The 70,262-nt window shown below is 53.9% G+C and overlaps 1 protein-coding gene across 11 annotated transcripts; it reads right to left on the bottom strand.

Annotated features, from left to right (window-relative positions):
* Positions 1–18,015: 18,015 nt before the first annotated feature.
* TLE3 (TLE family member 3, transcriptional corepressor) lies at positions 18,016–67,752 on the bottom strand. Of its 11 annotated transcripts, none has more exons than XM_014848210.3 (20): positions 66,630–67,752; positions 65,980–66,080; positions 65,402–65,465; positions 64,382–64,426; positions 46,115–46,177; positions 44,460–44,534; positions 35,721–35,925; positions 33,673–33,689; positions 29,632–29,751; positions 28,699–28,749; positions 27,883–28,035; positions 27,295–27,436; positions 26,535–26,734; positions 25,658–25,734; positions 24,595–24,844; positions 23,978–24,225; positions 22,949–23,096; positions 21,979–22,129; positions 21,040–21,116; positions 18,016–19,988 (listed from the first exon to the last, which is right to left on the bottom strand). In XM_014848210.3, exons 1-20 carry the CDS (start codon positions 66,651–66,653, stop codon positions 19,881–19,883), a joined length of 2,319 nt encoding a protein of 772 aa, XP_014703696.1. In that variant the 5' UTR covers positions 66,654–67,752; the 3' UTR covers positions 18,016–19,880. The 11 variants fall into 11 exon arrangements, with proteins under 11 accessions (XP_014703696.1, XP_014703699.1, XP_014703698.1 ...); XM_014848213.3 differs by having other exon boundaries at positions 26,550–26,734; XM_014848212.3 differs by having other exon boundaries at positions 27,304–27,436.
* Positions 67,753–70,262: the final 2,510 nt, after the last annotated feature.

Below are 70,262 nucleotides of genomic sequence, written 5' to 3'. Positions count from 1 at the left end.
TGCCCATAGTGGGGGAAGTTAGTAAACAGAAGAGCTGAGGCCCAAAGCCAGGTCTGGAGGCTGCTGTGCCTGAGCGTTGTGGCTTCCCCCTGCCCTGCCCTGTCTGGGATGCCCGTTCCAGGTGGAGACTGCAGGCAGAATGCCAGGCCTCCGGCTAACCACCTGCCAAAGCAGAGGGCCATGCTTTCTGGGCTCTCCTTCCTCCAAACAGGCTGGAAGCAAGCCCCTGACCACCACCTGCCTGCTCACCTGGGCTCCCCCTGCCCTGGCGTTCGCCTGCCTGCCAAGCCTTCGGTTCAGATGGGAGCCCCTGCTGGGCCCCTGAGGAGCCAAGTCTCTGGCTGTGGAGCCTCCTGCACTTCATTTTGGGAGCTCTGGACCGTCCCTGGTGCCCAGGGCGGAGTCTTTCTTGGGCCGGCTCTGCATTCTGCCTTCCTGAGGCCAGGGGCCCTTGTCAACCAGGGCCCTGTTCACCTCCCCTTCTGAAGCTTCCGGACCACTTTTCCCCAGCCCCACGCCCACTTCCCTTTGCACATCAGTTTCTCATAAAGGGTCACCATCGTGGTGACTTTGCCTCCCCGTCCCCCTGAGTGATGCTGTCGGTGGCACCAAGCAGGCAGGCAGAGGCCACGTGGGACACCAGCTGTTGTGGCTGCTTCCTGAGCCTGGGCCTGCACAGTGGGGTCGGCCGGCTGAACCCACGGCAGCCCAGCAGCCGAGCTGAGCACAGCGGGGCCAAGGGCATCTGGCAAGGCCAGGCGAAGGGGCTTCCCCAGAAGCCCTCAGAGGAAGCAGCAGCCGCACACTTAAGGCCTCGCGCAGACCCTGCTCTGTGACCTTGGACACTACTCGGTGTCCCAGCTTTGCGTCTGTAAGACGGGGCGTGGCAGCCACCCCCAGGGTAGCCACTTGGCGGAAGTCAAGGGACTCACAGAGATGCCTCTGCGCTCCACCAGCTGATGATTCCGTGAAAGCCAGGCAGGCGGTCTGCGGTCAGGCTGCTGCTGTGAGCATCATGTTTCCTGAAACACCGACGGACAGAGGCCACTTACCATGTGCCACTTGAGGCACTCTTAAAGAGGAATCTCTAGCTTCCTTCAAAAATATCTCCCCCCTGCAGAAACCAGGGTGCCTGGACCCCCACTGCGAAGCGCCCTGGAGCTAGCTTGGCCCCCCTAGGCAGCTCTTTTTAAAGGAAGAGGTTTCCAGCTGAGCGTCCTCTCTTACAAAAGGCAGCTACCCAGCGCCACGGCCCTGGATGGGAGGGAGGCACAGGGCGGAAAGTCAGGATGAAGCACAAAGGGAGGGGCGAGCCCAGGCCGGGAAGACCAATCTCACCAACTCCCACAGGTGGCTGAGGGCAGCTTGGGGTGACCGCACCCCTGGGCATAGCAACAGCCTGTCCTCACACTGGCTGTTCACAAAACACGTTTTTACATAATCTCTTCTCAAACCTCATATCCCAGGGAGGCAGGTCTGTTTAGATCCATTTCACAGACGAGGAAACGGAGGACCAGAGAGATTGACTCCTCTAATGTCACCAGCATATTGGGGGCAGATCCAGGGCTTGGGCTCTGGGCCCAGCGCTCTGCCGACTGTACTGCCACCTGAGCCACGAGGGAAAAGCTGTGGGCAGCAGCCCAACCCCAGTGCCACTGCATCTCCATCTGGGGAAAACTTAAGGGGGCTCAAAGACTCTAGGCCAGCAACCACATAGCTACATCACAAGCAGTTAGGATTCCCCAGGTCCAGTCAAAAGCCCGCATCCCTGGGGGAAAGTGCGGTGCCTAAAGGGGAGAGAAGAAATGCAGAAAGGGCCCCACCCCAGCCACCCCCGCCCACCTCTCTCCCCGCAGGGCGTCCTCAGATATAAGAGCACCTTCTAGAGGCTGGCTTTTCCTCAGCCCTCTGGGAGGGTTTGAGGACCAGGCTGGCAGGAGAACTAGAGGGGGCATAGACTACCCGCTCACCCCGATCAGGGGTCCCCACGAACGTGCGGGCATGGCCGCCTCCTCTCTGCATCCCGGGCCCGTGCTGGGAGTATCTTTTCCTGGCACCTTCCAGCAGGAGCCACAGAGGCTGGGGAGCCAGCAGGCTGGGTTGGGGGGGCAGGGACTGAGGGAAGACAGGCTAGGCCCCCACAGAGCAGAACCTCTCCCCAAGCCCGGAGAAAGCGGCAGAGCCTCCAGAGGGCAGGCCCCAGGCTGGGAGGGAAGGGGGGCTGGGCCAGCACTCTCACAGCGGGGTCTGTACAGGCCCCCTTCGAAGCCGCTTCACGACATCCTCTGAGTGAGCATCAGTGCCTCCTAGCAGTGGCCTGTGTTGTGGGCACGTCTTAGTCTCCAGGAGCCCCATGTCTCCGGGATCCACATCGTCTTCCTAGGAGAGGCAGAAGCCCTCCCCTTCAGCCCCAAGGCCTTGCCAGCGAGGTCCAGATGGACAAGCCCAGCATCTGGCAGTGGGCATGGAGAGGGAGGCCCTCAAGCTTCAGGGAACAGTGTTGTTGTGGGTATGCACATGTGTGTGCAGGTGTGATGCCTGGGGAGAGCAGCTGTCAGTGGGAGCCCTGAGGTGTGTCAAGGATCTGGGCCTGTGGCTATTTCTGGAGGTCAGGGGCTGTGTGTGCCACTCATCCTCTAATGCCTATCACAGTGCACAGCACCCAGCTGTGCAGCCCCAGGCAAATTACTCAACCTCTCTATACTTCAGATTCCTCTCCTGTAAAATGGAGCTGGTACTGGGGTTGTGGGAGGATTTGACAAGACAGCAAAAGGACCTGGTATGCTCTCTGTGCTAGCATCCCGGTGCTCACAGAGCATCCGGAAACATGGAGACTGGTACCTGGGGTCCTCTGGGCTCACCAGCCACCGGGAGAAGGGCTGTTTGATCCTAGAAACCGGAACCGTCGTCAAAAGAGAAGGTTAAAGGTGTGGAAAACCTAAAACCTGGGGAATGTCGTTTACGGAGAACACTTCACGAAAGTAATCATTGTTTTCTCTGAGAAGTGGTTCTCTAAAGGGCACTTGAGATGCCTTCCCGAGAAATACTCCAAGAGGAGCGATGGCTGTGATTTTCCCTGAGGGCAGCCTCAGACGGGAGACTCACAAACCGTGCTCCACCCAGACCCCGCGAGGGGACGGTGGGTCGGAGGCCACGCTGTCTCTAGGCAGGGGTGACCAGCACCTCCCTCTGCCCTGGTTCAGGGAGGTCCACCTGCATCAGCTGAGAGCCAGCAGGGGCCAGGGCCACACCAACTGCCCACTCACGCTGCTGGGAGAAGCCCTGAGGCCACCAGAACCAGGAGGACCCTCCCAGAAGTCTCCGGCACCCTTCGCTTACACATGGGGCAGCCGCTTACACATGGGGCAGCCGCTCACCTGGGGCCTCCGACTTAGAAGGGGCAGCAGCCCACAGGGCCATGGGAACCAGGGAGGGCCGTGGTCCCAAGAGACCCCCACAGGGGCAGGGCCCTGCTTTCCCCGAAGAGGCCTGGTCCCAGCACTGGCTTTCCCTGGAGGAAGACTCTCCCATGGGAAGAAGAAAGAACTTTAAAATTCTGCAGCCAGGTTTGCATTTCTCTTGGGCACCAGGGGGCTGGGGACAGTGTAGAGAGAGGGATGTTTAAAATCTATTCATTTTATTTGCATACTTAACAGGGGGCCAACAGACTCAGACACAACTTGGTTTGAAACAGGGCAGCCCCCTTAGCTGTTTGCGCTTGGGAGGTTCTTTAAGCGCGCTGGGCCTCAGTTTCCTCCTCTGTGCACTGGGGTAATTAGGCACCGCCTCATGGAACCGCTTGTAGGGGTAAGTGAGGCGATGCTCGGAACAACGCATTAGCGCGGACTCCCACGCACGGGGATGGGCGGCGGGTGGCAGTAGCTGTAACTATTTGCCTGGTGAAAAGTCTGAAAGAAGATTCGCCAAAATGTTAGCGGGAGTAGAGGCGGGGTGGTTATCACCGAGGGGCCGGATTTCAGCGACTCCAGTTCCTTTTCTTCTCTTCCTTTTCTTTTCGCTTATCTGAGTTTTCCAAATATTCCACAATGTTCCTGAATTCATTGTCATTTGAAAATGACAATAAAGTGAAAAATAAACCGGCCGCCCGCTGTGGTGCATGGCCACCTCCGTGCTGGGGGAAGGGAACCAGGACCAGGTCGGTGGCAGAGTCTGCCCAGGAGCCCCAGGCCCGGCGGGGGTCGATGCCCCCTCCTAGGCCGTGAGGACCCCCTACCCCGGCGGGGAGGGCCCAGTGCGCCTGCTCGCTCTGCCTGCGTCTGGCTCAGACAATGCGAACACACAATCATTCATTATGACTCAATTACAGTGATTAAAGCTGGTGGCATGCAGAGGCAGGAGGGAGTGTCGCCAACAAAATTTACACTCCGTGTCGTCAGCCAGAGATAACAGCAGCTGACGCGGCCGCTTGCCTCCCCTGCCATCTGCTCAGCGCGGGGCCGCCGAGGGGCGAGGGCCGCCCCGCACTCCCCGGGGGACCACGCCGCGGAGAGCTGCTCAGACGGGCCGGACCACCGGGAGCACGGCGCACTCGGGAAGCGCCCCTGTACCCCTCCCTGCAGACATGCTTGCTGCCCAGAAACCCAACATCTGGGATGGGGGCAGGAAGGCGATGGAGCTGGCTGTTCTGGGGTTGTGCCCCCAGTGGCAGGGGGTGGGATTTTGAGATCTGTTTTTTGTCCCCATGTTCCAGATGCAGAAACTGAGGCACAGATGCACCAGGGATCACCTACAGTAAGCTTGGGGCAGAGCCTAAAAGAGCATCTTCTCTAGCTTTCCCCGGGGATGTGCAGAGAGGGAGGCTGGGAAGTTGGGGGCCAGCCTGGACTGCAGGGAGATGGGAGGGGCAGGCTGAGGCCTGAGACCCTGGGGGCCCCAGAATGAGTCAAGGGTGGTGACAGGAGGGCCCATGGGAGCAATGCAGAGGACACTAGGCACAGGGCAGGGCTGCTGGGAAAGTGCGTATTGGGGGTGGGGGAGATGGCCATCCATGAACAGACAGCAGACCCAGACATGGCGGCCTCTGCTCAGGGCAACCAAGAGGGACTAGAGAGAAGAGAGGGAGGCAGAAGGCCACAGCTGGGGTCTGCGTCACCATGAGGCGGAGGGATGGGGAGGACGGAGATGGCTTTCAAGAGGCAGCGATGACACTAATCCCACCAGAACAGTGGGCCTCCAGCTTGTCAGCCACGGGAAACAGGACACTAGCAGATGCGGCGGTCCCCGGTCTGGAAGAGTCTCACTTCTGGGCCCCTGTTGACTGGTGGTGGGTGGAGGAAGGGTGGCATGTGGGAGGTGAAGGAGGGGCTTAGGACCCTCTTCCCCTAGCTGTTCTGGCACTCATTCACCCAGCACATTTTTCTGGCTGTGCCAGACTCTGAGGCCACGGTTACCATGGTAGAGTCCATGCTGCTCGCTATCTGACACCCACGCCTCCCCACAGCCCTGCCCAAGGCCACAGTTAGAGTTTTTTAATCCCAAAATCCCACACAAGTTGGCTTCGCTAAACTGTCAGTGGCTCCTTGGTTCTCTTAGGACACATCTGACCCCTCAGGGATTCTGCCTCGACCCTCGTCTCTCATCTTCACTCCAGGGCCTTTGCACATGCTATTCCACAGACTGAAACACTGCCCTTCCTCCTTTGGGCTTTCTTATCCCAGTTGTCCTTCAAAACCTAACCTGGACATGCCTGCCTCCAGGAAGCCATCTTGACCGTGAGGCCTGGTGGGCGTCCTTCCTCTGTGCTCCCACACCCCTGTGCTAGTGCCCTGGAATATTGGGATCATCTGGGGACTCATCTGTTCCTCATCTCCATCTGGCAGCAACGTGGCGGCAAGGGCTGGGTCTTGAGCATCTCTGAAGTCTCGGGGCTGACTGCATGGATGCTGCATGTCTGTGGGTGGGTGGGTGGCCCAGAAAGGAGGTGACAAAATGGCTGCCTCCTGAGGATGGGCTCAGGAGAGCACAGAACCAAGCCCCGGGGTTGGGGGGGGGGGGGAGGGAGCAGAGATCAGCATCCTAAGAATGAAGAGCAAGGGAGGGAAGGAGGAGGGACAGGGCCACCTGCCTAGCACAGGCCTCTCCCACATCCATCGGTGCCCCTCAGTCCGTGCACAACAAGCCCCCTGTGTGCTCCCCGCCTCTGGCTCCCAGGCAGGTCAGATGGGGCAGGGACAGTTGGAGAGGCGGTACAAGAGCGAGGTCCAGGCAGGGTCACCCCACGCTGCCAGAGATGCGCAGTCCCTGGAATTCCCCGAGAAGAACCGAAAGAGGAAGCTGAGGAGAGGCGTTGGCGGCCGGGAAGTCTGTGATGCAAAAAACGCTCGAGTCAAGAAACCTGGGCTTTAGTTTCAGTCTTGACTCAGGACTGTGCGAGGTTATTCATTCGTTCATTCTGCAAAGGGAGCCAGGGACACAGAGGGACCAAGGCTGACAGTGGTCCTGCCTCCTTGGAACTTCCAAGTCATTATGCTCTCTGGGCCTCAGTTTCCCCATCTGTAACGGGGGCATTGGACTCAATCTGGCTTCCCAAAGTGTGGTATGGGGAAGGGTTTTTTAAGTAAGATGAAGAGGCGTTGAAAATGCTTGACCCGCAGAGTGGGAAAGTCACTCCCTTTCCAGTCCCAGCCCCAGTCCAGCGTTCTGATTGGGTCAAGGAGCAAGCTTCACTTGGATGCTGACGGGTGCTCAACACCCGCAAACACTGCTGTCTCCCTTCCCTTAACCAGGAGGGAGTGAGAAGGACTGGGAGGCACAGTGGTTAGACTTGTTTTCATTGCATTTACTGTTCTGGAGACTTTCCTAAGGTGAGTGATATCCATTTAGGATAATGATGTAAAGTTTCCTTTTTAAATACTAATATTTAGGCTTAAAGAGTGAATTTATTTAAAGAAAAATTAGTGAGTAACTCATAGGCTGGTGGATTTTAGTAAACCAGGGCAAAAATCCCTGGATGGTCGTTTACAAATGGCTGCAATTCTTTGATGCTTGGGTCCAGGGGCTGCCGCGTGGCAGGGGTAGTTCTGCTGCTGTTGGGGGACAGGAGTCAGACCTGACAGCTGTGGCTCCTGGAACTGGGCCAGCAGGGCGAGAGGAGGGTGCCTCACCCTGATGAAAAGGTGATGGTGAGTCAATTGTAGAATCTTGGGGAACATCTGTGTTTGGGGCTTCCTAGGGACTAGGGAGTGTGTCCCCAAACAAGCTCGAATGCAAATGACTTTCGTTGACAAACAAGCCCGTCTCCATAGTGCACACACAGCAGTTGGCAGTTTCTGAATGATGCTCTGGACCCAGGGGCAGCCTCTCTGCAGAGCTCCTGTGGGCTCCCTCCCTCCCCCACTCCTTCCTCCCTCTGCCTGCCTGCTCTCCTGAGGCCTCCTCGAGGGAGACACTAGGGGTCCTCCAAGCAGTCGCCCCCAGCCCCAGCACAGGCATCTGCAAAACCTTCAGCCATCCGGGAGCAAACCCGCTCAGCACTACAGAGGGGCGGGCGACTCAGGGACCAGTGCGTCTGAGACGCCTTTCCTTCTCTCAACCTACAACTCTTGTGCATCCTTAAACACCCAGGACACACGGGATCTCCTCTGCAGAGCCTTCATGGAGACCTCCCCTTCTTACCTTCTAAGAGTTGCCTGATCCCCCTCCTCAGGAGCCCCGCAGCATGCTGCCCAGGCCACTATTTATTAACAACACCATTTCATAGTTGTTCTAATTGCTCGAGTTGTTTTCCCCACTAATGAGTGCATTGCTTAGGGGCACTGACTATTCTTCTTTATATCCCATGTCCCTGGCCTCTGACACTGGGTTTGCTCTGTCTATACAGAGTACTGAATTAATGAGTGGGTGGATGGGTGGACAGGCTTGGCTTCAAATTCTGAATTTTCAGATTTCATTCACTCTACTTCTCTATTTAAGGAGGGGGAAACTTTTCACGGACAGCATCATTCTTTCAGGCGGTCAATAACGATTTATTAAGCACCTATCCTGCGACAGCTACTCTGTTGGGAACCTGGAATGCAGAGTGAACCAAACTTGATCTCCGCCTTCAGGATGTTTGGAGTCCGGTTGGAGAATGAGGCAAGTGGCCAATGGATAAAACAAGGGAAGGATTTGAACTTCATTTTCACTTAGATGTAAACCACTCAGAATTTAATCTGCTTTGAAATGAAATTCAGATAGAAAATCAATGAAGTTAAGTAAAAACCTGCAACCCTGAATTTGAATTATAACTGGATTTCATGATGAATTTTATCTTTAACAAATATGTAAATGCACCCCCCCACACACATTTCTTAGCTCTGCTACTGAAGGGATCTAAAAACAATGACCAATCCATTAACGTCAAGCACCCCGGCCCCCAGATTATGGTCTCTAAACGCCACTTCCCACTAAAAGGAACTAGGGCTCCTGGGAGAAATCGTCAACTCTAGATCTAGGGCAGAAAATGTACACGATGAGCCAGGAATGTTGTCTTATACCAGAAAGCAACGAAGCCATCAAAGGTGACCAGAGTCATATCAAAAAGACTGAGGAGGCATCTTCAGGAGGCTTCCTAAAACAGGATGATTTGAGAAGCAATAAGGATTACTACACTTGACTGAAACGTATCAAATATGTTTAAATCCACAAGTTCATAATGATATGTTAGAAACTAACATATTACTTTCAAAACTGTAAGTAAAGCAAATGAGTGAAGTATTTAGCCTGCATTTAAACTATACTTTAAGCTAACCAAATGGTTGATGAGGGGCAGTTTCTCTTTATAGCAGTGTTCAAGCAAATAGATGAAGAAGGAGTGATAGAATTAAAATGTCAACATTTTGTAGCCCCTAATGAATTTATGAATCTAGATAATGATCATCAGTGACTGCTAACATACAAAGGGAGAAACATTTAGATAGTATGTGCTTCCTGATGGATTAATGAAGTATTCTTCATTGATCAGAATCAAGCATGGATCTAATCAGGCTCCAAGATTTAACTACATTTAGCAACCAGCAAAATTCAGACTGTGAGAAGCTCTAAGGACAAATAATTGTGTTTCTTCAACAAATAAATGTGTGTGTGTATGTGTGTGTGTGTGTGTGTGAGAGAGAGAGAGAGAGAGGGAATGAGATATGAAGGAGGAACCTAAAAGGCATATCAATTATAGTCACTTTGTATGGACCTTATTTGGATCCTAATTCAAACAAACAAATTTCCTTTTTAAAATTCTGACACAATTGAGGAAATTTGACTACAGATTGGATATTTGATAACACTGGAAATTATTTTCTTTAGGTGGGTTAGTGGTATTTGGGTTATATTGTTAAAATAGATCTTACCTTTTGGAGATAGTGCGAAATATTTACTAATTAAATGATGAGATGTCTGGGATTTGCTGCATAATACTTCAGTAGTGGTGGCTGGGTGGAAATAGGTGGGGTGTAGATAAAACAAGATCAGCTGTGAGTTGGTAACTGTTGAAGCTAGATGATGGGCACATGGAGATTCACCATACTCTTCCCTCTACTTTGTATCATAATGAAAAGCTTAAAAATTTAATCCATGTTGTCTCTGCCTGAGATAATTGCCCCTGCATACCTACAAAATCAAGAGTCACAAATATCTAGGCTGGAGGGAACCCAGGGATTGCTCATCCAGTCTTTAAGCATCACTCCATAGATGAGAAGATAGGACTGGAGAGTCCAGTGACATAGCTAAGATGACGTGGTGAGCTTGGCTCCTCTGCTACTGGGCACCCCTACCCCAGTCCTGTCCCCTGACATGCCCAAAGCTTCCCCTTTTAGTCACCAGAAACTATGGTCAGGGTGATTCCTTCTCAAGTCCTGGTCTTTCTGGCTTTCTTTCTTTAATCTTTAATTGTGAAATATTTCAAACATGTAGAAAAGAACAGAAAATAACATGACACCACTAAAGCCACCATACACATTTTAAAAATGTGAACATTTGAGCCAGCCGTGATGGTCTGGTGGTTAAAGTTTGGCACTCACCCCTTCGGCAGCCTGGGTTTGTTTCCTGGTCGTGCAACCACACCACCCACCTGTCAGTTGCCACGCTGTGGCAGTGGCTCACATAGAAAAACTAGAACGACTTACAACTAGGATATACACCCGTGTCCTGGGAGTTTGGGGAGAAAAAAAGAAGAGCAAGATTGGCAAAGGATGTTATCTCTGGGTGAATCTTTCCTTGCAAATAAATAAATTTTTAAAAATGTGAACATTTTAACATTTTCTTCAGTTTTTTTCAGGGTAATAAAATGTGATAGGTGTAGCTGAACTCCTACTTGGCCCTCATTTCCCCTCCTTCCGTCCCATAGATAACCATTATCTTGGGGCGTGAGGTGTTCTTTCCACTCGTGTTGTTATATTTTAGTATATATATGTTCAAATTTAGCAGTTTCGTGTGGATTTATGTTTGCCATAAATAGTATCATATTGTATATTTCCTTTTGCAACTTGCTCTTTTCACACAACTTTGTGTTTTTCAGATTTACCCAAGTTGATACATAAAGATCTAGCTTATGCATTTCAGTGCCTGTATACAATTTCATTATACGAAAGTGCATAGATTTTTCTTTTTCCATTTCCCCAATAGTGGACGGGTTATTTCCAGTTATTTTTGCTACTTCAAACAGTGGGGCAATGAAACTCTCATATATATCTCTTTGTGTACTTGTGTCAGAGTTTCTCTAGGGTACAGACCTGGAAGTAGAATTACCAGGTCATAGGATTGCGCTGCTTCTACTTTACCAGCTATTGTCAACACTCTACAAAGAGGGTGACCCAATTATGCTCCCACAAGCAGTGTTTGACATACCTGTCATTCCCCATCCTCATGGAAGCTTCATATTATTAAACTCAAAAACTTGCCAATCCAATGGGACTGAGTGGTTCTGTTTCAATTTCTTTTTCTAATTTGCATTTGCCTGATATCTATGGAGATGGGGTATTTCCACATGTTTACTGGCTATTCATGCTTCCTTTCCTGTGAATCGCCTATTTCTGTCCTCTACACATTTTTCTGGGTTGTTTGTTTTCATGTCCTGATTTGGAAGAATTCATTACATATTGCAGATACCACTTCTTTGTCAGTTCTAAGTATTACATTTATATTTTTTCATGTTTTATAACTGCATGGCATCTCTTGCTGTACAGGTGTTTTAAATTTTAATGTAGTCAAATTGATCTTTTATTTTTTTGTTTTATAGCTTTTGCTTTCTGTGTCTTGTTCAATAATCCTTTCTTTCCTCAGACTGCTAAGGTTGTTCTCTAACATTTTATCCTAAAAGTTTGAAGAATTTGATCCCACTAGAATTTATTTTTGCATATTGTGTGAGATAGAGATCCATTTTACCCTCATAAAGATGGCCTGTTGTTGCAGAATTGTTTGCTAAATAATGCTTTTCTTCCTTGGTACATAATTCCACCGAGGTCATTGTCAGATTCTCATCTATGTGGAGGTCTATTTATGGACTCTATTCTGTTCCACTGGTCTGTCTGTTACATGCACCAAGAGCACACTTTCCTGCTGTGTGCTTTACAGTAAGACTTGATATCTGGAGGACAAGTCTTCCTTTCTTGTTCCTCTCCAAAATTATACTTACTATTCTTGGTTCTTTACTCTTCAGATAAATTTTAGTATCAATAACATAGAAAACATCCCATTCAGATTTTGTTTAACATTGCATTATAGATTGATAAGAAAGGCAGCTTTTTAAATGAAATTGAATTTTCTTATCAATGAATATGGTATAGCTTATGATCTATACAGGTTGTTAAAAAAATTATTTCCTTCAAAAGAATTTAAATTTTTCTCCATAAAGGTCTTATGTAGCTTTACTTAGATTTATTCATAGGTAGTTTTTATTGGTATTGTAAATGCATTTTATTTCTTTACATTTTCTAATTGGTTAGTTTATAAATAGGAATGCTATTGATTAATGAATATTGATCTTGGATCCAGCAACTTGACTAAACTCTCTTATTTGTTTTAATTGTTTATATATTTTCTATGTATAGTCATATCACCTGCAATAATCACAACTTTGTTTCTCTCATTTCAATCATTGTACTTTGTTTATTTATTCTTTTATTGTGTCTCGTTGCATTACCGCAGCCTCCAGCACTATGTTGAATAGAAGTAGTAATAATGAGTATTCTTGTCTGACTTCAAAACAATGCTTCTAAAACTTAACTTTTATCTATTACTGGCTGCTGGTCTGGTTAGCTGTCCACTGTCAGACTAAAGAAATTTTTATTCCTAGTTTGGTACTTTAAGAAAAGTCATAAATAGGTGTTGAATTTTGTAAAATGTGTTATTTGCTTCTTTTGATTGGTAAAACTAAGCCTTCCAGGTGTGATGGAAAATAGTTTGTGCTCTTCAGGAGTTGGCTGTAGGGTTCTGTGTCTCAAGCATGTGAGTTATCTTCCGCATCCTCCTAAATTTCTCTCAGCTTGATCTGCCAGTTTCTGTCAGTGGTATGTTAGAACCTCCCACTCCTTTTTGTGATTCTGTCACTTTTTGCTTTATGTAGTTTTTGCTTATTGTTCTGAGCTTGGGAGCTCCCTACCCTACCTTTAAGGTCTTTTATTTATAACATTAAAGGATTCTCTTTTCTTTCAAGGGAGGCTAGTAAAATTGTTTTATTTTAATTTTATCCAACATGTTTGTCCACATGGTTAAATGGAATCCTTATTAGCTGGCTGCTGCTTCATTCACCAGAATTGGAAATTCCAGATCTGCTGTTTTCAAGGCTTGTAACCTATTGTCAGTGAACACTTGCTCAGGGCAGCTTCTGTCTTTGATATCCAGAAGGACAAGGTCACAGCCCCTTCCCACTCTTTCTTCTGGCCTCAGCAGTCTAGGAGGTCCCAAGGGCCCACTTCTGAGCCATCAGCCCTGCCCTGTCTGATCTACCTGGGAGGGGAGTTCAGAGTCAGGGTCAGGGTGAGCACACTGTGGCTTGTTGGCATTGACAAATGTACCCTAATGGATGTGAGGAAAGCCTAAGTTGGGCAGGGGACACTTTTGTCCCTTGACTTTCCCTTCTATGCTCTTCATCTCAAATCACTGATGTCCTCCTCTACCTGTGGGATCAGTTCTTTCCAAGCTTCTGAGCCAATCCTAATGATGCAGACAGTGCACCATCCATTTATCTATTCATTCACCCATCCACCCACCCATCCATCCATTCATCCATCCATCCATCCATCCAGCAATGTCATACAAACACTACAAGCTGTGTGACCTTGGGCAAGCTGGACTTCAGTTCCCTCATCTATAAAACGAGTCTAATAATAGCGTTCGCCTCATAGGACAGTTATGAGTATGGAATTAGACAATGTTAATATTAGCTATTATCTTCATCACACACTCACTGATTCATTCAAGTAACATTCCCTGAGCACCTGCTATGTGCTAAGTACTGGAGATACAAGACACAGTCCCTGCTCCCGGAGCTCACTGTCTGCTTGGAGGGTCAAGGGGACAGCAGGAGAGAGGATATCATTAGAGTCACAGTCACAATACACCATGCTTAGTATGTGCTACAGAGAGCTGGCAGCGGATGCTCTGAGGGCACAGAGGAGATACGTTCAACTCAGACAAGAGGAGTGGGGGTCAGGGAAGGCTTTCTGGAAGAAGTGAAACCCAAGCTGAGTCATAAAGACTAAGTAGGGGTTCAAAGAAGGATGCAGGGCGCTCTGGGCTGAAAGAGAAGCACATAAAAGCCTAAAACTGGAGAGCATTGTTCTTGAGGGTGTTGGAGGTGTGTGTGACCGGTGTGTAAACTGCAACAGGAGGAGAGGAGTGACTCTGGAGAAGCAGGGTCTGGGCCTGGGGACAAGTTAAGGATTTTAGACACCATGCTGTGCAGAGAGCCAGTGAGGGGCTCCAAGCGGGGGAGTGATGAGGACTGACGTGCAGTTAGTGAAGGGAACTGTGAGGGTTTGGGGAGCTTTGAGTGAGTGTACCTCCCAGAGGAGGGACGGACCACGCCCAACGATCCAGTGCACAGACCCCCAGGTCTTTGAATGCCAATTGTGTTGGGGACCTAGAGCCCTGGGGTCAGCACAGGCATCCTCTTGGCCCCTGAAGTGCAGCCCGCCCCCTCTATTTCCTGCCCATTCCCCTGCCTTTTCTGGCTCAGGCCAGAACTCTGGCCTCCGCCCAGGTCCCCTCTCCTGAGTGTCACCAACCTGCTGGTCTGAATCAAAGCCTGGCTTCTGCAATGGAGGAGACTAGTCAGAGAGAGGCAGCAGGAAGGGGGACGTAAACAAGCTGGACTGAAGCTAGAGCAGGGGAGGAGCGAGGACTAGACGAGGTGGGGAAGGGGTTCAGGGTAGGTTCGCACCCTCTCTTACCCCAGGCCTTAGCAGATGCTGTTCCTTTTCCCCCTGGAACACTTTTCACCCCCCTGCCTTTGGCACACAACTCTATTCTTCAGGCCTCAGTTTAGCTCGCTCCTTTCAGGGATCCCTCGCTGACTCCACACCCAGGTTCATGTCTCAGCTATGTGTTGCGACATCTGATTTGTGCCTTCACGTCTCATGGTGTGGTAGTTGTCAGTTTATGTAACGTTCTTCCCAGTTGGCTGAGAGCTCCGTCCGTGAGGCAGGCATCGTGCCTTATCGATCTTTGCGTCCCCGCACCTAGAACCAAAACTGGCATATACTAGACTCTCACCATATAAATGCTGGTTGGATGAATGAGTGGACAGAAGGATGGCTAGATAGATGAGTGGATGAGTGGGTGGGTGACGGGGGATGGACGGGTGGATGGAAGCATGGGCAAGATGGGTGGGGGAGTTCTAGGATGTTCTCTAGGCAGGAAGCTGGTTTCCATGACTGTTGTGGGCCATCTCCCTTCCGTGAGGAATTTCCTCCCCAGTCCTGTTGGAGAAGGGGCAGGTCTCACCCCTGATACTAACCCTCCAGACAGAATTGTTCTGTCCTGCCTGCGGGGCAGCTCCCGGCTGGCTTCCCGTCCTCCCTCCCTGAGTGTGCTAGGTGCTTAGGGGAGGGAGAGGTGTGAGTGGTCATCTCAGCCAGGCGCTGGGACTCACAGTAAGCTGCTAGCGCTTTCTGGGTCTTCATTGTCCCATTTATAAAATCAGGGGCTGAGTTTAGATGTCTCTTCAAATACGAAAGATCCAATTTTGGTGAAAATGTTTAAAAATGCTTCATGGGTACATTTTACAGAGTACATTTTATATTATCATAAGAAAATCAAGATGCCTAACCATGCAAATAAAAAAAGGTTAATCAGATTTGTTTGCTATACTCTATATTAAAAAATAACGTTTATCTTCGGAGCCAGCCCAGTGGTGCAGCAGTTAAGTTCAGGTGCTCCGCTTCAGTGACCCGCGGTTTGCCAATTCGGATCCTGGGCACAGACCTACGCACTGTTTATCAAGCCATGCTGTGGCAGGCATCCCACATATAAAATAGAGGAAGATGGGCATAGATGTTAGCTCAGAGCCAATCTTCCTCAGCAAAAAGAGGAGGATTAGCGGTAGATGTTAGCTCAGGGCTAATCTTCCTCAAAAAAAAAAAATAAATAAATAATGTTCACTTTCAAACACGGTGTTCTTGAAAAAGAAATTTACACTCCATCATTACAGGATATTCCCAGGCCAGTTCATCACATTTAACAGTCTTGCTAAGGACGCTTCCAGCGCCAGCATCCAGCTCCCTGTATCTCTGTACCTTCCCGTGGACCCCACAAGTCAGGACAGTCACTGTCCCTGCTGGGGTTGGGCTGCCTAGGGGTGGGGAACAGGGATGGGCAGAGACTCAGACAGAGGCCAGAAGGGTGGCCTGGTCGGCTGCTGCTAGGAGCAACCTGGACATGTATATAATCTGATATGAACTAATACCATGAAAGCTGGCTCCTGACAGCCATGCCCCATTTCTTTACACAGATCTCCTTGCTTTGAGCAAAGGCAGCACAACAGAGCCGAAAGAACTCGGAAGTCATTTCACTTGTCCGGGCTTCAGTTTTGAGCATCCAGATGCCCCACTTGCCCTGAGAAACAGGATAATCTCAAGCTAGCGAATGCTCATCACTGATTCACTAGTACTGCCCTGGGTCCATAAAGTCCTGTGCGCTGCCCTCCAGGGAGACACATCTAGCCGGGCAGACAAGCAAATAGGTGAGGTGAGACGTTGCAAATGCTATGATTGGTATGAGCCTGAATTTTTGCAGAAAAAGAATAGTTAGGGAGTGACTTTTAAAAATGCTAGAGAAATGGTGTCAAGGCTTCAGTCAGCCTGTAGAGGAGACAGGGGCAGCCTCGGGGAATGAAGGATGGGAGGTGGAATGTTTACCATGAGTGGGTCCCTCCCTGTGGACTAGAAGAGCGGCTCACAAGCATGCAAGTGCAGAGGAATCACCTGCAGATCATTAAAATGCAGACTGGGCTTCCACAGGACTGAGCGGGGGCTGGGCTTCTGATTTCTAACAAGCTGAGTGGAAGCGGTTAGAAGGGAGCGGGGTTGGGGACGAGGCAGAGAGGAGCAAGCACGCACAGTGTGAGCATCAGTGTGGAGAGGCTTGGTGAGCTGGTCTAAGGACAGTGGCAGTGAGAACAGGCAGGAGTGGAGGCGCTCACAGCTGGTACTGGAGGATGTGTCCCCAACATCACTGACACAGGTCCAACGAAGGGGCTGTACTGTGTCTCCTCACCCTCCACTGCGAGCTTCTAGGGCTGGAACTGGATCGTGGTCCTCTCTCTCTATCCTTGACTGTACCGAGGACATCTTGGCATAACAGCCTTTCGGAGATTGCCTCTCCTTCTCAGAAATGGCAAGAACACTGGCCTTCACTCCCAGTGGGACAAGACTGGAGCGTTTACTGAGGGATATTTTCACCCCCTGGGGCCTGACGGCCTCAACTCCAACCCTATCTTGGCACCGATGGGCAATCCCCAGGCAAGTCCTGGGCACACACAGAATTTCCTGGCCAGAGCCTACCATCTGGCCCTCACGCCCTCTGCTGCAATGTGCAGACCTGGACAAACAAGAAAAGCGTGGTCCAAAGGGGTGACGTTCCACCCAAGTCCATGCCACGAGCACAAGACGAAGCTGTCGGCTAAGCTGCAGCCTCAGGCCAGCCTTCTACCTGCTGGCGGCCTCTCCTCTATAGGCCTGAGGACAGCCCCTCTCCAGCTAAAGGACCCCTCTGTGCATGCAGTCCCGCTGTCCTTGCCGGCTTAGAATAAAGACTGCGCTTTATTCTGATTGTCCTTTTTGCAAACGTTAAATTCCTCTTCTTGTATAAAATAACAGCAGGCGATTGTGCTGATTTATGACGAGTGTGACAAAATAAGGAGTTGGACGCCATGTTAGGCCCTAGTTCTGGAGATATTTTGCTAATGGGTACAAGAAATCCAGGAGCTGGGAAGCCCGCCAGGCCCAGCCTGCCTCTCTGGGGGCCGGGCCCGCACTGCTTGTCCTGCCCCTTCCGCAAACCCCTCCTCCGGTAGCCTTCAAAAACAGCCTTTGTGACCTGGAGATCAAGGGCACCCCCAACAGCTAAACTTGCTAAGCTTAAAAAAATGACGCAGGTCTTCAGGGCCCCAGCGTTCACACGTTTTGCAATTTCACTTGAAGTTCATCACATTTCATTTTTTTCCAAAAAGTTCTGCACTTGACAGCTGTACAAGACTTTGGTGATAACCAGCGGCCCTCCGCTCTGGGAACTTTGCCCTGTCTGTCTGCCCCGAGGAAACCCACCCCTCCCTCCCCGGTGCCGAGACTACAGAGGCGGCGCAGCCAGCGTTGGGAGGGTCCCCTTCACTCTCACGCAGTCAGACTTTTTAGGGGCTGGGGGCAGCACGCAAAGTGCTTTGAAATGAGAGGAGCTCATGTTTACGGATGACAAAGGAAATCGCCCAGGAGCCAGGACGTGAGGGCGACAGTGGCCCCGGCTTTCTTCTTGGGGAGGACTGCCAAAATGGGTGGGGGGAGGAGGCAATTAAAACACAACAATCAAACCAACCTTTAAATAGTAACTTTTAAAAATATAAAAACAGCTCATTACAATGACTTTTCATTTTCTTTTTTCTTCAGGAATCAACTTTCTTCTACCCTCCCCCTCCCTTGTGGCTGGAGCCTTAACAAGAGGTGGCAGATGACCATCCGAGACCCAGAGAGAGGGGGACTCTAGACACCCCCCCACCCCGCTCAGAAAGGTACAGGGCGCCTTGCCAGTCGGTGGCCTCTGCGTCCCCGAAGACGGCTGTTTTCACTGGGGCCCCTTCTTCCTTCTCACTAGACAGAACCACACATTATAAAATAATCCATAAAAATGCAGTATAAAAATTATCTTCCATATGCTACATCCTCGGAGAGCCCACCACCAGGACTCACGACGGCCTTCAGCTTTTCCTTAAAAGAAGAAAACGAAAGACCAAAAGGAAAAAAACCCTACCCAAATCCTAATACCTCAGAACATTTTGGTACCAAAAAGTGGCACCCGCAGAAGACAATATTCTACCTGTAACCTGTCTGGGCTCAAGAGAGACTGAAAGTGGCAAGAAGTCACCACAGTGCGCCAGATGTGTGCCCCACCCCCACCCACGTGCCCTTGGACCCCGCTGCCAGCCCAGGGGGCAGGTGGGGGTGATCCTTTCAGACCCACAACCCTGCAGGTTAATATACTTTTCCTCTCTGGGGAGAGAGGACGGGGCATAGGCAGGAAAGGGGGAGAAGGCATTTTATGAAAGGACATCACTTCTAATTCTTTTTATTCAAATTAAAAAGAAAAAAGCACCCACATCAGTTGCTATTTTTCTCTGGTAGCTCCCTGAGCTGAGTTGCTATGCTTTCCTCTAACTTTTGTCCTTTTTAGGTTGTGTCTGAAGATTGAGAAGGGCCGCAGATGGAGTTCCTGGGGACTTCCATCTCATCACAATAACCAAGTGTGCACCACAGAGAGAGACCGCCCGAGGCCAGGAGGAGAGAGAGAGACGGAGAGAGAGGGTCAGACACCTGAGAGAGGGCAAGGAGGGAGGGCAAGAGGCAGCGCACAGGAGGCCATGGAGGAACCTGACCATTTCTGTTGCTGTAGGTCCAGGCTGGCCCCCGTCTCAAGCGCAGTCTGCATGGCGCTCGATCCTGGCACTTGTCCCACCCAAGCCCCCAAGTCCCCGGAGATGGACCACACTCACTCCAGGGGGAACCTATGGTCAGCCTGGTGACCAGCTGCAGCTCCCTTCCTCCACCCCAAGATTTTCTCCCTTCCACCCCCTCCCTACCTCCCCTTCCCAGATGGGAACTTCTGTTTAAAAAAAAAAAAAAAAAAAAGGCCACCACCACGAGTGGATTACAAATACAGCAGGCGAACACACGGCTAGCGTTTCCGGTGGGAAGGGGCCTCCTCCCCCACTGATCAGTCCGAGATAGGAGTCTGTTATTTACATTTTTCACAAATCTTGTGCGCTGCACAATCAGGAAAATGAGGTCCCCCCTCCCCCAGCACAAACACGTGGTCCACTCCAGTGTCCCCGACCCTGGGCAGGGGCACAGGTCAAAAGAAAAGGGAAGGACAGACAGAGATTCATGAGGGTGTCTGTGGGGAGCTGGAGCCACGAGCCTCCAAATAAATCTATTTGTAGCATCTGCCAGGATTGTGAAGGGGAGGAGGAGGAGAGAAATCCATCGGAGTCTGTGAGACACATCGATCCATGCCCAGGAGTCCAGGCGGTGACGGGGCACGCGCCCTCCCCGCCTGCCAGAGCGCAGCCCGGAACGCTCGGCTGCTCGCGCCTGTCCACCATCCTCGGGGCCCCTCGCCGGGGTCTCCCTGTCACAGCCGAGTCTGTTTCTCCCAGAGTTTGACAGCCCTGTTAGAGTCCTTGTTTAGTAGATGACCTCATAAACCGTGGCCTTCTTGTCACCAGAGCCTGTTACAATATATTTGTCATCCGCCGAAATGTCACAACTCAAGACAGACGAGGATTCCTTAGACTGGAGGAGGCAGACAAGAGGCAGGAGGGTGCGGGGAGAAAAAAAGATAGGAATCACTTTCTCAGTAGTTGATACCGTTTTGACGCTCTCGGAATTAAACTGCCCTCTACCCGCCCTGGGGCTCCGACCTTGGGCACACGCGACCTCGAGCACACACAGCGAGGCCGGCACACGCAGCCCAGAGAGGCCTCCCCATTGGGGCTGCCCTCCCCACGGCTCCTCCATGAGGAAAAGCTCATCCCCAGGGTCCAAGGTGGACCTTAGGGAAATTGTAAGGATCAAACAGAACTCTTTAGCACGAGCTTCTCTTCGGAGCTACAAACAGGAGGAAACATTTCTGAGCTGGGGCAGGAGTCAGCAGGCCGGATCCTCAGCCTGGGGAGCTAAGAAGAGGATTTGCACCAGAGTTTTGAAGCATCCAGTGTGACCAGAGAGACTCCGAAAGTTATGTGTGTGACACTCTGGACACTGGACATTTCCAGCACGGGTCCGGAAAGTGATTTGTTGGCTGTCAGAGCGAGAGAGCGATTGTGTGTGCGTGTGTATGAGTGAAGAAGTGTGTGTAAGAGAGACCCCAGGTCCTGAAAAAGCCCCTTCCCTCTCTCCCATCTTGTTCTGGACCCTTTTTCTCCTGCCCCACCTCTCTCCTTGCATCAAAGTGTTGAGATGAAATACGAACTGACTTGAATATCAGGTAACACTGCTCTGAGAAAAAGCTGCTTGGTTACGCTCAACTGCCAGCGCGCCTCCTGCACACGCCCAGCACAAGGGCTGGGGCCAGGAGCGTTTTCCTTGCTCTAGGAATCCTCCAAGGGCTCCTGCTTAAAGGCCCTGGCCCTCAGGGGTCGGATGCCATTAGCAGCAGGGTATGTGTCCCACTGACGTGGCCAAGTCCTGTCTCTGGAGAACGCATCTGGGACCTCCATCAGGTGGTGGCCTCGAGGGGCCGGGGCAGGTGTTGCTCTGCCTCCTGCTCTCCCAGCCCCCATCACCACGGACAGACCCTGACTCCGGGCGGAACGGAGCGGGGCTCTGGGATGGTGGGCGGTACCTGGAATATGCTGGCTCCGTATGGTGTCCTCCAGGCATTGAGAAGGTTATCTTTCCCAGTGCTCACAAACCACTTGCCTGCAGGCGGGAGGCAAAGGAGGCCGTCAGATTGTGCCCTGCTGCCATGAAAGCAAGACCCATCCCAGACATGGCCGACTGCCATGGAAACGCGGTGAGGACCGATCATCAGTGCAGAGCCAGTCTCTGCTAGTGAGAGGCATTTTGTAAGCGAGACACATGAGAGACACGTGAACACCCAGAGAATGCCTTGCCGTGCAATCAAGGGGGAGGGGTGCATGGGACGAGGATGGAAAAAGGTAGGATTTGCAGTTAATCGCAGCAAGGACACTTCCTCAAAAGACTCTTGAAAGCCACTAAGGTGGACTGGCCCTTCTCAATTCTCCTACTGGAAGATAGCAGGAAGGACTGGAAATGGTGAAGCCAAGAGTCTGGTGACCAGCTGAAGACTGTGGTCGGTGGGTGCCCTTGCTCTGCCACGGCTCTGCCCGTGCCCAGGCTCCAACCCTCCCCGAAGCCACAGGCGGGCACCGTGCTATTCCTGGTCCACACAGCAAGACCCATGGGGTTCAGCGAGGATGAGATGTGCCCAAGGCCGCCTAGCCAGTCAGTGGAGGAGCAGATGTTCCAGCCCAGGGCTATCGGCTGTCAAAGCCAGTAATCTCCACCCCGGAGGAACTGCCCTCAGGGCTGGGAGTCCTGTTCCTTTGCCCCAGGCCAGGAAGGACAGTCACGCGCGCTTGGCACCCTGTGGCAGTCTCTGCACGCGAGGCACAAAGATGAGGGGGGACACTGGTGGGGGTCAGGAGGCCCAGTCTAGGGACCCGGCTCACTTGGGGCTCTGCTCCTTCTGGAAGCTTTGGGCCCCTCATCTGTACAGAGAGCAGGCCAGGCTGCCCAACTCCCCGTCCCTGAGGCTCACCGCAGTAGGCGAACTTGAGGGAGAGCACGCAGCTCTCGTGCAGGTGCAGCTGGTACTTGTCGGGCTTGGTGTGGTGCAGCACCTCCACGTTGCTGCTCTCCATGCCCACGGCCAGCCACTCCCCGGTGGGGCAGTAACCCAGCGAGAAGATCTGCAGGGGGCAGTACAGACTGAGCTCAGCACCCTCTGCCCTCCAGAGCTCCAGGCTCCTCAAAGGCCCTGCTCAGGGACCCTGAGGGCTCAGGACCTCCCCACCGCCCCCTCCCTCAGACCAACAGCCCAGGGGGTGGGATGTCACTTTTCACCCCCATTTTACAGGTGAGGAAGTGGAGGCTCAGAGAGGTTGCTGACTCTAGAAAGTAAGGGGGAGCCAGGATTCGAACTCAGAGGTGGTACAGATAACTCAGAGATGGCACAGACATTTTACTTTCAAAGTCACTCTCTCCATCTTTGTGACTTTTGCCCTTCCTCAAGAAAAAAAGTGGGTAAATGCAACACTGAAGTATTAAATATGTAAGATTAAAATATTAAAATGAGTGAGAAAAACAACAAAACATAATAATAGCTAGCCCTTACAGAATGCTTTCTAGGAGCCAGGGTTATTTATGGCTGAGGCTTTTAGGGGGCCATTTCAGGAGCTCACGCCAGACCTCTGAGGCAGCTCCTATTACTCCCACCCACGAATGAGAAAACTGAGGCCACAGTGCCCCAGAGGAGGGGAGCTGGGAAACAGATGTGAGCAGTCAGGTCAAGTGCGTCTAACTCCAAGGTCCTGTCGAATCTATTCCACTGCTGCTTCCTCCAGGAAGCCCTCCCACATGGCTCAGGTTGGTCTCAGGTCCATTTGCTATGGACACTTGTGGGGGCCCCTTTGTCTCCTGACCTGGCCACTTGGACCCCGGGAGGGAAGGGAACAGGCGCTCTGGGAGAGGGGAGGGGCAGGGAGGGGAGGAGATCTCGGACCGCACACCTGGGAGGTGAAGTCGTGCTGCTGCAGTTGCCGGCCCTCCCGCAGGTCCCAGGAGCGCACAGTGTTGTCCAGGCCTCCGGTCCACAGCTTGGTGCCGTCGTGGGAGATGTCTATGCAGCTGGCCCCATCTGTGTGGCCCTGGAACTGCCTAGGAAGGCCAAATGTGGAGGAGAGGTAAGCAGGGACCCACTGCCTGCCAAGCTGGCAGCTGTCCCAGGGGCAGGCCAGCTCTGCCTCTAAGCTGGAGAGGAAACTGAGGAAACAGAAGGGGGTGACCCATGCATCCAGGGTCTGTTGGTGAGCTTGCAGCTGAGCCAGGCCCGGGCCCTTGCCCACTCCACTCAAGGGTTGAGCCCAGGGCAGGCCCAGGGGATGGGCGCCTAACAGGGGACCTCCTTTGCCCCATACTCCGTGCCTCCTCAGCTGGCATTTTAACCCATTCTCATCGCCCTGCATGAACTGCGGGACTGAGGCCATAAACAAGCCAAACGGTAATATGACTAATGAAGATGGCGAAGTGTCCTGAGAGCTGACTCGGCCAGGCACCACAGCCTCTGCACCGCAGCCTGACTCTGAGGACGGTGCCTCCCGATCCCGTTCCCACAGGAAAAACTGAGACACAGGGGCTAAGTGACTGCACAAGGTCACAGCAGAGGCAGGAGTCAAACCCGGCAGCTTTGCGTCCAAGGATACTGCTCCTCTATTCCAGTCTCCACGCCCATCTTCCTCAGTTCTCCACCCTCCTCAGCGCTTGTCCCCACTCATCTGAATGTCACCCTCCCAGATCTGCTCCAGCTCCAGCTCCCTGAACCGTGCAAGCTCCCGAGCCAAGGAGCTTTCCCTCCTCTGCCCACGCCAAGCATGTGGCACACAGCTCCCCCTCACACAAGGCAGGCCAAGCTGTCCCTTCACCTGGGTGCCCCTCACCTGCACTGCTTTGGCCACCCCACAGTCACAGCAACGCTGCCAGGCGTGGTCAGCACAACCTTCCCGAGGACAAGGCACTCCCACACCCTCCTTCCGCCTCACCTGACCAGGGTCTGGTTGTGCAGGTCCCACACTGCAATGTTCCCATCACTGCAGCAGGAGAAGCAGACTTTGGCGTCGGGGCTGATGGCCAGGGCGTAGCAGGCAGGAGCTGAGGATGTCAGCTCGGCCTTGATACGGGGCGTGGGCGAGGCGAGGTCCCAGATGGTGAGCGTGCTGGCCTCGCCGCCCACGATGAGCGTGCGCCCATCAGGGAGCAGCTTGCAGGAGCGGATGTAGTTGTCCCTGTTCTGGAGGGAGAAGGAGCAGCGCTGAGTGCCGCCCACCTCCCCTCCTGGGGACCAGCAGAGCCACGTCCAATGAGACCAGGCACCCTCTACACCACTGCTCACAGCCTGCCCTCACACACAGCAGCTGCCAGGCTGGCCCCATTGCTCATTCACCACCCTCCACAACCACAAATTTCTTCACGAACCCCAGGAAGTCGGTATCACCCCCACCTGCAGATGGCAAAAACAGGGCTCGGAGAGGGTGGCCAGCTCCCCACCAGTAGCCCAGCCAATATGCGGCCGAGCCAGGCCAGCTCAACGGGGCCCTGCCCCTGGCCCGGGCTCTCCTAGGCCAGCTAGAAGAGATGCCCGCAGCCCTGGGATCCTCACCAGGCAGTCCAGCTGGGAGATGGGGCTCTTGCTGCCTGGCTGGCTGATGTCCCAGATCTTCACGCAGCCCTTGCCCCCTGTGTAGACGTGCCGTGTGGGGTTGCTGATTGTCACGGCACACACCACCTCCCCGTGGCTGAGGGTGTTGATCTGCCGAGCATGCCTTGGGATGTTGGGGCCTGCCAGGGCGTCGTGGGGAAAGGGCACGGGCTGCATCTGGCCATCAGCGCTCACGTGGAAAGAATATGCTCTGGAAGAGCAAGAACCGTCACTTCTGCCGCCCCTCGTCCTCTCATGGTTCCCACAGGTCCTGCTCAGTTTGACCCACATCCCCCTGCGACTGGCCTCCCTGCCTCCAGGGCCCCGTCCCCAGTACTTAGGGAACCTAAGGACCCCAACCTCCTTGGCGTGGCTCCACAAGACTGAGGACTGCTTAATACTCCAACCTTGACTTCTGCTCTCACTTAGATATCCTTGCTCCAAGTCAGGCCACCAGCCCCACAGGTACCTTGGAATGCCCCTTCCCACCATCTATGAAATCCCTAACGTGCTGACCCTGGAAAGGACCCAGCTTGAATGTCACCCCCTCCTTTAGGATCCAGTGATATTAGGGAGGGAAATCTGTCAGCCCCCACTAAAGAACCATGGCGTACACATCAGAGCCGGGGGGTAAGCCAGTGTGGTCTGCCAGCCGTTTCAGGCTACTGTGCGCGCCAGCTGGGGGTGCCTCCAGCAGAAACCCAAAGGAGCCCCCAAGGCCAGGCAGCCCCATGTGATTTGGTTAGGAGGCACCAGCGTCTGAAGTGCTCCTTCTCTCCCGGAGCCCAGTGACCACACTCTCAATCCCCTCCAGTTCCACTTTTAGAGAGAGCCCCGGGCCCATCAGGAGTGTGGCCAGGCAGCCGTTTCTCAGGGCTGCACCCTGGCCTACGAGAGCCTTTAAGATAAGGAGACACCTTCCTCAAGGGGAGGACCACCAGGGCCGGGGACAGGGTGGTGGGGTGGGGGTTCTGTGTTCTCTCCTGCCCTCCCCAAGAAGCATACAAGTATAGCCAAAGCTTACGGTTTCCCGCCAGGAATGGAGGCGAGGCTTGAAGGCAGGCCCGTGGCCCGCATTGGGGGGTGAGGGTCAAAACCAACCTGTAGGCAAGACAAGGCTGGCCCTTAGTGAGGGTCGAGCCATCCATCCCCTCCCCGCCTCCTCCTCCTCCACTTCCTGGTCCTGCCTGTTCGGCACCACTGCCTCTGACCCGGGAGACAGCCAAACAGAGCAAGACCCATCGTTTCAGGAGCACCACAGGCCCGGCGGCGCCAAATGCCTTGCCTGGGACAGTGGCAGAGACAGGCTAACAGTCCAGACCCCCAACTCTGAACCAGTATCCTCCACCCTCACCCAGGCTTCCCAGCTCCACAAGGCAGAGCGGGTCCTACTCCACTTCGTTCCCAGTGTCCCAGGAGGCCTGTCGTGTGGAGAGGAGGCCACCCCAGGTATAGGAGGTAAAGAGAAATTATCTCCTGAAAAAGGCCCCCTTGCTCTGTCAACCCAAACAAGAGACAATTCTTGTATAACCACCAGCCCATCTGCCAAACCCTCGCTAAGTGGAACGTGCCTGATACATCTTGGGGTTCCCTCCCCACAGAGCCCAGGAGGCAGGGATGAGTCCCACTTCCCAGATGGAAAGGGGTGGCCCAGAGGATTCTGTGAGGTCACATGGAGACCAGCGAGCAAGCAGGGGGTGGGACCCAGGGCCGCTGTCCCCTAAGCGTGTGTCCTTTCAGCCAAGGCCACTTGTTTCTAATAAACACCCTCCTCCAAGGGCAGCTGTCTGTCACGAGACCCCCAAGGTTCCCTCTGGTGTGCAAGGAGTGCTTCCCCAACCCCCACCAGCTCCCCACTCCTTGCCCAGTCCCCCCAAAAAGGAGCCAAAAGGTCTACGTACAGCTCCAAAGCTCACCATTGGTGACCGGCCGTAGGCGGCGGCGGCGGCCGCGGCAGCTGCGCTCATCTGTGGCGGGATGTTGTGGAGGCCGGCGTAGGCACTGGGGCTGGTCAGGGAGCCGTTCATCTCATGGTGGCCCATCATGGCGAAGGGTGCCGCGTAGGAGCTGGTGATGGAGATGGGCGTGCGCAGGGCCGAGGCTGCGAGGAGGCAGGTGTCAGCAGGGAGCCATCCAGGGGAGTGGGTCCCACCCCTCCTTTGGGGACAAAGCCAGGACACCAGGCCGCCTCCCCGCCCAGCAGCAATCTTTCCTGCATTCTAAAGCTGCCTCTTCCAGGCAGTCCTCTCAAACTGAACCCACCCAACTGGAATCTCCATCTTTACAGCCCAAGAAGGGCTGCGCTGAGATGTGCCCACCAATTTTTACAGAGCAGGACACAGAGGCCCAGAGAAGGGGGTTGTTCAGAGGCTCACAGAACCAACAAGAGAGGCAGGCACAGACGGTGGGTGTCTTGACCTGTCTGAAGCTCCTTCCACACGCTGAGCTCAGCATGGCCCCAGGAAGCCCTGACCTCAGTGTTGAAGCACCAGGCATCCATCTCCTCCTCAGACCGGACCATGAAGGCCCCCTGGGGCAGGCCCTGCGAGAGCCCCACCTCCAACACACTCCCTGGTGCTCAGCCCACCTGTGGGGTTCCAGCCGTGGCTGGGGGCAGACCCATCCCCTCAAGCCCAGTCAACCCAGCCCCATCGTGCCTACCCATTATACCTATCGGGTCCATGCCTGGGGGCTTGCCTGGCATTGCCCGGAGCCCCGGGGTTGTGCTGGTGCCTGGAGTCGGGGCATCGTTCCTCGGAGTGGGTGTGTTGGACTTGAGCCCAGGGGTGGAGGATTTGTCATTCTGAAAAGGGAAGGTGCAGAGACCCAGGGAAGCCATGAAGATTCCTTTCTCCCACCAGCCGGACACTGTGAGCTGGCCACAGTGCCCAGTGCCGGTTACCACGTGAAGCCCAGTGCCAGCTCCAGTTTGACCCTTCTGCCTGACAGCCCCTCGATTCTTGCCCAACCTTGTTTGGCAGGGACTGTGGTAATTGCTTCCATTTTACAGATGCAGGAATCAAGGCTTAGAATAGTTAAGGTTTCTAAGCTAGCTAGCTAGCACAGGGCCCAGGCAGTAAGTGGCAAAGCCAGGATTTGAACGTAGGCCAAACCCCCATCCATGTTCTTCCTATTTCACCCCTCTGCCCTCTAATTAGTGCCGCCTTGGCTCCAATCCCTCTTCCAGAACCACTTTCCTCCAGCCCCACCCTCCCCAGCCTCAGCGACGGCAGGGCAGACCCCACATACATGACCAAGGTCTTTGGTCTTGGAGGAAGGTGTGCTGCTGGAGGAAGCCACCGAGGCAGGGCTGGTGGGGGCATCCTTCTTCAGGCCACGGGCCTTGTCCAGCCCATTTTCAGGAGGGGAGTGCGCCGGGCTCACCCGGGGTGTTGCTGGGTCCTAAAAACACAGGTGATGCTGAGACGCAGTAAGAGGAACAACTAGCTTAGAGCCTTCCCTGCCCTGGGAATGGGAAGGCGGGGGGCGCGGGTGACGGGGGGAGTGTGGCTGAAAGAGACTGGGGGGCAACCAGTTCTTAACAATCTAGTCTGACCCCTTCATCCCACAGATGGGGACACTAAGGCCTGTGGTTACGGGAAGTGTCCCGCCCGACAGGGTCAAACACAAGTTCAGGACTCCCATCTGGGCTGCTGGCCTCTTGGCCTCATGTAGATTCTTGCCAGCTCCTCCTACCCTGCTGACGCCGATCCCTAGGGGCTCACAACCTCCACTTCAAGATCCCGCCTGGGGCAGTGGGGAGAACAGAGTTGACCTGAAAGACCATGGGGAACAGGAGCTGGTCCTACACTGGGATCTTTGGGGGGTCTCTCTCCGGAGACCCATCCTAGGAAGCCCTAGGGCCCACGGATGCCCAGCCACAATGCAGCAAAGCCCTGCCCTGCTCCTCCTGACTAGCTGATGACCCAACACCAAGGGACTGTGGCCCTGGGCTGCCAGTAATGCTGGTGCAGCTGTGGCAACACCACAGCTCCCACCCTGGGGAGGGACAATCTCCAACCACCACAAACTGAGAGCTGCCCTACAGCCGGGGCCTGCCCTCACCTCATTGGAAACATCCACCACCAGATCGTCACTCTTGTCCCCGTCACTGTCCTGCAACGGAGGAAAAAGCCAGTAAGAGGCCATGCCCTTCCCACCTGAGACTGGGCCCGAACCACTCCCTACTTCCACCAGCCAGGATCCGACCTGGGCCAAACCCCAAAGTTCATGCTCTCCACTCCACCCCACCAAAGTAGGTCTTCCTCTGAGGCTGTTTTCCTGGCCCGGCCCCCCAGCTCTGGGTCACTCTGCTCCCATGCCCGCTGGCAGCCTCACCGACACCGGCCCCTACGCCACTATAGTATTTCTAAGCCCCCTGTGTCTTTCTGAAACCAGACACCTCTTTCTGGCTGGTTTTACATCACCATCATTCCCAAGTAAGCACACCAGTCTCATTCTGTCATTGCCACCACTCTGCTGGGATGGGCGATCAGCCTCGTCTCCCAGAAATACAGCTGAGGCTTCAGGTGTGCAAACTGGCCAAAGCCGCGAAGCAGCCGCATGGCTGAAGAGGGCTTGGCTCAAGACCACGAGTCCCAGCACCGCAGTGCCCTCTTCCCTCTGTCCCAGAGCAAACGCCATGACACACTGTAGGGTCAGAGTGTGGGGACACCAGGGACCACCCCCCGGGAGCAGAGTGGGGATTCTGGGAGGGCCGTGATGGTAGCTGAGGTGGTTGGCCCGTCTGAGGGAGGAGCCCACAGCTTTCCCCAAACCCCATGGAGGCTGGGACAACCTCCCTGTCCACTCCCTCAGGCTGTGGCCTCTGTGCTCACAGTGTGTATATGGCCCTCCCACTGCAGGCCACCCACCCTCCTCAGGGGGCCGTCTGTCCTGCCCCCTCTGCCTTACTCCCTGACTATACAGAGGGCTCCAGTCACAGCTCAGGCGCTGCGGCTCTCCCCAGCCCCCAGCCCGCCACGCTTCCAGCCGTACGTATCGGCTCAGGCTGTCCTTCTCCTCCGCTTTCCGCTTCTTGGCCTCCATGCTGTAGTCTGCAGAGCCGCGGTGCTTCTCACTGGCCCGGAGGCTTTCCGAGGGTGACACCGAGTTATTCTGGAAGCAAGACCGAGATCCAGTGTGAACAGTCCACGCACGCAGAGACAGCCAAGTACAGCTGAGTCAGAGGTCAGCCAAGGTGTCCTGCATGTCCTGCAGGTCTCAGCTCCCCTGGAGCCTTGCCAGGGAGCCCTGCCAACTCCCCGGACCAGGTCCCCCAGAGAGGCCCTGGGAGCATCCCAATTCTCTTTTGTAGCAGTACCGCTGTTATGAGATAATAACTCACAATGAGGCATTTGCCTTCTGACTGCGAGACTGTACGCTCCATGAGGGCAGCGGCACGTCTATCTCCTCAACACCCATCCCATCCCTGCCACACATATTTGCTCCCAGAAGGGATAAGCAGAATTTGCACTGAGTCTTGAGAGATGGATCTGAGCTGACAAACTGGGACCATGAGCAATACTTCAACCACTGAGCCAGACAGGAGTGGCGAGACTGACAGGGAAGGAGAACGCCGGCTACCGCTGGGCCCCCTGAGCATTGATGAGCAACCTGGCATTGTGTGTGGATGCCCTACTAGCCAGCGCGTGGCCTTTGCAACTTCAGAGAAACACCAGGGTTATAAAGAGAAAATGCAGTGCAGTGAAGGCTAAGAGCAGGCAGAATCACCCTCTTTGTGAGGATGGGAAAGGAGGAGCCCCAAGAGGTTGGGAAACATGCCCAAGGTCACCCAGCAGGAGGCAACACGAAGGAAACCCAAGTTTTTCAGGCTGGGAGTTGCCTAATGAGTTCTCCTTCCAACTATAAAGCCAGTAAGGACAAGCAGAGTTTGGAATTCAAAGCCTGGGAAGAGGGCCCGGCCCGGTGGCGCAGTGGTTAAGTGCACACGTTCGGCTTGGGCGGCCTGGGGTTCGCTGGTTCGGATCCCGGGTGCGGACATGGCACTGCTTGGCAAGCCATGCTGTGGTAGGCATCCCACATATAAAGTAGACAAAGATGGGCACGGATGTTAGCTCAGGGCCAGTCTTCCTCAGCAAACAGAGCAGGATTGGCGGCAGATGTTAGCTCAGGGCTAATCTTCCTCAAAAAAAAAAATAAAAAAAAAAAGCCTGGAAAGAGGGAAGATGGGCCAAAAGCCGAGGCAGGAGAAGTGCTCACAGGCAGGCCTGGGAACAGAGCTGTCTAGGAAGGTAAGAGAGCCGCCTACAAAGGAGGACCCCGCTGGCCCACGGTGTTCTTGGTGGCCCGGAACAGCATTCTGTGGCTGTCAGTACCGGGATTCAAGCAGTGAGGGAAGAGCCACTGGCTGGGGTACCCACCAGCAAACAAACCTCAGTGCCAAGAGAATAATACCACAGCTGATGCCCCCCTGGGGGGGCTCTTGTGGCTTACTCCCATCTAAGTGCCCCACCTCTGCCTTCCCTCACTCCGTCACCACACACCCACCCTTTCTGAGCACCTGCCCTGGATCAGGCCTGGGCTGGATACCAGGAGGGGAGGAATGAGCAAGATAGAGTCCCTGCCCTCCAGGGGCTTAGTGTCCAGCTGGAGGGAAGAAAAAGGCCAGTCAATCAACATCCTCACGCAGCACAGAGGTGCATGACGAGGCCGTGTGGGGACACAGAGAGATGTCCGTCCAGAAGAGGAGGGCATCAAAAGACAAGTGGGATGAACCTTCACCACCCGTCTCCCCACTTTCCTGGAGGCCAGTGCCGGCTCCAGGGCAAGGGTCACTAGGAGGAAATGGGCATGGACGGCCGGTGGGGGGTATTTGGGGGAGAACGGTGCAGGAACCAGCCGCAGAGCTTAATTTCCTTTCCTAAGCTGGTTTCTGGACAGCCCTTCCCCGCCAAGTTTCTGCCTGAAGCAAATTAAAATGGCAGAGTTATCAAGCCTTGAAGAAAAAATGGAGGTTATAATGGAACTGCAGCTCAACCTTCCCCACAGCCGTGCAGGCGCGGCGGCGATGCGCGCACAGCCGCAATTCAATTAGCTGCTGCAAGCGCCGGCAGAAAAATCACCCTCATTCCATTTCATTTCCTCCGACGGTGGCCACCTCGTGCTAAGCAGAAACGCTTCCAACCCCTCTCCTCTCGGGCAGGCGGTGGGGGGGGGGGGGGCTGCGCGGCTGCTCGTGTTTCTCCCGCGCCCCAGTATGCGGCGTGGAGAACAGCGAGCTCTTTCTTCTCATGCAGTCAGGCTGAAAACCCTCGCTGCTACCGAGAGTCATGTCAGGCATTTAGCGGCATCGATCCAGCCCGCCTCTGGCTGGCAGGCAGCCAAAAAACTAAGTATTTTTTATTGCTTCGGCTGGGCTAGGAAATATGAATGAAGCTACCTCTAATTGGACTCCAGACTAACCCCTCTGGGACAGCTTCCAGACCGTCCCCCCGCCCCCCTCCCACTTCCACTGCGGCCCTGTCCTTCCTGCCGTGGGCCTCATCTGTTGACAACCTGGTTTCCAAAGGGCTGATTACTTCAGTCTACACCCCTGACATCAGTGCCACATGCGCAGGCCCTACCGCCTCTCCCCGGACCTGCCCACCGGGCCCGTGGATGGCGTTTTGATTCATCCTCAGTGGATGCTCCAGCGGCCCGACTGTGCTCCCTCTGCTATGTGAGTCATAGACGTCAGTGAGCATAGCAGAGTAAAGAGCTCAGCTCTTGGGGGTCCCCTGTGGGTTTCTTGTAGCAGAAAGCTTTCACAGACTGGGGCACAAAGCCAGAAGCAAACAGCAATGAGGACGAGGACGATGTGAGGGCAGGGAGGGTGTTACGCTCCCAACACCCATTTCGCTCTGCAGCAGGTCCCTGTGAACCAGGCAATCTCCCGGATCCTGGGTCCTGTTCTGAGGGGGCCTTCCTAACTCTGCCAAGCTTGGCTGGGCAGGGATTACCCCTTGTTACAGATAAAGAAACTGAGGCTCGAAGAGGCCAAGAGAGCTAGCCTATGTCCCATGATGCTGGGGCCAGAGCTGAGCCTTGAGATGTCCAGTGTAGCCCTCTTCCTATGGAGGCAAACCACCCCTTCAAAAATGCCACTTTTTGGGGATCAACACGAAAGCATTCAAAACAGACTTTCAGCTTCAACTATTCCTTTCTTATGTGCCTAGCCATTCCTGGGCCCAAATGTGGACCTGGACTTCTGAGCACACAGGCAAGCTGAAAGGGGATGCAAACACTGTGTGGCTAGCAGGATGTTTAAGTCGGCTGGGTGGAGGACTGGGAAGGGAGGGGGGGTCGGGAGGGAGGGAGGAGCCGCCTGAGGAAGCCGCTGTCTAGATGGTTAGTTAGCTGCCTGACCTTCCAAGTCCTACTTAACACGAGGTAATAACCAAAGCCATCCTAACAGATTAGATGGCCCCAGATACAAGGACGGCGATGAGGAATAAAATAGCTTTGCTAATCGCTGGAGGATTTTTTTTATCCAGACTCCACTGCTCTTACTCAGAAGGCTTATTCACTTGAAACAGAACCTCTGAGCCTCAGTGTGATCAGAAAGATTTACAACAAATCTCAGAGCTGGCAGACACGCATTCAGCCTGGTCTCAGTGCTCGCTTGCTAGCACTTTCGTAAACCAAGTTAAAGCCCAGAACAGGGAGAAACCTCAGGCGCGTTCGGAGGAAAGGGGGAGGATACAGGATCACAAGGAGGGGCAGACGACCTGGAGAAGCACCACGACCCAGGATGAGTCCACACAGCCCCTTGGAGGACCAAAGGCTGGCCAGCTGACCTGTCCGGTTAATCATCTCTCATGTAAAAGGGAGTCAGAGCTCATTTAGCCCAAGCTCGTCATTTGACAAATGATGGAACTAAGCCTGGAGAGATGAAGGCTTCCTCAACTGCAGGTCACTCTCAACAGGTGACAGCAGCTCCTATTTCATGACAACAACCTCCCACCCCTGCCCACCAGGTCCCCTCTTCTTCCCAGCACCCCAAGCACACCCCGAAGGTTCCAGAGCACTGACACTTACCACACTGGATTCTCTCTCTTTGGGGATGGAAGGCCAGGACAGGAGAAGGGTCAGGTCCCCCCAAGACAAAAAGACAAAAAAGAAAGGAAAAAGGTCAGTCTCATCCAGCTGCCTTTTGTGCTTTGCTAGTTCACAGGCTTTAAATTGGGCAGCAGGCCTGGCTCTCTGAGTCACTGCAGGTTAGCCAAGGCAGGGCCATTAGGTGACATTTCTCAGTTTGGAAATTAACCACCCCAACTCCAAAGCTTCCCCCACTGCCAGTCCCAGGAGGGGCAGAGGGAGGCCCCTGTCCCAGCCCTCCCTGACAAGCCAAGAAGGGCGCCAAGATTACTGGTCAGCAGTTTTTAAAGCCACAAGCTTGGAAATGATCGTGCTATGCAAAATATCCATAGGGTCTGGGAGCTGAGAACATTATTGCTAAAAGAAAAGGAATTATGGGAGTGTTTTTTGTTGTTGTTGTTTTTAATTAACACCACTCTGTTTCTTTGCCAAGAAGCCCCTGGAAGCTGAAGCCTCTGATTATTTGCCCAGCCAATCACTAGCTCCCTGACTCTCCCGTCTGCTGTGGGGGGCGCTCTTCCTCTGCCAAGAGGACCAAGACACTGCAGGGACAGAAACGTGGCCTCAGGTTCTCATGACCTGCTACGGCCCTGTGGCCCAGGCGAGGGCAGGACAGTGACACTCCAGGCCCCTGGAGCCCAACAGTGTGGTGCCCAGAGGGGCTCAGAAGGTACTGGCCGTGTGCCCCGGTAACCATCTAAGGGCAAACCAAATCATCATTTTGTACACCTAAAACTTACATGATCTTATACGTCAATTATATTCAATAAAGCTGAAAAAAAAATATCGAAGGTCAGACCACACGAGGTGGCAGCTTTTAAAAAGGGTCTGCCAGGCAGCCAGGCTCTTTCCTTTCCTGATGGACCTGAGCCTTCCTGAGCCCCTCCTCAGTGCGGCTTTCTGGGTCCTCACAGTGAGGATCAGGAGGGATAGGGGAGCCTGATTCCGAATCTTTCTGATCATCTCCCTGCAGCAGTGTGATTGCTACCTTCACTTAAAGGCAGTCAACTCACAAGTCTTCACTTGAGCACCAACTGTGTACCTTTTCCAAGGCACCTGCGTTGGTGAGACACATACATAAAGTTAAAGGAACTTGGCTCCTGTCCTCAGAGGACTAATGATCTTGGTGAGGACAAAACATTTCCCAGGGGTGAGATGCAGGAGGCCAGCCCTGGCTGTCCAGTGGTTAAGATTAGGCGCTCTCAGCACAGCAGCCCAGGTTCACTTCCTGGCCAGGGAACCACACCACCCGTCTGCCGGTTGTCATACTGCAGCGGCTACGTGTTGCTATGATGCTGAAAGCTAGGCCACTGGTATTTCACATACCAGCAGGGTCACCCATGGTGGACAGATTTCAGCGGAGCTTCCAGACTAAGACAGACTAGGAAGGAGGACCTGGCCACTCACTTGCGGAAAAAAGTGGCCATGAAAGCCCTACGAAGAGCAGCAGAGCATCATCTGATACAGCACCAGAAGGTGAGAGGATGGTGCAAAACAACAACAACAACAACAAAAAACCAAGCAGGGTTCTGTTCTGCTGTACGCAGGGTCACCGGAAGTCGCAATCGACTGGACGGCACTAATAACAAGGCTACAAAAGGACAGCAACAGAGGTCTCAGTCTTGGGACCCCAACTCTTAAACTCTTATGGAAATCTGAGAACGGCCCCCAGCCTGGGCGGGAAGGCATCCTGAAGGAGTGGGACTGGGCCGGCCCTTGAAGGATGGGCAGGGTGTAGCTGGTCTGGGATGAACAGACAAGATGTCTTCAGGGCAGAGAATACTGGGTACACACCAGGAGTTGGGAGGATGGGGAATGGGGCACTGGGTTTCTCCGCACCAGGGATTCAACAGATGGCTCCAAGCCTTTTGGTAACTCCTGGTCCTGGGGTGACAGCATTTGCAGTGTCCACTCTCGGTGGGGCCTACAAGAAACCTGCCCCCAGCCCAGCCCTGCCCTCTGCTCCCAGCCCCAGCTCCAGGCCGCACCTCTGTGGTCCAGTTCATGGTGGTTCTTCTCATCCTTCACCGTCAGGTGGGCCTGGCCGCCCAGGGCACCAAGCGCCAGCAGCCCCGAGCTGCTCCCCGTCACCGGGGGAATCCCTGGAGGCTGGAGGCCTGACGGGTGGGGTGGCAACTGGACCGGGGGGCCGTGCGTGGCGTGGGAGAGGTGCTGCGCCTGGAGCTGCTGTTGCTGCAATGAAGTCGGTGGTGAGCACAGCTGAGCAGGAGGGCAGCGGAGGCCCCAGGCCATCCCCCTCGCTCCTGCATCAGGAGGCAGGGGGAAAACGCCCCTAACACCTCTGCCCCCAGCTCAGTCCACATGCTGTCTTGCTGAAGGAAGTCTGTTAACGGACTGCAATTTAGATACAAGATTTACAGTTTCGAACACTCCACCCATCCCCCTGCCCCAGCTTCAGGACGACTTTCTCTCTCTGCACAGGTTTCCAAGCCAAGATAAATCAAGCATGCACTTAAAAGCCACGCCGTCCTCGGGGCCCCCTCTCAGCAGGGGATCCATTTTTAAGCTCAAAGCCATCACATGTTTGCTCATGCTCCCTCGCCTTCAAATGTGAGCAGCCAGCATCTCCCACCCCGGGAAAGACTCCTTAATTCTGGGCAACAAAGAATTCCTCGGGACTCAGTTCTGAGGAACTCCACGCCTGCCTCCCAGAGCCAGGGCAGACCACAGCAGAAAAGAACTCGGAGCAGGAGGAGCCCGGGACCAGTGGAGCAAGAACTGGCGTCACTGGACATCAGAGCAGAGGAAGGGTAACTAGACGAGTTGAGGCTTTGGAACCAGACAGACCAGGATTCAAATCCCTGCTCTGGCACTTACTAGCTGTGTGGACTTCGTCAGTTTACTTCAACTCTCTAGGCCTCAAATTTCCTTATCTGTAAAAGGGGAGAAGTAGCACCTACCTCAGAGGATGGCCGTAAGATCGTATGTACGATAACATCCGTATGTGTGTGGCAGCTGGGACACACAGCAACTACTCATGTGATCGTGACAGTAGCTAACACTTACCCAGGGCTTACAACGCGCCCCCCACTGTTCCAAAAACTTGACATGTATTAACTCAGTATTATCATGAGTAGCAACTACTGCTAACAATCCTCCTGCCTCGCCCCAGGCCCAGTCAAAGATTCTGTTCCCCTGCCCCAGATGCCCAGGCCTCCTACCCAACATGAGCCTCGGGGGCTTCTTTCTCCTTCCCACTCCCAGGTGACTGGCTTGGGCAGCTTTAGTCCTCTCTGGGGCAGCCACGACGGAATGCCCTTTGTCGTTCCTAAGACTGTGCCAAGAACCACGGGCCCTGTGAGCCAGGTTACACCACAGTCACATATTTCCTAGGGATTGAAACATTCCTTAGGAGTGACTGAGGCCTTGGAGATGCTGGTATCACTTACACATCCTTCGTCTCAACTAGCACAAGAGAAGGGAACCAGCATGTGCTGGGCGCCTAAGTGAATGCCTGGGCACTTTCCCAACATTATCTGTGACCCTTCCAACCACCTGGCAAAGGAGGGGTTATACCCATTTCACAGACGGCAAACTAACGCTTAGGGGACTGGAGCGGGCAGCCATCAACTAGCCAAGCCCCACCACTAGTATGTGGGATCCGGACTCACACATGTCAACCAGCAACCTCATCAAAGAATGCTCCTAAGGAGACCCCCAAAGCAGGAAGTGTTGGTGGGAGGTGACCCCGAGCAAAGATCTCACAAGCTTCAAGATCTCACTCTTGACAACGGGACCTCAGCTGGCTGGTCAGCGGGGACGGGCTTTCTGGCCACTGCTGACAGACAGCAGAACATGGGAAAGGCCCACGGCTCTGCAGGGAGGGGAGGCTCCAAGCAGCAGTAAGTGTTCGAGGACAGGGTCAACGGCCACACTCTGTCCCAACTAAACTGCACATGCCACTCTAGCCCACCCCAAAGTTAACGACAGCCACAGCCACCACCACACTCCTGTCCCCGGAGGGCTTGTTTCTCAGCTCTGGGTGAAAGGCTGGTACCCACGGCCGTCGCTCAAGACCGTCAGTGCAGCTCTGCGACGTCTGTCGCTGGGCAGTTTACAGAAGCTGCCGGTGGGCACTGGTCCCAGTGTGGCCTGACCTCGGGTCTGCCTGAGATGCCAGAGCAGAAACAGCGCCCGGGGTCCCGGGAGTGGCACCACCAGAGCCCAGTGCAGACATCCAGCCCACCCTGGTCAGGGGCCGGGGGTCTTCTCGGGCACGAGCTCCCACCTCGACCCCCGCACCTCTTCTTTTCAAAGAAAATGTAATTTTTATATCTTGTTACAAAAAGAATACATGCTCATTGCCAGAAAATACTAAAATTAAGTACAGATTTAAAAGGTTTTCTAAAAAATTACCCTTCAATCCCACTCCCTAGAGGATTCCACTATTAATTTGTCTAGATTTTCTTTCACAGGACTCTGTAAATTTTAAGTGAATTCTACACAAAGGGGCTGTTAGCCTTACTGCTATACAACTGGAGTTTCAGTTGAGAGGCTTCTGAACAAATCAACACGTCCTTCTTGATGGACACGTAATATTCCCTGGTGTGGATGAACAATCCACCTTCATCAAGAGGCTCCATTTTAAAATGAGTCTCTGCCGGGGGCCTGCGGTTTTAGACCAGTTGCTGGTAGGCACTTTCATTCCGCCAGAGTTAACTATTTCGTATCCCAGAAGGCAAAGTCTGAGAGATTTAACCCACTTTTTATAGAGCACGGCCAATAAGATGACTGGAGGAAGAGAAGGGAAAAAGGAGGGGAGGCGGTTCAAAGAAGCGGCTTTGTGCCCGGCACAAGGTTAACTCCTTCCATGAACAATTCTGTTTCTAAGGAAAGAGCTGATTTAAGCTGTGTGCCTGTGGAGAGACCCTGACTTTACCAGGGAAGGATCGCCCCCGTCCCCAGTCCTCCAGGCTCAGCCTTGCCCAGCCACCCCCTCCGGAAGCCATCCCCATCATCCTGGCCGAACGGGGCTCTCCCTTCTAAGAATTCCATCAGCTCAGACTCTGGAGCCAGACAGACTAAGGTGGGCACCCAGCTCTATCCTTTATCAGCTATGAGACCGTAGATGAGTCAGCTGACCTCTCTGGGCCTCAGTTGCCTCATCTGCAAAATGGGGATCAGAGGCAGCCCACCTCCTGGGGTTGTGCAAGGATCACATGCATTACCACACGTCAAGGCAAACGAGGAGCTCAGTTAACACTAGCAAAAAACGATGAATGGACTGCAGATACAACCATTTCTTTCATCTTTATGTGCTGCTGGGCAACTCAGGAGTCCCAGGAAGACAGGACCTTGTCTTATCCATCCGAGCACTTCAACAGCACCGAGCATATTGCTCAGTACACACCTGCCGGGTGAGTAGGTGAAGATGTTGGAAAGGGTACATATGGGGATGCTGGGGAGCAAGTCATCGGGGGGCTCTGTCCAAAAGCAACCATCCGTCTCCATTTCTGTGCCTCCTCTCTAAAGCCCGCTTGGATGCAGCCAGAACAGTGAGTTGGGACAAGGAGCGTCAGTCGGGTGTCCCGCTTCCCGGAATGTGAACCGATGAACCGGTGAACCAGCATCAGAAACTTGGAACAAAGGTTGTAGAGGCTGTTGGAAAAAGTGGCTTCCAAAGCTGCTGAGCTTCCAAGGGAGGGTGGTTTTCTGCCAGAGCGTGTCAAGCAGGAGTGTCTTCTTTGCAACAGAGGAAAGGAAACGTCCACATACTTCTCCTCTTCAAGTACAAGAGCACCCCCCACACAGCCAGAAACTGCCCCGAGGTCTCCTTGGGTGGTGTGAAGGCTCAGGAGGGAGTGACCCAGCAGGCTCCAGGAAGCAGGCATGGAAGAGTCAAGCTCCAAGGCTTCTCTCTGGGAGTGACAGCAGATGCCGGGGCTTGCCGGGCAGAGGGGCTGCTAACAAGTCTCGGTTGCAATAGACTGAAGCCAAGTTCCCCGCCCCCGCCCTGCACCACCGGCAGGGCAGGGGGAGGCGGCTGGCAATGAGCCACCCACCTTGCTGTCCCCATGTTTCAGCCCCAGCCCCTCCACAGGCAGGGCACGGCCATCTGCAGGCTGCATTTCCATCCCCTGTGACATGCCTGACTTCAGAGGATGATGTATTGAAACACGGTGACACATGAGTGGGAGGGTGACAGTGTTATCAACTGGAGAGAAATGAAATCAAATCCACACTGGGAGAAGGGCCCTGAGCTCATTGCTTTGCAGTCACCTGTCCTGGGCTTGTAGGATTCCTTCAAGACCAGGCCCTCTCCATCCATGACATGAAAGGAAGTCAGTAACCCTCCCTCCGCCTCCAATGCCAAAAGAGGGGCTGCAAGTCGAGAACTAAGTGCAGGAAGGATCGCTCAGTTGTCCCTCTAATTTTTATGCCAGAACACAGGCATGTCAAAGAATGTGTCCCGTGGGGCATACATGCCCCCGTCCTCCACACGTGTGCCTCCGAAGGTCTGGCCACTTACAGGAGAGGCTGAGGGCAGACCTGCTGGCAGTCTGTGTGATGGGATTATGTACCTCGTGCTTTCTGCCTCTGCTAGCCGACTAATGCTTCACTTCTCAGGCTCACAATTTGGGTTCAACTCAGTGAAGTTGTCTAAGCATTCCCAGAGCCGAGACCCACTGAGGACGCCCACCAGAGGAAGCACCACCTTAAGTGCATGAAAAGAACACTTCCTGCCCCCAACTGCCGCTCGGTCCTCTATTTCACGTGGCTGGTGGGCCCCACAGCTCACGTGGCTGGCGGGCGCGTTGTGCTTCCATGCTCTGTGACAGCTTTTAGAGCTCACAACAACCCTGTTATCCCCATTTCAGAGACGAGGACAGGCTCGGGGAGGCTAGTGACTCCGATAAGCCAGAAGCAACCAAAGCCAGGACTCAAACTCAGCATCGTCTCCACCACAGCGGCCTGGCTGAAGGAAACAGCTGCAGTCCTTAGAACGCACACTCTCTTCGCCTGCTATCCTTGTCTCTCATGCGAAATTCAATCAGCTGAGCCCAGCTCATCAACATCCTGGACTGAATGCAAGAACCTCAGGTATGGCTTCAAAATACCCTGTGTAGTTTGTGACGAGCTACAACCTCCTTCTTCCTCCTCCTCACCTCTGACTTAAAAAAAAAAAAAAGAGTCAACACTTTACAACATCTCTTCCAATAATAACTTCCAAGGGAGTGCAGATCAAATTGTCGGAGGGCAAGCGGGGTGAGCCCCTCCACCCACAAGGTTCAGTGACCTTGGGTCAGCATGGAGGAATGTAAAAGGAGGGTTCTGGAAACGGTTGATAGGTCAGCTCACAAGGTCTTTCATCTGCCTGGGGATGCCTTCTGCAAGCTGCTGACCAAGGGTCAAAATTTCCCTCCTCACGCTCAGGAACTTTGACCCTCTAAGGATCCCCCAATAATTTGGATCCAAGAAAAAAGAGCACGTCACAGTCATGGGTCTACAGTAACCGGGTCCCGCCAGGCCCTGGCTAGCAGAGGGACAAACTTTGGGCCTGTTCCCTAGATGGACACTCGAGGTTCCTGTGGCCCCGCAGGGGACCAGGGCTGGGCCAGCACAGCTGGGCTCCCTCCACCTGCCCCTCTTCTCTTTCCTCACACCAATCTGATGCCGAATCCCGGCCTTTCTCACGAGGAGGGAGACCCTAGAAATCCTCCAATCCATGCAATAAATGGGCCGCTAGGCACAGGCCGGCCCACACTAGATACACCCAACTGAGCTCTCTCTGAGGTCAGCCAAGACACGACCTCAGAATCCTTCCACTCCATACCCGAGAGCCAGAAACAGCTGACTGAAGCGGGCACATTAGATGGAACCTGTCTGGCCCTCCATTTTGTCACAAACGGGGAAACTGAGGCCTGGTGCAACGAAGTGACTCTTGAACTCCCAGACCAGAGGACCAGGCAACTTCTCCCTCCATAGTGGCAACTCCAAAGCGCTATGGAGGCAGCCACTAGTTGCCAAGAGCCTCCTGGGACCTTTTCTTCACGGCCCTTTGCTGCTGGGGCCAAGACTCCTGCCCTTTCACGACCAGCCCAGGGCCCTCTGGCACTGGCCATCCTTCTCCACGTCACTTCCCTGAGGCTGCTCAGCGGCAGCCGCTCCCCTCTCGTCCCTGCTGGGAGGGCGGTGGTCGTGGTGGTGACGGTGGCGGTGGCGCCAGCCCGCAGTGCGCGGAGCCTCAGCTGTCCATCACTCCCGCCGCTGCAGCTCCGTCAGGCGTGGCGATGGGATGGCCGCCCGCCTAATGACAGGGCGATGGCAGCATTCACTCAGAGCGGAGAAGCAATTACCTTGAAAACCGGGGTCACAGGCCCCACTCGTTGGCTTTGATTGAATTCCAATACTTCCTCGAGCCGCCGTGACCTCACTTGCAGCTCCCTAAGTGCTACTCACGGGGAGAGGTGCACGTCCGGGCAGCGCTTCTCCCCCAGTTTCTCTCTTTTCTTAGAGCTTAAGACAAATTATTTTCAGAAGAGGATTTTAATTCCAAAGAGGGACGCAGAGGGGGAGAAGGGACCCCACTGTGGCCACCGCCGGGATGGGAGGACTCAGCCTGAAAATTCAGAAGTCCCCTGCAAGGGGATGGGCACGAGGAGCCAGAAGAGGAGAAATTCCAGACGACAGAACTCACTACGCACTTCCCATCCTGCGTCCCTTCTGCCACTATCAGCAGGGCCACCAAGCTGTGAACTGGTCACCGAGGCCGAGGACACAGGCCCCACACTACGGCTGGACTGGTGGGGGTGCGGGCAGAGCCGGGGCTGAAAGTCAGCCCCTGACCTCTGGCCTCGCTTTGGTCCTGGTGTACGTAACAGTCCATGAGCCACTTCCCCTCTCCGTAAAACAAGGGCAACAGCTAGCTCAGTGGTTCTCCACTAGGGGCCATTTCATCCCCTCTAGGGCATCTGACGGTGTCTGGAGATGTTTTTGAGTGTCATAAGTGTGCGTGGGGGGTGCTACTGGCATCCAGTGGAAAGAGGACAGGGCTGCGCTGAACATCTCACCACGCACAGGACAGCCCCACAACAAAGGATCTGGCCCCAAATTTCACAGTGATGAGCCTGAAGGACCCTGGGCTAGATGATCTCCGAGGAGACTTCAAACTTATTACCCAATGGGGGGACCATAATATCATGCTTCCCAGCTCAGTGGCTAAAAACATTGACCACTTACTCATGTTTCCCTTTCCAGACTCCTCTCTGCTCCTCCCACACAGGAGGTGAGGGTCTGGTCCTCCCCCAGCATTGCCAGGATTCAGACCAGGTGAATGCTTTCATGCCTCCCCTCTCCCCCCTCCCCCCAACAGCTGCCACAGGGCTTAAACCAGAGCACAGAACCACGTACCCATCACGGGTCCCAGGGGTGTGATGGGGGTCGGAATCCACCAGCATCACTGTCACTCCGAACCCAGCCTCCCAGCCTTCCTGGCCCAAAGAGATGAGCTGGTCCAACCTCTCCTTTAACAGATGCAGAAACTGAGGCCCGAGGAAGAGACGGGACCTGCCCGAGGTCACACAGGTAGAAGCACAAGTAGAACACATCACTAAGCTCACCAAGCAGAACCTTCTGGGCCTTCAGTCCCACCTTGAAATAATGACCTCACATAAGAACAGAAAAAGGACTGAAGACCAGCCAGGGTCTCAGAATGTCAGGGCTGAAGGGGCCTCAGACAATCAGTCCACTGCTTCCCCAGCCTGATTACCCTTCAGAAGGATCTGGAAAACTTCAGAAACACAGATTCCCAGTCTCACCCCCAGACCTATGGAAAGAACACTGGGGCGAGTGCCCTGGAATCTCTATTGTCTGGAAGCCCCCCTGGGGGACCGTGACCCCGCTGTCTGTGGATGGGAAGCAGTGATTCCTTCATTTTAGGGACAGAATAAGGACAGGTATACTCCGAGGCTAAGAGTCTTGCCCAAAGCCACATGAAAAAACTGTTTTTCCCCAGATGCTTATCTTAAATATCCTCAGCCTCCCACCAAGGCAGCAAGCAGGAGAAAGAAGCTATGTGAGCTCAAGAAACGCACTGGAGATGCAAGCCAGGTAGGGATGCTGGAGGGGAGAGATCGGCCTCCTGCCTTCCCTGAGGGTCGGACCGAAGAGGGCCTCACAAAGCACTCTTGGATATTTCTCCCTGTGCCCGGATGAGACGGGGCTTCTAGAAGGTCAGGAAGACCTGTGATGAATGCTCAGCCAGGCAGCTCAGTGCATGGGACAGCAAGGCCCAAACCCGATTCCACAGCACGTTTCACATCAACAGTACAGCAGAGACCGTTCTGAACCCAGGTGGCCAAAGAAGGGCAGACCTTTGCCAGGGAGGGGACACAGCAGACAGGCGCCCAGGGAGGCGCGAGGAGGCCAGTACCCTGGTCAGTCAGCATGACCTCCAAGGTGATCCCAAGGACCGCTCTCAATTGTGGGGATGCCAAAAGCTGGGGGAGGACACTGCTGATGAGTTTAGAGTTGGATTTGAGGCATGTCGGGCACCCCTTTAATTAGGGGACCGAGAGGCGCTTGGGGAGCCAAGGGGGAGAGAGCCCCAAATGGTCCCAAGCCCATGAGATGTTCGGGGAAGCCGGGACCCTGGGGCCGCCATTCTTTGAGGCCAGCTAAGGTCAGGGTCGATCTCTGGTTGTGGCAAATGAGAGGAATAAAAGGGCTATACACACGGTGAAAGGCAGACTGGGGAGTCCACGTACCCCGATGATGGCGTTCAGCTCCGTCATGGTGACCTGCTTGGCACGTTCCACCGCCTGCGCCACCTGCTGCTGGTGCTGGAGGGAACAGGGCAAGGGTCAGAAGAGGCCACCCTCCCTGGGGAGGCACAGGGAGTGCTGCTCCGGGCAGGCAGTCAGAACCCCCCAGAGAAGGCAAAAGGGGGCCAAGAGGGTCACCCAACCAGAGCAGGACACAAGTGGGATGGGGACGGGGCATTTTTACTTTCTTCTTTAAGCCCTTTGCAATAAGCATGTATTCCTTTTGTAATCAAAACTTCCTCTGAATTAAAATATAAATGAGCCAAAAGACAGCGATTAGTCAAGCGCCTTCCTCTATCACACATACAAAAAAGCTTCCTTCCATGCATCTGAATATGAGCTGAGGATCAGAGGACACTCCTGACTGAGGATGAGCTTTCTGAATGCGCTAACAACACTGGAGTCACGCGGGAGAGCCGCCCGTTTTAGGAGACATGGTGAGAGTGGTGAGGGGTGGGTTGTGAGGATGTCTGCAAGTGACATTCGAGTGGTTCAGAAGAAAAGTATGTGTATCTGTATATACTCATCTCTATCTATCTAAGTAGAGAGTAAGCAAACAAAAAAGTATGTGCCCAGACAGATTAGAAAGAGAGAGAAAAAGTGGCAAGGCGGACCCTAATATAAACTGTGGACTTCAGGCGATAACGAGTGTCAGTGTGGGTTCAGCAACTGTAACAAATGGCCCACTCTGGTGCAGGATGTTGTTAGGAGGGGAGGCTGTAGGAAATCCCTGCACTTTCCACTCAGTTTTCCTGTGAACCTAAAATTACTCTGAAAAATAAAGTCTATTTAAAAAAATTTCTTTCTGGTGCATTCATTGCCTTCAGCTTTGAGGTAGCATCTGTTTTGTGTACAGCTCTCTGCCCACTGGGCTGTAAGCTGTGAGGACATCACTCTATTCTGTTTTTACATGAATTCCATCACTTACTGGTCATTACTCTGACTCAGAGACCCAGGACTCCAGGAGGCAGCTGAGGCGGCCTCAGCCACAGAGGGGATGTGGAGGGCAGGGCCTGGCCCAGCTGGAGTGAGCACTGGGCAGAAACAGGCCCCTCAGTGGGCCCAGCTGTCTGCCCTGCACGAGGAGCCTCCCTGGAGACACTTCTTTCATGTCGCCCATTAGCCCAGCCCTGCCTCAGATAGGGGCCCTTTGGAAAGTGCTGAGAAGGTGATGTGACTGACTGGTCATGCCTCTGGCGAGGACACTGTCCTGGGGACTGGGGTCCCCTTAGAGGTTCTGGCCCTTGGCACTGACTGGCCAGGCTTCCTTGCTCCTAGATGTTTCCAGGTGTGGAAGTTGGGGCACAGGGAAGGTGAGGCTGGGAATGCTGGCTTGATGGGGCATAGCGGGCAGAGGCTCCCACTGCCTGCTGCTAGCCCCGTCACAGGCCAGGACCCTCCTCCCTGGTCTGTGCAGCAGAGACCCAGTTCTACCAGAAGAACAAGCAAATGGTCCCTCTGGTGTGCTGGAGAAGGCTCTGCAAATCTCCAGGTTGTCAACCTCAGTCAGTAGGAATGGACAGGAGTGGGCTCAGTGGGACCCGGTCAGCCGCTGGGCTGCTTTGGAAAGAAAAGGCGGACACAGTAAAAGGCCTTACCTCTTGTGACAGGAAAGGCATGATCTGTGCTAAAATTGTGTTCAGTCTCTTCGCAATCTCTGTCTGCAAAAGAAGAGAGGCTGCGTGAAGCTCAGGCACATAGATCAGGTGGCCGAAATGCCTGACGGGTGGGAGTGCAAACTTGCCCCAGACCACAGACCCTATGACCGGCTCCATCCTGTCCACGCTCAGTCGGCGTCGTCCCAGGGGGCCTCGTTAAACCCACAGCATCCAAAAATCTCTTCCAATCCGCCCCCCAGCCAAGCTGCCTACATTTTGCGGAGCTCCAATTTCCTATCGGAGGTGGTCTAGATGTTTGGTTCAGAATACAGTTTGCCTCCTCTGGACGGAAGCCCTAATTAAAAACGAAGCAAAACAAGAACCCCCACACCGCACACCCCAGTAAAACCTACTACAACAGTGAAACGCAGTGAGGTGCCCAGTGGCGCCCGATGGCAACAGCAAGACAGGCGCTGAGACAAACAGGACAGGACGCAGCTGGGGCCAGCTGCACAGGCAGTGATAAGTGGCACAGAGGGTCTCACTCGCCCCCCCCTTGTCTCTGCTGCCTCCCCCAACCAGACCAATCCCACCCCCAGCCATGTGCAACCCCACCTGAACGCCACCACTAATGCTTCAGTTTTTAGGGTAAAGCACGGCCTCCTCTAAGAAGCTGCTCAGGAGGTAACTCACTGGATCCCTAGCCCTTCACATATGTTGATCGTAGAAAAGCAGATCAGCTCTCCGCCTCACCCCCTAACACCCCAGAAAAGATCACATTTAGAGAAACACCAACTGTTTTTGCCACTCATGTCCTATGTGAACCCCAGGATCTCAGACTAAGAGGGGCTAAAAAAAGAGAAAAGAAAAAAAGAGTCGTGCTAAACGGTTAACTGAGTCCAGACAATAAGGCCTAGAACCACTGATAGACAAGGCTCAGAATTGCTTTTCTTATCTCATTCTGAATCTGTGGCCGCCGGGACCGAGGTCCCAGAGCTGGCTTCAATGCTCTCATCAGCACACAGCAATCTTTCAGAGACAAAACCATGACAACAGCCTTAAAAAACCTGTGATCATCTGCATGTCAAATGATTCTGGATGAGAAATCCCTGTGCCCTTAAAATAAAAACCATGCTGTCTGAAGGCTTACCAACAGACCCTGGGCCTCAGGAGAACTCCTGGGGCCAGTACCCCCACATCCCTCCAACCACAAGCCACTGATGAGGACGCCTCTGGTTTGTGAAGAAGACAGGCCATCGACTAGGAATCTGATGGACTTTTGTGGCCTGACATTCCGGGGCTGCAGGCTGCAGCGGCGGGCTCCAACACAGACGGCCTGTCCACTACATCAGGGACTGCTGGGTGGGGATGGGGGCAGCTTTCCCCTCCTGGAACATTCCGCATCCCTAGGAATAGGGCCAGTTTCTCCGACCACAGGCACTTGGGACAATTCTTTGGTGTGAAAGACTGTCCCTCGTACCCCCAACACTTCCAAACTCCCAGGAGGGAGGGGACAATCACCCCAGGCTGAGACCCACATGCACACATCTTGGGGATGCTCCAGCAAGGACACAGTACATCCAGGTTTGTCAGCCTCAGTGCTACTGACATTTGGGGCCAGATAATTCTTCGTTGTGTGGGCTGGTTGTGCAGTGCAGGGCTCTCAGCAGCTCCCCGGGCCTCCACCCACTAGCCCGCCATTCATACTGTAAGAAACCAGGGAAGATTAATTATTGTATAAATTACTCCTCTAGGTAAGGGGGAAGAGTTCCACTCCAAAATAGGGTCCTTTCTCATTTCTGTTCATTTTTTCCTCCCCCAAATTGATCAATAGTGGGGAAGGGGAATGAAATATAAGAGTCAGGGTTGTATATGGCAGCAGTTCTAGAAACAATCAGCTAGTTTGCATCCTAGTCCAAACCTGCAGAGAACAACGCGGTCACTCAACTGTCACATGTTTATGTGCCAAATAATAGAAAGATATATTAAAAACAAAAACCAGAAATAAACTAAATAAACCAGCTTCACTGCTCAGGGAAGCGCATTGGTTCAAGGCCTCTCACCTCAGCAGAGCCTGGCACATAGTAGGTGGTCAAAAAATGTTTAGCCAAAAGAATCCCACCAGCTTCCCTGCATCTATTTTTTGACTCTTCATAACGCAGTGTACCCCTGGGCACGGATCTGGGCCTGCCGCCGCCGGGGCAGCATCGTGGGAGGGGCCGTGGCGAACTGAGTGTGGACAGACAACTGGGAGGTGGGGTGGGCATCAGTCCAAGCTTCGCCAATAGAGCGAGGTGGTGTGGTCAAGCCAGACCGACCACAGCCAACTCGGTGGGCCCCTGGCTGCTGGCCCCTCCCCACAGCCAGGAGGGCAGGTGGCAGGCCCCGCACCTTCCCGGTCACTCCAGCCTACTTAGCAACTACAGTTCTCACTATCTCTGGGGTGGAGGGTTACAAAAGGGTTCCCAGCTGTTGCTACTTCCTCTAGCAAATAGGTCAAGTGTCAGGGTCTTGGTAGTCAAAGGGAAAAAGTGAAAAGTAGCGACCTTTCCCTTCCCCACACCCTGCAGCAACCGTGGCCAGAGGCTTCCCCTAGGTGGGATCTTCCCGCAGGCCTGGTCCGGAGCCCAGCATCCTCTGGTTGTGAGGAAAAGGGATCCGCCAGGATTCCATGCAGGCATGCAGGCCACCAGGGGGCCATGGGCTGGGCTGCTCAGAAGCCCCCTGGGTGGCTCAGAGCGAGTTCCCTCAGTCCCACCCTTCCACCCCACTGAAAGCAGTTCCTGCCTCCTTCACCACCTCCCAAGACCAGAAACATCAACTGAGGGCCATCAGAAGGCTCCACATGGCTATGGAACATTCTGGAGACCTGGGTATTCACATTCAGGCTCCCTCCTGGGGCCTAAACCCAATGAAGAGAGGCCTTGGTGAGCGGCAGGAAGGACTCGGGCATACCAGGAGACAGGGTTATGGCGGGGGGAGGGGGAGAGGGGAGAGGGGTTTACACTCGAGGAGCTTTTATAGTAAACCAGGGCTTCCCTGTCTTTGGATCTGGGTTTTTTTCTGGGGGGAAGTGGGGGCAGAGAGAGCATGCAAATCCCATCCCTCCCAGGGGCAAGCCATCGCCTGCTGCTGAGCAGCACGCCCCTCAAAAGTGGAAGCAGGGACTGAGTGCCACCCCTCTCTACGCTGGCCACCAACCCTGAGAACAGGCTCAGGACATGCTGGTGAGTCAGAGAAGGAACAGGAAAACTGGTCACTTAAAGTCTTTTTTTAATGTTTATTTTTGTGAGGGTGGTGATTGCGGGAGGAGCTCCTGGAAATAGGAAGTTGACCGGACAGAACCGCTCTTAACAACAACAATAATAATAATGGCTAACATCCGCCGACCCAGCTGTTCCAAGCATTTCACATGTGTGAGCTCTCAGTAAACCCACAGGGGAGGTGCGTACTAAAATCTCCACTTTTCAGATGGGGAAACTGATGCTCAGAAATTAAGCAACTTCACTAAACAATTTCCTACCAAACAGCCACATTTTGACATTCTGAGAGAGCTTAGAAGTATTTTTGAAAGAAAAACTACTGTCAGGGTTAATAATTGACAGCATTTCCGATTAGAACAGCTGTTAAAACAGCATTTGATCCAACTCAAACAAGCTCTAAACATCAGTTCCAAGAAAGGAAGAAAAAAAAAAATCAAGACATGTGACTTCGACAATCGGGACAAGTCACAAATCACAAATTGGAACTAGATCATACATTGGAAAACTCCTTTTGGCGATTCAGGGCACGGTTATCAATAAGGCAGACGTGGTCCATGAGGCTGACCTCCATCCTTCCCTCCATCTCGGTCACACAAAGCCACCACCTGTGAGCCAGATCCTCAGACACAAACCCGAGAGGAGGGGGTGCCGGGCAGCAGGAAGGCGGCTTCCTTTGGAAAAAAGGTGTTTGGGGAGCCTGTTGCTGCCTTTGAAAGTTTCTTTTCAAGTGTGGTTCAAAGAAGGCGGCTTTGCTGGTGGAAAAACATTGTTCCTTGGAAGGAATTAATCTACTAGACACAGACAGAGAGGCAGTTCAGAGAAACGTGCAGAGAGATTCTGCAAAATTCAGAATCTGCGCTCCCAACTGGGCGCTGGGGGTAACATCTGCCCTGTGTCTCTGTCGAGATTGTTAGGCAAATAAATGACGGAAAACAAGATAGTAGGGGGGCAAGTGTAATTTCCCAAAGAGCAATCTGCTCAACGCGCCTTAGTAGCTCCCATTTGCATGATCATCTCCTCATTAAAGTAGGACCTCCAAACATCTTGCTGTAAACCGAGGGTACTTGAGCATTCCAAAAAGGGTATTTCTCTAAAAACATTCTGGCACTCACATTTGCTGCAACTTACCATCCTTGGGCCTCTGACCCAGGACACTGAATTAAGGGAGATGGAATCTGCTCTCGGTCCTCACCCCCAGCAACCTCCTGCTCCTGGCCTTCAGCACTCAGCCACTTGTTGGCCCTTTTTTAAAAAATTCAGCTGACTGCTCAAGACTCAGTTGACAGCCACTTCCACCAGACGGTCTGTCCGCTACTTGGTTTTACGCTGCCGTCAGCTCTTGAGAATGCACACTCCATTTTAACCTCAGCCAAACAAAAACAAGGAGAGGGAGAAATCTGCCACTTTAAAGAGCATGTTATGACCCAAAGTCACACAGCAATGCCCTGGCTTCTACTCCCAGCTCTGCCTCCATCTGGCTGTGTGGCTTTGGGAAGAGCACTTCCCTCCTGGTCTTCCGTTTTGTTGTCCGCAAAATGGAGGGACGGACTGGATATAACATATGAGATCCAGGAGTCATCATTTAGAGTTTTAAGAATGCTAAACATTCCTGAATTGCTCTGTGACATATTATTTCCTCCATAAAGCTCAGCGAAACAGAGCATGGCATGAGCGTCAACGACAAGCAGAGAAGAGGCAAGCCACCTTGAGATGTGGATGGACGTAGGGTGGTGGGCTGGCCGGGGCAGGCTGGGGCTCAGTCCTGAGGTTCAGTCTTCATAGCACAAACCATTCAAATGTGTCCATTAGCAAAAGTGCACACAACCATCAGAGCAGGCCAGAGTGGGGATGTCCTATCTGTAAGTGTCAAGCACCTACTGTTCGGGTTCTGTGATTCACAAGACAAGAGTGGCGGCACACTAAAGACGGCCAAGCAAGGGCTCTTCACGCCATTTTGTTTAGTGGGAAGTAACAGCAATTCCACATCTGTGAGATAGTCAAGGGGCCGCTACTAGGCTCCTAGTTTCACGTCTACAAGGATTTCTTCCTGGGACAATCAGGGCATGGTCTTGGAAAGAGCCGTGTGTTGTGAACCTGGAGACTCATGTGTGGATGTCAGTGAGAGAAATGAGACGAGGGAAGGAGGCCTGCCTATGTGAAACACGAGCCACACCCCAAAGTCATGAAGAAATGGTGGTGCTCGACCCAGCTCTGTCCCTGCCAGGCCATGTGACCTCTGGAAAGACGTCCTGCTGGCTGGGCCTCAGGTGACTCCTCTAGAACCACGTGTTTGGGTGGAGACTCAGGCGTTCTAGGGTTCTTGAATTTTAATCAGGTTTTACCTGGTTCTCTGACTCAAGTGCTAGGGTATTCAGAGAGTCTGCTTCATCTTGAATTAAAATCACAGGGGCACAGGGAGACGCTGGGGGCTGTGCAGAAGGAGGAGGCTCCAGCAGCCGGGCGCCACCATCTCCCAGCAATCAAATATTGGAAGATTCCGGAACAATGTGTCCAGGCAATTTCAACTTAAAATATCCCATTGCATTTCCTAGGCAATTCTAAATTGATAGGCCCTCAATTATTGCACTACAAGATGAAATTCCTTGCCAGGCAGTTTCTCCTCAGACCAAACTCGGAGAGCACTGAAACAAAGCAAGTGGGTATTTTATTGCTCGTGGGAGGGAAGTCCAGGGACAGGGACCTCCGGCAAAAGCCTGCATGGGGTTCCCAGGCCCACCTCGTCCCCTTACCGGCTCTCCGGGAAAGCAGCACCATAGTGTCTTTAAGAAGGGGACAAATAAATGGTCCACTTACCAGCCGAGGGAGATAATAACCCCTGCTCCTGGCGGGGCTGGGGAGGTTTCCATCACAGCTCACTCAGTGAGAGGTGAGCCTCCTTAAAGGCCCTTTTAGCACTGACATATTGATCAAATTATATATAACTACGACACCATCAAATATTTATGCTTCCAAGGAAGCCTGCTGAATTCTTTATGCCGGAAGGTACAAGAAAAGGCCCAGCCCTGGCGTGACCCTGAGGATCTGTCTCCTGGAGGGAATGGGATGCTGGCTGGGGCCAGCTGTGATGGACATTCCACACACTCACCCCTACGCCCTTCACACAGGGTAAGGATGGCAGGCAGGGGACAATGCACTCGCCCTTACCCAGCTAGGCCCCGTGAAAGGCAAGGGAGTCTGGGAGCTGAGGCTGTGGCGTGACCCTTCCACACTTCCCTGAAAGGAATTAAGCCTTCCCTTTCTCTGGTCCCCCCAAGAAATCTCAGACATTTCCCGCCAAGAGTCTAGGGAGTAAGGGAATTGGGAATGGTGGGGCTGAGAGAGGAAGGGGGGAGTGGCGGAGGTGGGGGAAGAGGAAGCATCTAGGCCACTGACCCCGGAAAGAGCTGGCAACGCCAAGCCTCGAGACCTGCACTCCAGGCCCAGGTACGTCCTGCACTTTGGCCTCAGTTTCCGTTACACGGCAGAGGCAGATTTGGGTCCAGTACAATAACCAGAGTTCTGAATTAGGTGCCGTGTGCAAGTGAGTGTCCCACCCTCGGAAGCATTCAGTGGCAACCCAACAGGGAAACGGGTAAACACCACTCATGGGAGGGACCTGGGCCTAGATGACAGCCAAGTTCCTCCTTGGCTCTAAGATTCTAACACTTTCATTTTTCAGACTCTCAGTTTCCATCCACCGGGCTTCCTGTTAACAAGATCCAATAATCTTTAAATATTTGTTCACTTTAATTTCTTGGTTCCCAAACACATTAAACTCTGCTCGCCTCCCACCCCCACTCCAGGGAACGGCTCTCAAAGAGCTTGCTTGTGTAGACAGAACAGGGAAAGCCTTTTCAGATTACACCTTCCCCCAGCACTGCCCATTCATCCCTGGCTCAGCCACCCTTCCAGCCCTCCCTCCCCTCAGATAACCCCCTGCCCCCTCCCCAACCTTCCCAGACTCCACTGGCCAACTCCTGCCAGGAGGGAGAATTCTCAATTCATCCCCAGGAGGTTGCCATGGCAACCCCCGCCACCTAATCCCCCTTGGAACATTATGCAAATCTCCCCTCACCCCTCAACAGGCTGTAAAAGTCACATTACCCTTGCAGAAGCAGCTCATTAAATTTTGGGGGTCTCCCCATAAGGTCAGTGCTACAAATGAAATACTGGCTATGACTTACGGACAGGGGTGCTCTGGAAAACCTGGGCGGCAGGAAGGGAAAATGAGGTGTCAGGGGAGAGGACAGGCAGACTTCGGGCAGAAACAGAGCCCCATGTTATCCACCCACCACCGAGTTCACAACCAAAGAGCATGTCCCCTCCTTAGATTAGAAGGGTCAGAGTCCTCTCTCCTCAGACAAGGATGGCAGGAGTGGTGGCATTTCATAGGCCATAAAAATCAAGATTCGTTATCTGTTTATATGATCGGCTTGTTTATATGATCGGCTCCCTCTCCAACTGACCTCCTCCCAAACCACCATCGTGTTCAACATCTCCTTTTACAGATGAGGAAATGAGGCCCAGGGAGGGCAAGGAGCTGCCTAGGTCACAGAGCAAGACAGTGGCAACCAAGTCTCCCAGCTCTAGAGCCAGAATTCTTCCCCCTACATCAAGAGTTCTCAACCAGGGGCGATTTTGCTCCCCAGGGGACATTAGGCAATGTCTGGTGAAATTTTTGGGTGTCACAACTGGAGTGATGCTACTGACAACTAGGGGAAAGAGGCCAGGGATGCTGCCAAACATCCTAGGATGCCCAGGCCAGCCTCACCACAAAGAACTCTCCAGCCCCAAATGTCAGTAGTGCCCAGGCGGAAAAACCCTGATCTGCGCATCACCGACGCTCACATTTTACTGAACTCTGAAAGGCTTTGTCTGGGGACTTCCCAGAACTGGAATCAAACCCCTGCAGTACAGGTGGGTCTGGGGGTTGGACATGTGGGGAGACCACAAAAGACCACACCTTGATATGGCACGTGGATAAAGATCCTCGGTCCACAAGTGAAAGCGCCCTGGTTTCCAGTTCTAAACCCGCCCCGGTCCACCGTGACACCACAAGCGAGTCACTAACCTCGGTACATGTCAGCGTTCCTGTCTGTCAGGTGGTGCTCATGACGCCCCCTCTGCAGGGCTGGCACGCGGAGCCGGCAAGCAACAAAGGAGAAGGGGCCCTGGGAAGTCTTACAACACACACAACATCAAGATCCTGTCCTCGCTCTCTGAGGCCCTGGCAACTTTGGGGACTCTGTCCCACTGTGAGAATACCTTGCTAGGTCCTCCTGTACGCACAGTGGGTACTGTGCTAAGAGTTAATATGGGTCACCTCATATAATCCTCCTAACGCTCCCTATAACCACAGTCCAAGATATGAACCCACCAGCCATGTACGGCTAACTAACGTCACTTAAAATTCCATTTACAACTCAGTCCCTCAGCCACGGGAGCCACACTTCAAGTGCTCAGTAGCCACATCTGGCTGGTGGCTTCTATACTGGACAGTAAAATACACGTTTCCACAACCGGAGTGAGCTCACGGGACAGCACTGCTCTAATAGGTGGGTGTCATTATCATCCGCATTACAAACGGAAGTTCCCAGAGCTCAGAGTCGGCCCCAAGTCACAGAGTCAGTAAGTCTTGACCCAGGATTCAAACCCAAGTTTGTCTGACCTCCAAGCCTGTCTCTTAGCCACCAGGACATACCACCTCCCCACTCCTGGAGCTCTGATCTAACTTCTCAAGATCCCCCTTTCAGAACCAGTTGACTTCTGATGGAGAAACTCTGAATCCACTGACAAAAAGGTGTAGTAAAAACAGGCTTACCAGGGACCCACCCCACCCATCACCAGAAGGCCTGGGAAACGCCCAGTGTTCCTACAGCATCACCAGAGTTGAAGAAAGGGGCTTGGTCAGGGGGACAGCGAGGGAGAGCCAGGTGGGGGTCTCTTGAGAAGTGGAGTAAGACCCAAGTGAGAGAACAGACAGAAACCCAAAGAGACTAAGAGAGACGAGGAGGATCTAGAGAGCCCCCCTTAAGAAGTTCCTCCAGGCTGGGCTCCTTGGTGTCACAGACAAGTGCCAGGTGACACAGAAGCCAGTGTCGAGTCAACAGTGGGAGGCACCTGGCCGTGGCAAGGCAGCTCTTTGCGGGCTCTAATGCTTCTCCCCATTTCAAGCCGGCTTCATGGAGATCTCCGTTCCTCCAGGACGAGGTATAAGGCTACAGAAGGAGGGTGGGAGACAGGGCAGCACCGTCAACCTCACTTCCTCCAGAGCCTTTCCCTAGGACTTCTGCTCTTAGGCAAGGCGAGATAAGAACTGGACTGCAGCCCTGTGCACTGGTGACAGAGCTCAGAGGAAGGCCTCCCTCCTTCCCAGAGTGACGGCGTAAGGAGAAGCTACAGCCCCTACTGGCCCATCAGTCCCGGCTGGCTCCCCGCCTCCCTCTGCAATCTCACCCTCACCCTACTCCCACCGGGCTGCTTTCCCCTCCCTCTAGACCCTGGGGTACCACCTGCAGCACCCCCGGGCGCAGTGAGTCTGCCTACCTCTTCCTGGACAGCAGTCTGATAGTTCCTGTACCCCAGCCCCACCCTATCGAGGACTGACTCCCATCCCTCGCCTACCAGTCTACACTGAACGGTCTTCTCTTCCCCAGCAGAAATCACCCCAGCTCACAAAGCATGCCCTTCATGAGGATCCGTTTCAGACATGGGGTCAGGACAGCGTGTTGAGGGCTCTCTCCACAGGGGAGTATTTGGGAGTGGGTAGAGGGCCTCCTCCCCCAGCCCTCCATCACACCTGGCTGGGTGGTGGTGGAGTCTAAAACCAAAGCCTTCAGGCCAACTGGGAAGGAAGAGTCCCCTCCCCTGCCCGCAGTGTTCCCAGTGCTGCAGGCCTTGCAGGAAGGACTCCTGGTGCATTTGGGGGAAGACAGAGTAGCACTCCAGTGCCAACTAAAAAGCATCTTCTCCCATTGGGCTAATAGAGATCTTACGCACAATTTTAAAAAAAAACAAAACAGATGAAGAGCTGTGAATAATGGTTATCAAGGATTTAAAAGGGCAATGAGATAAGGCCATAACTCTTGGAGCTCTGGGCCCAAACAGCCTGCCAGGGCATGACAAGCAGAGTTCACTAATTTACCCTCCAAGCCACCGCCCCTGCTTCCTGCTACAGTTCGTCTCCTTAATCCAAATTCAGCAGGTTGACCTTCTCTTCCTCATTCCCCATTCCCCCACCTCTCCGCTTTATCCTCTTTCCTCCCAACTCTCTTTCCTCATGCCTCTCCTTTCCTCATCTCACAAAAAAATGCCTAAGCTATATTAAAGACACTTTAAATCAAAGCTTTATAATACTTTTACATTTCTTTCTATAATCATGACTTTTGCAGCCAACCTGAGAAAGACTTGTATCCTTCCCAGAAAGTCCATAATACTATACAGAGTCAGGGAGAACACCAAACTGGGGCATAGCCCTCGAGTGCCCCACAAAGTGCACACTGTGCCCCCAGAGTGGGCCAAGCCCCATGCTGGGCTCAGAGACCGCGGCGAATACAAACTGGTCCTGTCCCTCAGGGACTCATGGCCTCGTCATTCCACCCCGCTCTGCCCCAGCCCACCCCCAATTTAAGAACACAGCCCTCCAGGGCCCCGGAAGGATGCAGGTCATCCTCACACCCCAGGCCTTTCCTGCCCTGCTCTGAGGCTTTCATTGTGGTGTTTGTGTCTCCTGGACCCCGGGCCCCTTATTCTAGGTTCCCAAGATGAAAAGGCCTAATCTGCTTTGCCAACAGTCAAGTGCTATCAGTACAGGAGGGCTCTATTATTAAAATCCAGAATGTTTGGAAGATCAAAATTTTCACTCTTTATCCTCAATAAAGGCCTTGTCCTGGGATTATCTGGTGGTGGTGGTGGTGGTGGCGGCAGCTGCCCCAGGACCCCAGACCCCCGCCTGCGTTACTCACATGCTGGATAACTGGAGGGGCCACCTGCCTCCCACAGACAAGCCAAGCCGATCCCTGCTCCCAGTCTTCGCCAAGAACAGCCAGCCTCTGAGAGGACAGGGCAATGGCCGCAGCCAGACTCCAGGCCCTGAGAGGGCTTCCCCGGCCTCTCAGCCCCACTTCTGGTCTTTCCCAATGCTGGGAACTTGGTTCCTTCTTCACCCTTTGAAGGACGCAATTGGTAAAGGGGCGCTTTGGTGACAGCGGGTGAAGGAGCCTCTTTCCGACAGCCTGCCGCACCTTCAGAGTAATGAAGTCGGCCAGAGCAAAGGGGAGGGGGTGTTCACGCTCAGGGAAAATCTCCAGGGCTGAGTAAATGGGACTCCTGCTTAACCCCCTAAACTGGGATGAACCCCCACTTAAGAATGTCACTTCCCACCCTCATGGTTTCAGAGGGGCCTCTGCACAAGAATCTGATTTGAACCAGGCTTAGAGGTCTTTGGATCTGACTCTCCAACTGGCGGACCCCTCCCCCAGGGCCTCCACTAATGTGGCCTCTGCTTTACTCCACATTCACAGGGACAGCTCGGAAGCCCATCTGCCCCATCCTCAAGCTGACTGTGCAACATCCTTGGCAAACAAAAGAACTCAAAAACAACCTTAGTAGGAACTGCAACTCCCCCACTACCTGCTTGAGAATGCCAGGGCCGAAGGACCCTCAGGGGAGGCCCAGGCCCACGGTCTGCTGTCTGCAATGGAGGGTGCCTCAAAGCGACAAACCCGCCAACAGTCCTCACTGATGCAGAGGCAGGAAATTCCCCCTCCCTGAGTTTCTCCTTAGCCCCAAGTTGAGAGGGAACATGTATTTTGAAAGGCGAAAGAAAGAAAAGAAAAAGCCAAGGGAGAAAAGCAAAGAGAGAAGGGAAGAAAGCATCTTGGCCGTGAGTCTCAGAGAGCATTTGTTGAAAACAAGATATTGTCCCTTTAAGCATATAAAAACAAGGCCCTTGAGCACGCAGTTCTCACTCTGGTACACAATTATGGGTGCTTTCAGCTGTCTAGCACTACTTCAAGTGCTCTCTTAAACCAGACTGTCAATGGCATGTTGAAAGCTATTTTGCTGGCTGCTATCATTAATAGCAAAGTGGAGAGCTGGGCTGATGAGAATTAAATATGGGGGAGGGGAGGGTCATAACCAGTCATTACAGAATTACCAATATGAGAATGGAGACAATGCCACTTTGGGGAATAAAGTTCAAACCAGCACATTATGGTGGGGAAGCAGGCGGGGGAGGCCACAGACTGCGTGGAGCGTCCCCTACCCCCACCTCGGCAGATGGACTCGGGCCAGCCCTGGAGAGCCATATGGGGCCGGAGGAGCCACAGAGTCGGGAGTGTGAGAGCTGAGAGGCCCTGGAGATCACTTTGCTGCAAAATGTCACCACCTCGCCTCACTCCCCAAGCGGAGCCCCCCTCCGCATCATTCCGAAGACTTGTGGACTTGTGGCTTCCGGAACACACCTCACTGCCTTTCCAAGAGCCGCCATCCCCCGTGGAGGAGCCCCCACTGCCAGCTTCTGCCTACAAACCCCTGCCTGCCCTTTAAGACGAGGCTCAAGTGCCAGCCCTTCGGGGTCGTCTTCTCTCACCCGGCTCCCCTTTTCTAGCAAGAACAAGCCGCTCAGTCCCGGGTGCTCCTCCTGGGACACTCGGCCATTAGCACTTACCTCACTGCATCGCAATGACTTTAGATGGAGGGAATGGTGTCTTACTCGTCTGTGTGACCAGCCCCGGCCCTCACCCAGCACCTCCCAGGCCCCTAATGACCGTTTTGGGAATGAGTCCAACGCCCTTGTATTACTGATGAAGAAAGTGGATGCTGAGCCGTAGGAGGAAGCCTGCAGAGCCATAGCCAGCCCACAATTAAACCCCCACCTCCTACTCACAGGGCTCAGGGAGTTGGATTCCACCCTCTGACAAGCCGGGCAATTCTGAGTGAGGAAAAACCAACATGTTTCCTGGGCACCTACCACGTGCTGCCTGCAGAGAAGGGGCGCTGGCAGAGGGGCATCCTCCATGCTTAGGACAATGAGATAATGAGCTGCGAGAAGGGACATCAGGCATGCCTGCCCGATCACGGGGAAACTCCACTGCGAGAAGGGACATCGGGCATGCCTGCCCGATCACGGGGAAACTCCACTGAGATCTGGCCTTTGTGTCCTGGCGGCCCAGTATTTTGTACAAACAAATGGGATAGAAAAACATTTTCCTGTGCAGGAAGGAAAGGGGAATTCATTTCTTGACTGACTCATTCCTACAACAAAATGGAAACGAAGGGCCTCTGACACAGACTAGACCCTTCCTGTGTTGGGTGGGGAAGGAGGAATCCAGAGAGAGAAAGAAGAGCTCTGTGTTCTGGGGGTCCTGGTCCAGAGAGCTCATGGAAAGAGTTTTAAATTAGGAGCCAGGTCCCCACCCAGGCTCAGTCTCCTGATCCATAAGTAAGGACAAGAGACCACGTGCCCATCTCCCAGGTCGTTTCAGTGATCAGGCGTACGTGAACGAAGAGAGCTGAAGATGTACACGGCCCCCAACTCTGTCAACTCCATCAGCAATTAAGAGGAGGGGTCCAGAGAAGGCTGGGTGGAAGGCAGTCCTGAAGGGTGGGAGCTCTTCCTGGGTGAACAAGACAGGGTGAAGGGAGCTTTGAGCTCAGCAGACCCCAAAGCTGAGCGAGGCCAGTACCCAGGACAGTGAGAGGAGCTGCACGAGTAGAGGGGAGACCGTTCCAGAGGAGAGTGATGAGGCAGGAAAAGTCAGACGGAAACCAGCACACAGAGGGGTTCCTGGATGCCAGCACTCTGGGCAAAAAATGATACTCGAAGGAATTTCTTTTTAGCTCAACCCAGACACCAAACAGGCACCGCCCTACTCTAAGGACGAGTGTCCCCCCTTCCACTTGGAGAGTGGTTCCCACCTTCTCCCTTCCAAGACAGACTCAACTCTTGGCAGGGTCACTGTAACCTCGCCACCTGCTGGCTCCCTCTAGCCACTCGCACCTTCTCGATGGTCACAGAACTTCAAGCAGTTGTACCTAGAGATCTTCCAGTCCAAGCCCCTTATTACTTAGGTGAGAACACCCCGGGGCGGGGTGGGGGGTGGTGACAAATGGAGATGTCCCATCTCCCTCTTCAGTCCTGTGTTCACGGCCACCCCATGGCTTTCTGTATCCTCAGGGGAAAATGGTGACAGGTTTTTACCACTTTTGCTCACCTGTGCACCGTATCTCTGGGATTGCTAGTCACATATCCTGTATACTACTATACACATCAAATCAGTAGTTGTGCAAATAGCCAGCAATTCGGAAGAGGACGACGGGCAAAGAGAGCTCAGCTGATAGGGACTGGGGGACTTTGGACTTTGGTGTAGCCAGGTTTGTAGCCTCAGCCTCTTGAGATGATAACACAGAAAGAGGCAACTGTCATTAAAGAGACAGAGCATGATTAGTTAGTAAACGAGCACTCTTCAAGTCTTGAGTCTTGCTGAAAAGAGACCTGGGGTTGGGAGGAAAGGCTGGTAGCAGCTATGCCACTATCACAAGACTATATGCCTCTGGAAACATCAGCTCCCATCTCTGAGACTCATTGTCCTCATCGGTAACTTGAAAGGTTTGGATGAGAAGTCAAAGGACTCTCGGTTCCAGGAGGAAAAGTTGCTGGGTTTACAGAAAAAGGTGACAGTAAAGTGTTGGCATGACACTGTCCCCAAACCAAACCTCAAGTCCTCTTTCAAAATCTCGGTGCTCATGGCCGAAGGGTGAAAAGATGGCTTGAGCCAGCTTCCCATAGCATCAGTACCTCAAACCCACACACAACCGTTGGTCTGAAGTGCTTGCTTGTAAGCTGGCTTTGTGATTTGTGGCTGACATTGGAAAGCCTCTGCAGGAACAAGATGGGGACTGATGAGGTAGCTGGCCAGCCATCGGGGCCTCCCCGGCCTCAGAGAATCACCCGGCACTCTGCCTGGAAGCAGGGGCTTGAAGAGGTGGGTGACGTCTGACGTCTCGGGCCAGAACCGTGATTCTGCAATCCTTGCTTTACCATAATTAGGGAGGGAGGCAGAAGAGGAGGAGGAGAAACCATTTATTACTTCTCTGGGATTCGACAGCTTGGAAAAAGAATGAGAGAGAGCTAGAGAAACAACCAGGAAGAGAGCCAGCCACACTGAGTTTAACCTCTGAGTAAAATAAAAATGGACTGGATACCCCATCAGCTGCCCTCTCTCAATCCTTGGGCCCATCTGGCAGAACCTGAGGTTCCCAACTAATAAGCATTTCCCAGAGAGCCAACAAAGATGGGCTTTTTATAAAATACATGGTTGTAGTGGTGGTGGTAAGAGAATGTGCATGTGTGTGTCTGAGTGTGTGTGCAGGCTGAGGACTGCCACACTTCTCAAGGTGCTGGCTCTGGAGATCATCTATTATATAAATGTACAGACAGTCCCCACCCCCACCCAAGCTTAAAGATGAAGAATCCAGCCTGTTTGTTCCAGGCAGATGTAATCACACGAACAGTCAAGTCTAGAGGGCAGGACACTGCATGAATAATTCAAGCACTCCAGTCACTTGATTGTGTGTGCAGATAAAACACCAGTCAACCGCTAAACAGGTCAGCTGATAAACTTGTTTGCTCAGGCCTAACCACCATCCGCCAAATGCACCCAAGACCCACATTGCAATTAGTGGCCGGGTTTTCTGCTGCAGAACCCTCGCCAGCCCAGGGCGTGGACAGCCCCATTAGGTCAGGGTTGCATTTCTGAGCGAAGGTTTCTTCACCTCCTTGCCTCTTTGTTCCTACACAGCCACAGGGCGATTTCACCCAACTCAGAGATTGCCATAAACCCTGCAAAGGCACCTCGCTGGGAGCACACACTTGCATGCCGGGAAGCAGGCGGGGAGCTGAGGCTGGAAGGCAAAGGTGAGTGGCATGTGAGGTGAAGCGCCCAGTTTGGGAATCCAGAGGCTGGGGTTTGAGTGCCAGCTCCGCCTTCCTGGCCTCTCTGAAGCCTCAGTTTCCTCGCCTATAAAAAGGGGGCAAAGAATCCATTTATCTGCCTCTGGCAGCTGAGAGGATTAAATGAGACGATGTAGCCAAACCTCAGGCATTCTCCCCCTAAGAACCCTGTTTGGGGAACAGCCAGAAGTCCCAGATGCACACAGCTGCTCTTGATGCAAACCCCACCACCAAATGCGTTAAGATGGTTAACTCTTACTGGGTTCAGAGTGTCCCCAGGATTCCGGGAACAGCTTTGCTCCACCAAGGTGCATTCTTTGTGCCAAAGAACCATCCACTCACAGACAGGGGGAACACCACCCATGCAAACCTCAACATGCAACGACATATTATACCTTAATTACGAAGCTCTTAGAATAACTGCTGCTATAAATTTTAAACCTGGTGCAATTACCCTCTTTAAACACACCCAAGATACTAAGTGCTGAGAAAAAAAGGGGGGGGGTGGATAAAGGGAGGAGGTGGCACCTTGCATAACACCCCAAGGTCCTTGAACACCTGGGACCCCAGCTGCACTTCATGCATTCTTACTGGACGAGTCAGACCCAGTCAGTTCCACCTAAAGGTGGGCAGAACCTGTCTCTATCTAGTCCATTCTCCCAAGGAGAAACATCCTTACGTACAAAGCAGCGTCTGTTTGTGATTTCTGTGGCTCAAGAAGTAAAAACCTGGTAGCCTTCATGTGCCTTCCTAAGGAGCTAATCCCTCAGGAAGCCACAAGCTGGCTTCCCACATTGCTCAACACCCTCAGGCCCCTTTCTGGCTGCCCTTCACTCAACACTGGGGCTCCCTCCAGGAGGGCAAAGGAAACCACACGTTCAAAAGGCTCTCTACGAAACCAATGGAGCGGGCAAGAGCCGACAAGCATTCCAGGGGTCACCTGCCCTTCTCACCTGCCCTGGGTCCTGCCCCCTTAAAGAGCAAAATTTAAACCTTGTAAACGACTGTTAATTTAGAGCAGAAAACCCATTCCAGTCACGGTCACCAAGGGCTAGAATGAGTCAACAGCCTTCTGAGATTTCAAGAACACCAATTGTTAAAAAGAACAACCGGTCTGCACCATTTATAAGTGCCAAGTCAACTCTAATCGCCGGCCAAGCCAAATTACAGGCAGCCTCTCCTCGGAACACAAACACACAAACAGGCCTCTCCCACAGCCCAGCCTAGCACCCGGACTAGTTACTGATAGGCACCGAGATAAAGGGTGTTTGTATTTGCTTGGTTTGAGGGATACTGTTATTAGAGCACTGACAATAGCAGGTAGTTTACAGATCCATCAAACACCACCACACCAGCTAAACTGGTTTGACTTCAGGATTTCAAAGCTGAGCTCAACTCCCAGCCATCTCAAAAGTCCCGGCTAGGCTGTCCCCAGGCAAGTTCCTTCACCCCTCAGCTTCAGCTTCCTCTCTGTGAAATGGGAACGCAGCTGCCTTCAGACTCAGATAGCAGGAGAAAGCTGCCTTAGGACTGGAAGGCACTGGGGTTGTACTTCATTCCGACTTTACGTTTTAAGCAGTTAGTGACTAGTTCCCTTAAATTTTGACAGCTCAGCTTGGCGTTTAAGACTCTCGAAGTTTAATCTTATCGAGGCAGAACATCACATTTTTGAGTGAGCACAAAACACACGCACACCCCTCCTGCATTTCCTCTTGAGAATTTTACACTGAAATAGATGAAAGCAGCCTGCCACCTCTGGGCTGCAGGAGTTTATAAGGAAGATTTTGAAGGTACAACTTTCCCTTTGCTCCCTTATCCTCCACCAAGATCCAAGACTCGACTAATTTCACAAGCTCAACGCTAAAAACTCACCGCGACCAAGAAATGAGCAAAGCCTCAGACCCTGCATTTCAAGGACCCGATCCATTCTCCTCAAGAAGTAAGAGAAACAGAAGTAGGCTCACTTTCAAACAGGAGGGGCCATACAAAATCCATGTATTATGTAAGTTTTAAAAACGAGCCCCATTTTTTAAAGAGAAAAGCACTTACCTGCTTGTGCATTTCAATGTTCAAGCCATAGGACATCTCATAGTACTAAAAGTAAAAAGAGCTGCCGTTAACAGACAACACAGAAATCTGTTCATTTTCCAGAATCAGCTACTGGGAAGGTTCAGGCCAAACCATACTTTTAGGATACATTTGCTTAAAAAGTTTAAATCAAACCCCAAAGCCAGCTATCGAGGGGTTTAAGAGCTGACAGCGGGCAAGTGTTCTTCTCATCTCAACACAACACTATACACACAGGAGTAAGAATAGCTAGGCTCTCCCTCCCACAAGCACCACATGTGCCATATATCCTGTTTATACAAGATTTGGGCTCAACAGGGAATCCTGTGTACACTGGGACCCTCTTGTCCTCTGAGAGTTATTTAGCAACGTGTCGAAGGCCTCTTATGTGCAAAGCAGTGTAGGGAGCTGCGCTTAAGTGCCTTCCATGCCCTCTCACAAACAGAAGATTGAAACTTGCTGGAAGAGACATTGGAAAAGGGAAGACAGTCTACCTACTGCCCCAGGGCTGACAAGATTCTCTGTTGGGGGATCCCTGAGGAGGGGAGTGGAGGCAGAGCACTTTCAAAGGCTCCTCCAGTCTCAGAAAACCCTGGAGAAGGAAAGGGGTAGGCGGAGAGGGCTTACGTCCCACTCTGGCTAGACCCAAGGGCTGTACAGTTTCCCAACGCTGCCAGGAGGTCTCTGAGAGATCTTTATCCAGTCCTGACGTGGGCTGATCCAATGCTATCTAACTAGCCAAGACAGGGCAACCAGCCCTCGGGAACCTTCAAAGCAGAGGGGCACAAAGGCAGGGTAGAAGTGCTGGCCTGGGGTTTGGCTTTCTCCTGCTGCTCCTCCTCTCATCCACCCTCCCCCAAGTGGCCGGCTAAGGGAGGCTGGGGCAGGGTGGGAGGGCACTCCGATTACACCCGCTCCCAGGGCTGCCCTGCGGCGGGCCGAGGTGGGGACCCAGCTCCAGTCTCCCCAGACCCCCTCCGGCCCCGCGGGGCCGCCTCTCACCATCACATAATGGCGCTGCATCTCTGTCTTCTCGTTCGCCAGCTTGTCATACTCCACTTTGAGGCTGCGAGGGCAGGAGGAGCCGGCTCAGGCCTGGCGCTTGCAGCCTCCGCCGAGGCCCCAACCGAAGGGCCTCGGGGAGCCATTTTCCACTTCCCTGACACCCCCCCGGGGGTACCCCATTATCCCGGAGCCTCGGGGAGGAGTAGGACTCGGGTCCCCGCCACGGGGAGGGGAGTGAAACAACTTGAAACTTCCCGCGGCCGGGCAAGTGGATGCATCGCAGACGCCGGGGGCTGCACCCTGACGCAGGCCCGCGACCCCCAGACCCACAGCGAGCCCGTCGGCGACCCCGACCCCCACCCCGGGGGCCCCTGTGAGCGGCGCGGGGAGCCAGGAGGCTGCAGGCAGCAAAGGGTTAAGGCGCCGCGCACGGAAAGGGGAAACAAAAGGCGGAGGCCCCGGCTGCCCCGCCGCCCCGGGGTCGGGAGCCCCCTCCGTCCCCGCGGGGGGTGGCAGGAGCGCCAGTGGGGACGCCCCCTCCCCGCCAGGCCCAGGGCGGCCCCCACCGGCTTTACCTGTGATACTGAGCTTGCAGGAACTGGAATTCGTCTTTGATCCTGTCACAAGACTCAGCCACCGTGAATTTAAATCCCGGCTGCCCGGGTTGATGGGGAGCCTGGAGCCCGCGAAGACAAGACAGGGGAGGGGGCGGGGGCGTCAGACGCGGCTCCAAGCTGCCCGGGCCCCTCGGCGGCTTCCCCCGGCCTCCCCCCGCCCCTACCCAACCAGAGAGGCCACCCTCAGCCCAGAACCTTCCCAGCAAGTTTCTCAGCTCCCCGATGGGGCGGGGAAAGGGGGGCGCCCCAATCTCTCCCTATTGGCCGCGGGTCTCCCATCCCTTTCACCAAGGGGCTCCCATTCCCAAGTAAGACGGGGGCGGTGGAGACACGCCGGGTGAGTTCAGAGACTTAGGAGAGGGGGCGGGGGGCAGCGTGAAAACAAACAGCTCCACTGGAACACAGGCAGTCCCCCACGCCACTCCGGCGGAATTAACCTCCTCTCTCAACGGCGCCCGCCCCATCCCCATCCCCTTTGTGTGAGTGCGCGCACACACACACCCCACACACCATAAAGGTAGCAACAAGCAAAATGGAGGTGCCAGATAAACTGCCTCGTTCACCCTGCCATGATAGATGCTTAAATAAACCGAGTTGCAATTACTCACCGGATGTCTGCCTTGCGGATACATGGCAGGGAGGGGTCGTGATTCCGCGAGCGTGGAAGCGCCGAGAGCTCGGGCCGGGGAGGTGCGGGGGAGGGGGGAGCCAAGCCCGAGCGGGGGGCGGCCGGGAAACCGAGAGCTCGCCCCCGGCCCCCCCAGCCCGCTCTCGCAGCGAAATCCCAGAGTCGGGCGCCCGCCCCAAGTGGAGACAAAGAGCCGCGGAGCAGGCGGCAAAGTCGTCGGCGGGCGCCGAGGCCGGGCGGCGGGCGCGGGCTTTGTGCGCCTAGGGCTCGGCGGGCTGCGGCCGGCCGCCTTCCCCCGGCTGCGTGGAGCGCGTCAGAGCCGGGGGCTGCGCGGACATCGTCGTCTCCCCGGCGGGTCCGGCGCGGGGTCCCGAGGCCGGGGGCCCCTCCTGGGGCGAGCGCGGGCCCCCGCCGAATCACTCAGCGCGTCGCGCCAGGAGAGGGGCGCGCCGGGGCAGCCCCAGCATCCGGGGCGCGCGGGTCCGATCCCAGACGCGGCTCTTGGCGAGAAGGAGGAAGGAGGCAGGCACCGAGGTGGCGGCTTGGGGCCGCAGGAGAGCCGGAGGGTAAGGGCGGGAGCCAGGCGCGGGCGCTTCGACGCCCCCCCTCGGAGAGGAGAGCCTGCTGTTCCGTCTGCTACTGCCGCCGCCGCCGCCGCCGCAAGCCCTTCCCAGGGCCGAGGAAACTCCGGGCTCAGTAGGTGCAAATCAACCTCCCTGGCATCCTAACTCCAGCGGGCACAGGAAACCTCCGTAAAGGGGTCCTCGCTGCTCCCAGCTCGAGCGCCGCGTCCCCAGCGAGGAGCGCTCGGCGCCGCCACCGCCGCCTCGGAGCGCGCAGGCAGGAGAGCGCTGGAGAGGAGACGCAGCCCTAGACCGGGAGCTCTGCGGCTTCCTTCCTTCCCCACGGCCCGGCTCTCCTCTCCGCGCCCCGACAATCCCCCCAAACACACACCCAACACGCACACACACACACACACACACACACACACACACCAGAAAAGTGCCCCGGACCTTCGGATACCACACACAGACAAGCGAGGGGGACGAGCACGAGGTCTGAACTGCCGCGAGAGCAGTTCCAAATAGGGACTGAAAAGTAACAAAATAATGTGGCAGCTTCGCCCGGCGCTGGCCAATGGGAACGCGGGGTCCCCACGTGGGGCTGCCGGACTCGGCCTGCGACTGGGCGCCGCCGGGCGCGACGTCACAATGCCCTCTTGTGTCTAAAACTATGCATGAAAAGTAGCAATCAGGCCCTACCCGCTGGTGACTTTCGCATGGGAGTGAAAAACAGCGCTCCTCAGATCAGGAATTAACCGAAAGACATATAATAAATAGATATATATTATAGTCCTAGGCTACTAGAGGTTTTTTCCGCCTCTTTTTTTTTTTCCCACGATCTACTAGCAAATAATTATTTGGCAGGAGGGGGGAAGAGAGAAGACAGAGGAATAACAACAAAAGAAAAAAACCCAAGCTGTACAGTCCTCAAAACCTGTGGCTGGTAGTAATGTATCAGTTTATTCTGCAGTGGCGGCGAACGATTCCTCCCGCTAATCTCATTAGGTCTGCAAAGCAGCCCAATTAGATACTATAAAACAAACAGAATCACTTTGTCACTTTAATGTTTTCACTTCACAAGATTTAGGACAGATAAAATGGAGGCTCCCAAAGTTGCCTCCCACCTTAAAAAATTTGCTCGTAACTGAGGTGTCCCTTTCTTTACCCCTTCTCCTGCCCAGCGCCACCCCCCTACTGGCCCCCAGTTTTTCGTCTTTGTTCATTCGTCCTTCTTTTCAGAAAGCCAAATAAACAGCGTCTTTGATGTGCGACGGCTGCCTATGAGTAGTCTGAGGAACTCTTGCTTGGCGGGCAGCACAGATGGAAGGAAGGGCCCTGCTGCCCGCGGACGACCGGCTCACTTCGCGCTGTCCCCACTCGGGGCGCCTTCCCGGGGGGGACAGCGACGCCCTCGCCGCAGCTCCTGACTGCGCGCTGAGGCCGGAGGAGCCGAGTGAGGGACGGGGTGGCGGCCCTGCCCCGCTGCGGCCCGGGATCTCCGAGTTCCGACCCGGTTTACTCGGCCTGCTCGCGGCAGTGTCACAGCGTCGGCGGAAGCCTGTGGAGGGGCGCGTGCGCTAGCCTGTGGGTGTCTCGGCCGCCAGCCTCGACGCCCCTGGAGGCGCAGACTCTCACCCGCCCCCACGCCTCCAAGGCTCCCCGCGCGGTCGCACAGGCCACTCGACTCCGGGGGCCGGTTTGCCCGCAAACCGATAGCCTAGATCTCCTGCCCTCGGGGTTACATCAGGGCACACCGGCCACGGGGACGCGGCCCTCGACCTGCTTAGAGGCTGGAGCCGCCGCGCCCCAGACCGCTCAGGCACCGCAGGTAGGCGGGCCCAGGTGGACCTCCAGGGCCCTCCCGGGCATCTCCGAGAACCCGCACGCACCCCGGGGCCGGCGACGGGCGCGCGCGAGCCGGCCGCGCGCCCCTGGATCTATATTTTCCCCTCATTAGGAGCCGGAGTTCGCTTTTGCATCTTAATGAGGAGCTGCGAGCGAGCGGGCGCTCGGAGGCCAGTGCGCAGGGAGTTACACGTGAGCGCCCGCCTCGGAGCTGAACCTCCCTGCGCCCGCTCCGGCCGCCAGCCCAGAACCGCGCTCGTCTCTTCATTTATTTATTCTCCTAAATAAAAACATAAATCGTGTGCGGCGCGCACTGAAGAGGGGGGTGGTGAGAAGCCGGGCTCGACAGATGCGAGCATCTGGCCGCAGCATTCATTAGACACAAAATGGCTCCTTTCTGGAGCTTCCTTTTCCCCTCCCCCTTCTCTGCCCTCCCCCTTACGTCACGGGTGGGCGCACCCGCTTCTACCCGCCCCGCCCCTTTCTCTCTTCTGCTCCCACGTGGGGGCCGCTGGCTCCGCCCCCAAGTGAGGCCCGAAAGACCAATCAGAGGCTGCTGGAGGGACTCTCAGTTCCTGATTGGTGGAGCTACCGGGAGCTGTCAGTCCGCAGCCAGAGCTGTCAGTCAAAACCACGCGGGGTGGGGGAGCGCTGACAAATGCCGAGGCTTCTGAGCCTCCCGCTTGCAAATAGTGCTTGGAATGGCTGCTTAATTAGCTTTGAATGGCTTTTCCTTCCAGCTCAAACAATCTGTCACTACCATGTGGTATAAAGGAGCCATGCATAAAAAAGTAAGCAGAGGCTAAATATCAATTTGATTTTGTGTATCAAAGGAATATTTTATTTTTCTCCGTAGTAATGAAACGTATCAATTTAAATAATAAAAGGTAAAAACACACACACAAGCCCCCCAAAAAAAGAAAGAAAGAAAAAAAGAAAAGAAAAAAAGATAGACAGAAAAAAGAAAAAAAAAGCAGACTCCACGGTTCTCCGACTTCTGCGCACGCCTGAAACGGGTAATTTCTACGGCCCGTGTTCAGGAGGGAGCCTGAAAGATCCCCCCGCCCCCTTAAACTTGCATTAAGTGTTTTGTTGTTGTCGTCCAGAAGTCTAGGAGGAGTGATGGGGGAGGGGTGGTCTGTAAAAGGGGAGGTGGGGGCGGGGAGGGGGAGAACTTTAAAGGGAGCTCTTTGAAGCTGCTAATC

The sequence above is a fragment of the Equus asinus genome, chromosome 2 (assembly GCF_041296235.1).
Source record: "Equus asinus isolate D_3611 breed Donkey chromosome 2, EquAss-T2T_v2, whole genome shotgun sequence".
Taxonomy (NCBI): Eukaryota; Metazoa; Chordata; class Mammalia; order Perissodactyla; family Equidae; genus Equus; species Equus asinus.
This window is presented reverse-complemented; position numbering and strand designations above follow the sequence as displayed.

Excerpts from the sequence above, each read along its gene's own strand:
- TLE3 (XM_014848205.3), bottom strand. The coding sequence starts at position 66,653 with ATGTATCCGCAAGGCAGACATCCG. Across the intron at positions 66,081-66,629 it reads ATCCGCAAGGCAGACATCCG|GCTCCCCATCAACCCGGGCA; the intron begins GTGAGTAATTGC and ends CGCGGGCTCCAG. Across the intron at positions 64,427-65,401 it reads TGCAGCGCCATTATGTGATG|TACTATGAGATGTCCTATGG; the intron begins GTGAGAGGCGGC and ends TTTTACTTTTAG.